This window comes from Cupressus sempervirens, chromosome 9, assembly GCF_028749045.1.
Source record: "Cupressus sempervirens isolate cs-2001-9-10 chromosome 9, ASM2874904v1, whole genome shotgun sequence".
NCBI lineage: Eukaryota > Viridiplantae > Streptophyta > Pinopsida > Cupressales > Cupressaceae > Cupressus > Cupressus sempervirens.
The window spans coordinates 560,692,855-560,764,943 of NC_143126.1; the positions used below are offsets into that span (position 1 = coordinate 560,692,855).

The 72,089-nt window shown below is 35.6% G+C and overlaps 1 protein-coding gene across 1 annotated transcript; it reads right to left on the reverse strand.

Moving 5' to 3' along the window:
* Positions 1-34,684: 34,684 nt before the first annotated feature.
* LOC149539884 (citrate synthase, glyoxysomal-like) lies at positions 34,685-54,838 on the reverse strand. Its single transcript, XM_089801082.1, has 13 exons — positions 54,500-54,838; positions 39,593-39,773; positions 39,406-39,491; positions 39,026-39,130; positions 38,820-38,882; positions 38,506-38,615; positions 36,429-36,548; positions 36,094-36,169; positions 35,938-36,011; positions 35,713-35,833; positions 35,489-35,586; positions 35,267-35,390; positions 34,685-35,143 (listed from the first exon to the last, which is right to left on the reverse strand). The coding sequence occupies exons 1-13, from the start codon at positions 54,737-54,739 to the stop codon at positions 35,012-35,014; spliced, it is 1,530 nt and encodes a 509-aa protein (XP_089657208.1). The 5' UTR covers positions 54,740-54,838; the 3' UTR covers positions 34,685-35,011.
* Positions 54,839-72,089: the final 17,251 nt, after the last annotated feature.

Sequence of the window (72,089 nt, forward strand, 5' to 3'; positions counted from 1 at the left end):
GTAAATACCTCGGAATCGAAGAATCTATGTTGAATCTTTGTAGAAATCTACTCAAGTGCCCAAAATTCTACTTGAAAGTCATTTTGCACTCTTCTTCATCTTAGCTCTTTATTTGTGGTGGTGAATAAATGATTCAAACTGTGAACATATACCCTTATTTCATAGCATTTAATGCTTAGTGCATTTATAGCTGTCCACTTGGCTCTTTAAGCAATTTTTCGTTACTCGGCTTCCATTGTCTTTTCAACATTTGGCATACACTGAAGTTTCCCTTGCTTAGCTTCAACTAAAATTTCCCTTCACTCGACATCCACTACTAACTTAGCCGCAACCAATCACTCGGCTTCTACTGACTTTGGCAGACAACTCGGCATGTACTAGATCTTTTACTCAGTATCTAAAGGAAACTCGGAAACACTTGTGAAAATTTGAAGTTTTAACTTTACATCTCTATTCATGTTGATCTTTCCTTTTTAGTACTTACTTGTCTTGGAACTGATGTATGATAAAGCTTTATAGATCAGTCCCACATACCTTCTTTTACTTAGTTGGATGAGATGTGACCACTTGACCTTTTAGGTGAAGTGATCCCTTCATTGGATGTGTTGCCTCCATCTTTCTTCTTCCATGTTTTATTCATCTCTCCTTTAATGTGTTCAACATCTACCTTTCCTTTTCCTTTGAACTCTGTGTTGGGTGCCTTTGACCTTGTTGGGCAATTTCTACTGATATGACCAGTCTTCAAACAATTGAAGCATGTAGTTTGGCTCAACCATCTACTATAGTTTCCACTAAAATGTGTTCTTATACAATTTTCAGGAATGTGTCCATATTCCTAACAGTAGTGACATCTATGCTTGGTGTTGTAGTCCCAATTGCGGTGATGTCCATGATTATTTGACCTTGTTGACTAATTAGGTGTCCACAAAGGCTTTGATTTGCTCTTAAAAGCTCTATGTCCATACTTCTTGCAATTGTAGTAGTGACCTTCAAATCTTGGTGTTTTGATAGTTATAGTCCTACAGTCATGTGCTTGATGTCCTTGCTCATTGCACTTATGACAGTGACCCATGTTCTTAGGTTTATCATATTAATGGGTGTTCTTAGTCCTACATACATTAGAGGTATGTCCTTTTTTACCACAAAAATGACAAGTGGGTTTAGTGTTCTTACCTTTGTCACTTCTTTCTTCTGCAGTCTTGGATGATTCTCCTTTTTTAGTGCTGGTGTATCCTATTCCTGAAGTATCATTGTAGGCTCTTGGTGATTTTAGTAGCTATTCAAAGTACTTGATGGCCTCATTGGGTTTGTTAAAGCTCTCTGCAATCTCCTTCTCTCTTTTTAGGTCATTTTGCAGTTGTTCATTTTGCATCTTTAGTGTGGAGATCTCAATGTCCTTGACATTCACCTCATGATGTGCATTCATCATCTAACTTAGGGTGTCTAGCTCCATGTTGGAAATTCTTGCAAGCTCAATTGGCTTTTCCTCCAGTTTGTTAGAAAGATTTCTCTTGTTTTCTTCTAGCATAGCCTTATCTTCAATGGCTCTTTTCTTCTGTTCAGTCACTTCAGAAAGCATCATGGCTTGAGATTCTTGTTCAAGCTTGAGAGTTCTAATTTCTTTTGCTTGGGCTCTATTCTTCTCCATTAGGTCTACTATTGTTGCATCAAACTCTTTGGAATCTCCATTTGCAAATACTTTTGAGGTGTCAATCTCCTTGTATAGTGTATCATTCTCATCTATGGCAATCTCTCTTCTTCTCTTTAAGGATTCTCTCAATTCTTTCCTAGCTTCTTCTAAAGTATGTAGAGCGAGTTGTATATCAATCACCTAGTTTTCTATGATCTTCCCAAGTTTGTAGACTTCCATTTCCAGATCTTTTCTCCAAGTTGTAAGGCTTCTCCTTGTGAGAACTTGGCTCTGATACCAATTGTTGGAATTTACAAGTGGGAAGATTTACTTCTAAGGGGGGGGTGTGAATCAAAAGTAACAAACTTTATCCTATAAAACTTTTAACTGAGACTATTCACATGCATCTAACTTCTAATAAACCTGAAAGTAAAGACATGCATGAAAATAGATAACACAAGATTTGGTCACCTAGAAACCCTCCAAAATGAGAAGGTAAAATTGGGGTGGAGATGACACCCACAAATTATCACTGTAGGAATATGTAACTGGTTAAGGTTACAAAGTTTCACCACTTCCAATGGTCTGCCTTATGAAAGGCCTACCCTGTTAAAGATGACCTATCTAAAGGATTTACAAACACTCACTTGGAATGTTACCCTATTAAAGGATTTACAACCTTGTTAAGGATCTACAATATAGTTGTTAAGCCAACCTATCATCATAGGATTTCCATTCTCCTAATACAATGGTTAGAAAGTATAGTAGAATGAATTGATTTGATGACTTACAATCTTCAAATCCTGATTCTAGATCCTTTTTATACTCAATCTAATTTGATCCTTCCTGATCTGATAATTCTCTATTCATTGTGATGATGCTCTATTCTGATCAAATTGATTTTGCAGTGCTGCTTTTCCCTCTAAATCCTTACACCCCTTTGAGCTTCACTAGCATTCTTCTCATGCATTATGTGCACTTCCACATGAATCTCTCACTCTTTCTCTCTATATCAATTATGGGGTATTGACCTCCTTTTAAAGGCTTCCAAGATTTAGGGTTAGGTATGAATCTGCGATCAATATTCATCCATCTTTTCCCACTCAAATCTTTACACTTCTCTTATTGGTTGCATGCTTTCTCCATTTTTATGATTAGTTGCATGTTGATTGCATAGGGAATGTAAAAGATTCTATCTTATCTTTTAGATCCTTCGAGATTCATCCTGAGTTAGCTCAAAAAATGGTTTACATCTAAGTTTGTGAAGGCACAAACTCATATGTTGATTTTGTGTTACTCGGCACTTATTGATTGCTGATGCTCAGCACATATAGCATTTTTGTCTTACTCGACTCTTATAGTGACTCTGTCTTGCTCAGAATCTATTCTTTGCTCAGTACCTATAGTGACTTGGCATCACTTATCACTCAGCACTTGAAACTTGCTCGGCACCTAAATTTTACTCGGTACCTATTGAATTTCTAGCTCGGCACATACTATAGCTTGGCATCTATGTCATACTTGGCATCATCTTAGAAATTGGTTAAGTGTGTTGACACTCAATTGTCAAGACCAAACTAAGACCAACAGAAAATAGCAAGGTCTTAGTGCTAGATTATTTTTAACGTACCTGCTTCCATCAAATGAGAAATGACTTTGAAAAGAATAAATAGTTATCTTTACCATATATCTTTTAATATTTTGGGCATCTGAAGAAGAAAGAAAATTTTAGTGTCCAATACCAATTAGGAAACGACTAGATCTCATACTCCTTCATTTCTTGTTCACCGAACCAATCTGTTTGCAAACTTTTGAAAGTGCCATTTTGTCATCTACAAAGTGAGGCAACATAAGAAGACAATCTTGAAAACCTCCAATTGTGAATATAGGTGAAATGTGAATATTGAATGAAGAAACTCCCATAAGTACTGATGTGACTGACTTCTTGTAGAGAAATTCAAAATCCAATGTCCCCTTGTAGCTCTTGGTTGTGAGCATTGAAAAATCATCATTCACTCTGCACAAATGCATATTGCTTTGTCTCAATTGCAATTGAGGGTAATAATTATAAATTGGTGTAGCCACATTGTATTCCCCATAAGGATTGAGACCATGCCATGATTTCATACTAGAAATTGCATACGTAAGGTAAGAGGACATGTAGAATCCCTTGTTCAAATTGAATTCAGTCAACTGATTGTGAAGGGTGCCACTGATCACTTATCCCGAATTGATAAATTTATTTCCAATGGTGATGGTATTGATGTATGAAAACATCCAATCCTGAAAATCCTTAGTCGTCTCATTCCCAACTACCCTGTTGAGAAGAACAATCATATCTAAGATATCTTCATTAAAAAGTGTTCTATGAAGAGTCCTTGGTAATTGTGATTTTCCTTTCCTTGGTTGATCCATCCAACTTCTAGCAATAATATTTAAACACTTCTTTTTATTCAAATTAGAAATACCCTTGAGCACCTTCTTTAGAGATCTCTATGAATTCTTCCCTTACTGGAAATCTGAATGAAATGGAAACAGATACTGAATCAAGCCTTGCTACGACATTACTTCTTGAAGTATTAATGTCTCTAGAATTTTGATCATATGCTATCATACATTCCAAAACTAGTTTAGTGTATTGAACTGTGAATGGATGTCCTCTTGCATGGTCCAACCCACTGTCTAATGTTTTTTGTGCTAAAATCAATCTATCCTCTCTTCTTATTGCATGAAAAAAATCTACAATATCAGTGTGTCCCATTTTGGTGTCTAATATCTTAGGAAGTGTGCTTGTCAATATTGCAAAAGGCTCCTTTCTTTGGAACTTGTATTTCATTATTTGTCTGTCCAACTTCTCATTCTAATGACTTGAGTTTGATGACTAGTGAATGTTGTTCTAAAATTCCAACTATTGTGCTTTAATCTCTTTCACAAATATCTTAAAATTGCAAATACTATTTTCTTACTTACTTGGGACAAGTCTTCAAAATTATCCTTTGATAAGATCATTTTGATCCAACCTATTTGATTTAAAATATCAAAACTTCACTACCATGCTATTGAAAAGAATATATTTAAATGTAAGGAAAATTGCAACAAATAATATAATTATTTCCAAATAACCCATAATAGATATGAAATAAATATGTAAATAAAATCCAGATGCAAGAGAATAGACAACATACCCACAAAAATGTAACACAAGATATACCTTGGGAAACCCTCATCGAGGGAGGGAAAAAACCCAACCTCCAAAAGCATCCATCACTATGCATTATTCAGCAAAACACTATTGCAATACAACCATGGAAGCCTTCAAAGCTATAGCTACACCCAAGCAATCCATGTGAACAAGCATGAATCCACACATCCCATGGCATACTTCCAACCTTCACAAATGCTCCCTTGGCTAACTTGTCAAGCCTTGTCCCACTCAACTCTTTCCTTTTTGCCTTTTTGCCTTCTATCTTGTCATACAACAACTACCCTTGTGGTTGCTTATATAGTAGCAAGTCCCACAAAACTACCAAGTGGTATTACATAAATTATGTGCTAAAACCGTGTGCTACCTAACCCATTGACCCCACATTTAATATTAGATATTTAATTATTTTCTCCAATATTAAATAATTACATTAAATATTATCACAATATTACAATACAACTCATCAAGTATATCCCATGTGGATCTTTACATGTTGCATGTCCATCTAGGTGCTCCTAGGTGCAACATCATATAATAAAATAAAATAATACAATATAGCAATATTATGCAATGTGTGCAACACACATAATCTCAAAAATCTTCCACTTGTTGTATACATTGCATTGGGTCAATCCATAGCCACATAAATGAACAAGGGAATAATCCCTCCTAGCACATCAACCATCATGAATAAAAGTACACCATGTGCTCCATCCTCGTACCTACAACAAAATCAAAGTATACATCATCTCAAACATGAATGATTACACCTCCTATTATGCCACTACCATTGGACATACATATAATCCATCCAAAGAGAAAGCCACCCAACCTGATGCATTAGAATATCATAAAATCATGTACCAACAGAAATACCAAGCACAAAAAACTTGATCCAAAGGTAATCATATGTATCTATAGTTCTCAAATATCCATAGCTAAAATAACACCCACAACAAGTGTCAAACCCATCCAACTATCCATGTCTCTAAAGGTATACCAAGTGAATCTCACATTATCAACATATCCAATATGTAACCTACAATCACAAGCCTCAAGTGCAATACCTGTCACATATATACCAAGAAGCTCCCACTGCAAAAGATAATATCGAATCTATAACCAATCCACTCACAACATATCAAAGAAGTGAATCCATGAAGTATCAAGGACACCCACAACACATATAAACCAATAATCTGCAAGAACATGTCTCCAACAATCTCCCAAGTTCTTCACAACCAAATAAGGAAAGAGATAAATAAATAGCCATGTCATCTCTCACATGACATACATGAGCACAAACTAGTGATCACAATCTCCAACCAATCTCAAATCCAATGTAAGTGAAACTGAACATCTAGGAAGATAACCAAGACCAAAGAGAAACCATGCAAATTATAACCTATATCATGTCCTTCTACACACATCTCTAGATGTAAACTATGCAAGTATGATCTCCTCCATAAAACTCAACCAAGAAGCCAAAAAAAATACCCAAATCATATCATATAAATAAACATGGATGTAAGCCTCTCACAAGAAGATAAAACTCATAAACCATTCCTAATCCAAGGAATATGCCCAATATAAAACCATCTCCCAAACTCAACCAACATAACAACAACATATGCACAAGGAGATAACTAATGCTAAACCATCTCTCAAATGAACCCTCCATAACTAACTCATGTACCATAGCTCAAGGTCCATGTCCATTAAAGACAAGTATAAACATAATACACCTAAGAGAAACAATGGACTATACCTCTCAAGTAGTAAACTATCGAGTAGACCACGAGTGGGGAATGAGAATGCTCATCAAGATATCCAAGTCTCCAAGAGTTGACTAGAATAACCTTGACCCTTTTTTTGAAATAATCATTCGCCACCAAGATGTGGGAGTGACACTAATTGAACTCTTCTTTTAAAAATTTTATAGCATTCACACTTCTTGACCCATTCCTTTGCATCTTTGGACATATCGGGCCAACAAAAGTAGTTTCTCAAAATTTTATAGGGAGTTATTGATGCTGAGAAGTTTCCTCTATATGCTTCATTATGAAATAATTAAAGTAACTCCTTCCTTTCCTCAAAATCCACACACCTTAGGAAGGTTTCATTTATCCCCTTTTTATACAAAGTGTCACTTCAAATAATATACCTTTCTACTTTCAATCTCAAAGTCCTCTTTCTCTTGGTTATAAATGAGAAAGACATTTACCATATAATGTTGGAAAACCAATTGTCAAAATTACCAACAAATAGAAATGGCATTTCTTACTCTTATTCATCTTCCTGATTAGAGCTCCTTCTGTAATGGTCTTACACAAGCCTCTTCATCTAACAAACTTTATAGGTCTAATATCGAGATCATATCCATGTGCTCTTTTGTTTAAATCATTTTCTTGTTGTGTTAGGATAGCTTTTTTTGCAATGTCTAGAACAAACATTTTGGAATGAGAATTTAAAATGTAAAACTTGAATTATTTTACTGCTCTAAGCATAGCGTAAGCATTCTTTTCTATCAAGGAATATTCCAATTCATTCTTTTTAAGAGGAAAACTCATTAATGTTATTAGGGCTTCATCATTTTTTGCATTGGGCTAGGTTAGTATGGTAGATAAAGTATTTTCATATGCATAGCAATATAGGTGAATTTTTTTGGAGAAATCTAGATATGAAAGGGTAGGAGCATTAGCAATTGCAACTTTAATCAATTCAAAAGCAATCTTACTTTATTTTTCCACTTGAAACTTGTGTCTCCTCTCATCATATCCATAATTGACCTCACGGTCTCTAAGAAGTCTGGCACAAACCTCCTTATAAAATTTATTTGAGCAAAGAAAGACCTGGTCCTTGGTTTTATCCTTGGAAAGGTTAACTATTGAGTAGCTTTCACTCTCTCATGGTCTATTCAAATACCTTCCTTTGAGACAATGTGTCCCGATAGTTTGCCTTTTGTCACTCCAAAGATGGATTTGTTAGGATTCAATGAGAGGCCCTATGTTTGATGTCAATGTAGGATAGATTCCACATTATACACATGGTGCTTTCCCTTTTTAGAAAACACCATAAGATCATCAAGGTACATAGCGATGATCTTATTCTTGAGGTTGTAAAAGAATAATCCATTGCATGTTGAAAGCTAGTTCTAGCATTTATCAAGAAAAAAGACATCTGATTTTAGGTGAATGTGTCCCATTAGGTAGTAAAGGTTGTTTTATGTTAGTCTTCTAGAGAAACACTAATCTGATTATAATCGAAGAATCCATCTAGCATAGACATGAGCTTGGAACTAGATACCAATTGTAGGATATGATCCATCATAGGAAGCCCATAATTATCTTTGAGTGATGCTTGGTTTAAATTTTGGAAGTTGAAAAATATTCTTATCTCATTATTCTTCTTCCTAACTTGGACAATATTAGCTACCCAAGTGGAATGGTGGATTGGGTAAATAATCTTTTCTTTAAGAATTTTAAAACTTCATTGAATATAGCATCAACAACTTTCGGATTGAATTGCCTCAATTTTTTCCAAAAATGAATTAAACCAGGATTTAAGGGAATATTATGTTTAAATTTTCCATTTGTAAACTCTTTTAGATCTGTATAACCCCAAGCAAAAATATCGTGGTATTCTTTTAACAAACTCACAAATTCCCCTTTTTCTTTCAATGACAACTCTTTCTTGATTAGGACCATCTTTGGATTTTCTGTTGAACCAATATTCACCTTCTCATGAGCTAAGGAATTAGGTGTCTTAGAATTCTCATCTTTCTTCTTTCCCTTATCTTCTTTATTAAAAAGATTCTCTGGAGTGACTAATCCCCTTGAAATAATGATTTTTTTCAATTGAATGAAGTTAGGATTATCTACTTGTTTCTCTTCTTGACTCCTCACTTCCATATTATTAGACCCTTGAAAATTTAGGTTAGAAAATGGAGTTCGTCCCTCAAGAAATGTGATGATTTTCTCATCATCATCAAAGACTTGCCAATGTTGGCCATTATCTAGCACACTGGGTCTATAAATCATATCCATTGTGTAACTATCTCTACTGAAATCAAGGTAAGGAATAAGGAGGGAAGTGGAGACTGCAAGGCAATCAAATTTGGATTTTTTCTCACAAGGAATAGCGGATATAGAAAAAAACATTGAAATACTCGATCTCATCCCATGCCATATTCCTATAATATTTCAACCTTTAAATATTCTTTGTTTGATATTGCCTTCGAACCTAATTGATGACTATTTCTACATCTTCTGACACCTTGAGTTGTTTGATTCCCCTTTCCCTAGCATATTCCAAACCCAAGAGAAGAGCTTCATACTCTGTTGTGTTATTGGTTGTCTCAAAAGCTAGTTTATAAGCGTTTGGAAATTTTTCTCCTTTAGGCAATGTTAATACCACTCCAGCCCCCAAACCAAAAGATGATGAACTCCCGTCAAATTGCATTAACCAAAATTCATTCATTGTGTTAGGCATAAGAGCTTCAATAAAATCCTCTTCACTGGATGTCATCATGTAGGTGCCATGTCTAGTATCCACATATAATATTTCAGCCTCGGGTTGTCAAACTTTAGAACTGTGTACTTAGCTTTAGGCTCAGGATTAAGCCTAACCTTTTTATTACCAATTGGAATCAAGGCATGAGATATGCCCATATTAATATCACCTCCAAGATCTCTACAAAAATTCATACTCAACAACATCTCATAACTGGTCATTATATCAGCAACCAAAATATTCAATTTTAACTTCTTTTCTAGATGCATTGCAAGAGCTACTTGGGTATATTTTAATTGACTAAGCAATGGGACTTGTTTTGCCTCCATTGAATACACTCTTCCTCATGGTTTTTTTAGAGAAAGACCTAGAGAATGAGCCACCTTTGAAGGCATAACATTAGCAGATGTACCAGAATCAATAATACAATATCTCAACTTGCAACCAGCTATGTAAAGGGAAACATAAAATGGATCAGGCTTATATGATAAGGAGGCTACAATAAAGGATTCTATTTTAGATGTTAACCCTTTTAGACTCACTTTCTAGACCAGTTTTTGATTCATGGTTGATATTAGCTTAGGAACACTTTGGTTTTTGCTAACACATTGAATCAATCTATCTAATTGGTATGGATTGGCTTTCAAATATTCTAGTTGAGAAATTTACACTTTAGTCTTCTTATAATTTTCAACAAAATCAAATGAATCTTCAAAAGTAGGAGTAGAGATATAGGACTTAGCTTTGTTTGCCTCCTTTGCATGTGTAGAGTCTTCTAGAGCATGCTTGCAAGCAAGGATGTGCTTGGGGACTTCATTAGTAGTAGTTTTGTTTTTCGCTTCTCTACTCCACTTTTCCTCAAGTTTTTGTCTCCAATTTGGAGTAGATGCATTACAAGAATGGTTATTAATGTCTTCACCTTCTCCCTCATCTGATTCATATTCCATAAAATTAATGGATAACGTTCCAAGAGGTTGCTCTGTTGTATCCTTGGGGGTCACGTACTCCTCAATTATCTCACTTGTTAGATACATTTGCATGTAACTATCCATCTTAGGGAAGGTTGTACCATCATGATCAGCTATCAAATGAAAATAACACATGGCTGCTTGATGGCTAGATGAAGCTAGATAATCAATAGCTAATCTCAGTGTTGACAGAGGTAACCACTTAGGTTTTTTATTATGTTGATATGCTATCTAACTCCTCCTTGGAATGTCTTGATATAGAGGTGGTGGATTTTGAAACAACTTCTTTTTAATTTGTATGAAATCATTAGCCAATTTCTATAATAATGGGTTAGTAGTAGCAGTAGAAGCTTGTTGTCCTTTTACTTTTTGCAAATCATGGCTCCATTTTCCTGAGCTAAGTAAATCATCTTCCACTTCAATTGCTAAAGTTTGTGTAGGTGCTAAGTTGGGAACACTTTCTCTTCATATTTGGAAGCTTACATTAGAAGATTGAGAATTGATGAAGAAATTCATATGATTCTCCGTAGTGGATCTTTTATTGATAGGGATTTGATTCACAGTCTTGTTAAAGAAAGAAATGAATTCTAGTGTTGGCTCATGGATTTCTTTCTTCATTTGTGTTAACTATGAGAGAAGAAAATGATCATCTTCGGTGGTCTTAAATCTTCTCTGAAAGCTTGAATCAAAGTCATCCATGAAGTGACTAACCTAGCTGGTAGTTGACCAAACCATTCAGCTACAACATCAATAAAATGTCTCCACAAAGAGGCGAACTGAAACATCTTCATACTGAATTCCCAGAAGTCCACTGTGACAAAGAATGTACTAATGTGTTGATCAGTGGTGAATTTTTCGTCTTCAAAAAACTTAGGAAGAATTTTCTAAGATCTAGCAAGCATATTGTGTAATTGATTCCCCAAAGCTAAAGGGCCAATAGCGGCTCCCCATGGAATCAGTGGTTGTGGTGCTTGATACACCATGGCTGGGATAATGATATTCAAAGGTTATAAATTGATGGTTGTGGGAACAAGGGTTACTTGTAGGATCAGAGCTTGAAAAGGTACAAGAGGAATAGTAGCCTTCGATGGTGAAGTGGCTTTACTAACTAACTTAGTCTTCCTTTTCTTTTTAGGAGTGACTGTTTTGAAATCTAACTTTCAAAGAGCCTCAAAATCCTCATCTAGTAGACCTTTATGTTTGTCCACTCAGGTGTATGGATTTTCAACTAGCTTAATGATTATTGTTCACCTAACCTTGAGCTGGAATAGGATTTGGTTCATTCCTTCTTGGGACTTGGGCAATTCTTTCTACAATGGTTTCTTCTTGTCCAATGGGTACTCTTCTCAAGAATTCACCAAACTCTTCTTTTTCTAAGACTCGACTCAGTTGTTGATCATGTTGAACTCTTCTTCTACACCTCTAAGCAAGTGTGTTCAAATCTAAAATAATGTCTTTTTGGGTGAATTGAAAGCCAAGATTTGGTTGGAGAACCAAAAACAAGTTCTCATGTGGTAGCATCATCTTGCTTCATCACAGGTGAGTGTTAATCTTTCTTGTTCAGGTTCCTAGTAGAATTGCCAATAGAATCACCAAAAATATATTGGTAAATAGATTTGTCACTTCAGAAGTATGTGATTTAGCCCAATGCAATATGTGTGGCAAATCAATTTCTCCAACATTTGGATAGACCCTTGGTATACAACCTTCCTTTACATTTAGAGGGGCAACTCCCTCGTAAGATGCAATTTTGATTTTACAATAAAGATGAATTCAAACTTAGAAGAATGAAAGAAAGCTAATGATGATGATTGTACCAAACAAATTCAAAGCTTCCCTAAATCAACTTAAATTGCTAATAAGAAAAATCAAGATTTATGCTTCAAAGTTACCATTAGCATAATGATGATTCAACGATTCACAAACATTTGCACCATACCATGAAAACATTCACTACAAAGAGAATCAACACTTTTACACTTCAACAATTTAGATTTCTAGAAAGAGAACTCCAAAATGAACTTACCTTCATTTTCTTTCACCAAGAACATAAGAGGAATTTTTTATTACAAAGACAACATATGTACACACTTTCCAAAAATTGTATTATCACCAAAATTTAACATAAGTGCTCCCTCATTCCAAAATCCAATAAGTTCCCTTTTACATGTGATATTCATGAATTTATAATCTATTCTAGCATAACCAACTTTTTAGGTTCATAACCACTCAAAAAGTTAGAGTTTGAACAATTTTGAAGATGGTTCATAACTGATTCTAACTTTTACAAACTCTTTCAATGCTTAACCATAACTCGAAAAAACTTAAGGCATTGAATAAAACCAAAATTAATCCCAAAATTCAGCTCTTTACAAAATATACAAACTGAATGTTGGAGACAACTTTAGACACTCCTACTTCTAACTTTCAAGTGTGATCATTGATATCTCCTACACCTGCTCTTTGATCCGAGGGAGATGTGAGTAGATGAGTCAAATTTTCCTTGTATGACCTAAATTATTTGATTACCTATGTCAAAGCCTTATTTTTTATGATGACCAAACTTTTCATTTTCAACTTGCATAGATCATTGCTTCTACAAATTTCATCCAACTCTAGGGTGTAAGCTCATATGTTTTGAATACAACAGTCCAATACCACTAAGGGAGAGCTCAATCTTACCATAAAGTTTGCATCTAAACATTGTTTACTGCCAAGTTTAGTGATGATCTTTAATTCTATGCATTCCAAAATGGAAGATATATCTAGATTTTGAGTATGTTCACTGATAGGAATACCTTCTACAATTGTTGATACATTCCCCAAGGATTTTTTTTCCAATTGTTTGCAAGCATTTAGGAACCTCTCTTCTTCGTTTGATTTTTTATCCATGCTAACATACTTCCATTTGATGTTTTCTAGCCTGTAAATTTCATGTATAAGAAGTGTAACTAAGTCATGTAATAATTATTCTTGACATATTCTTCTCTCTACAATAAACCGTACTAGGTAGTAATGTAGAGCAGCATCCTTAATTATTTCTTGTGTGTCCTCTAACCTCATCCTTACCTTATCTTTATATTGCACTCAATAGGCATGTCCTTAGAAAGGACATGTCTCCTCCCAAGTTGGCCCAATATAATTAGAGAATATCTTTGCCAAGATCGGTGTCTTCAAGGAAATATATTAGTTAGTAAAGGTATATTAGTTAGTAAAGGTACTAACTTAAACTATGCATAAGAACATTATAATATCTTCCCAAGATAGATGTCGATTAGATTAGATTATATAAGAGGCCAATCCCTTCAAAGGAACCTCATGCTTTATTAGAGTTGTACGATATGTACAATCATATCAGTATGAGATTAAAGTTACGGAATCAACACTCCGTCTTAACTTGAAAATCATACTGAGAGATAACATATCTAGCATCATCAATTAATATGAATAAGCATAGATTGGTACTCTATATCTATTTGAATCTTCTAAATATGTGGTATCATTTGAAAACACATGATACTATGTCATATTACTCTGCATGTGATATGACTTATCACTTATACTTGTGATAACAGTATTGCATGGAATGCAATATACAGGATAAAATCTGGAGAATGATTAAATTCTTCCTTTATCCAAGTTGTGACTCATAGGTATTGGCATACCTATATCACAATATGATCCTAAGTTAAGATCTACCAATTCATAGGATAAACTCTGGAGAATGATTAAATTCTTCCTTTATCCAAGTTGTGACTCGTAGACATAGAAATGTCTACATCACAATATGATCTTGAACTGATCTAGATATGACACTAGTTCTCTACTATTTAGCACATTATCTAAGAGATCGTCGTCTCTCATAATAGTTATACAAGTGTTCATTATCTCAGAGATTGTCACCTCTTAGATAATGAACACAAATGGTGAAGCACATAATAGTCAATAGCCTGACAATAATAATTTTAAAAACTATTTCATTAAGAATTGAAGAGAACAAATGTATTATAATTCAACCATACCAAGTCTTTTCCTGAAGTGATCTATCTTCACTCGGGAGTGAGGTTTGGTAAGAATGTCTATTGTCTGATTTGCAATGCAAATGTATTATAATTTTACAGTATTCTTGTCTACCATATATTTTACATGATGGTAAGGAATTTCAATATGCTTGGACCTATCATGAAAATTGGATTCATTATTAAGCCTAACCTGAAACAACATCTTGAAGTGTTTTTCCTATCAGAAACACTTCTAGCCCAATCTGAGTCTATGTACCCATGTAAGTCCAAGTCAACTCTCTCATACTTGAGCCTAAAAACAAAGATTTTATGGTTATGAGTTTCAAATCCTTTAGGTTGTTCTAAATATACCTCATATGTAATCTTTCTATTCATAAATGTTATTTTTCACATCTATCTAATGTACTTTCCATCCCTTCGATGCTACAATAGCTAGGACTACTCTTACAGAGGTGTATCTGGCAACTTGGAGCAAAGGTTTCTTCATAAACAATTCCCTCCTTCTGAGAAATCCTCTGGCTACAAATCTATTTTAATGCTAACGTCAGCAACATGCTTGATTTTAAATATCCATTTAAAGAAGAAACAATAGATTTTCTTTCATGCCTTGGAACAATTTCCCAAACATCATTCTCGATAATGGATTGGTATTCTTCGGTCATAGCATCCTTCCAAGATGTATTTTTAATAGCATTTGAAACATTGGTGGTTTTGATTTAGATAAATCACTCATTTTGGTTCTAGTTTGATAGTACTAAATCTGACATCAAATCCATGATGTCACTTGTATTGGTATCCAGACATTAAGTCCACCAAGTACTAAATCAGATATCAAATCCATGATGTCCCCTGCACTGGTATCTAAATATCAAATACATGATATTCACCAAGTGCTTTGAGTACTGGTATCTGGACATTAAGCCCACCAAGTACTCAATCCTTGAGTCGAGAAGATTCAAACCATGGATTGCCACTATCCACAAATCATAAAAATATAATCACATAGATAAATTTAGCCAGATATGCAACCAATATGGTCTATGTTATATATTCACATATCAAAGACATGATCATGCAAAATATCCAATTATAGACTCAACTATATAAAAGAGGTTAGTCTTTTCTATAACATAGCCAATGATCATAACAAATGCAACCAATAATGTAGCCTAGGCTAAATATAGTCTTGGCTAACTACATAGCCCATAAAAATATATAAAATAAATGCTTATACATATGAATCCCCAAAGGAGGAGTTTATAATGCAAAACTAGGAGAAGAAGGCCCATAGATAAACTCCCTCTTAATTTCAAGTAACTCTAAGGTGAATTCAATCCACATATGCAAGTTCTCAATTTATCCAAGACTGTAATAAGTCAAACCAAATTGAAGTAATAGGGGTGAAATAACAGGGGTCCATGACACTTAATGAGATCTACTCCCTTAGTGAAGAGTTTGCAAGTTTCCTATCTACTCCCTTTGAAGTTTAGATTTAACTACTTTTGGGTAGGACTCCCTCTCAATGTGTACACTGAAATGTCCCCTCCTATTATCTAGCTAAAGTTTACAAATAATTTCTCAAGGGGTTATGAGTCATTATCAAACCATGAGAATTTTTTGTTTATGTCACTTAGTCCATATTTATCTCAAAATTAGTGGTTTATACAATCGGTTTTAATTCTTTAACACATGCTCAAAAATGAATATAATGTAATATCCCTATTAACATTCAACCTTAAACAGAAAAATATTCTACTATGTTTAGAGTGCACCTAAAAATGTTCAAATGCTCTTGGAAATGATTCCCTTTGACATTTGGTGGCTTCCTCTATGCACTTTGATTTAACAATTCCATAAGCTTTCGTCCTCGAGTTTCAAATATTTCCTTTCATAAGGTGAGCCCATATAAGAAATATGATGCATGAATCAATTTTCATCCTTCATTGAATAAATAATCATCCCTCTTTGTACCCTGAACAAATATAAAAGAGAAATATACTGAAAGGTGACTTTGTACAGCCAAAACTTTAGAGTATCACCAATGAAATATCATCATGAATCTCAACTTATTATGAATTTTTAATCGTCAACACATTACAAATCTATATGTGTGGTGAGTTGCCTATCTCACAATAGGAGACACCCTTTAGGTGTTGATCGGTATACCCAACATAACATAATGTGTTGGATTCCATGATTCTCCATCAACATGGGGTGAACAAGACAAGTTCCAAAGATTTTATATTTTGAATGGTTCAACCATTTCTTACCAATCGCAAAGTAAATATGGTAATTTACAAAACACAATACCTTTATTGACTCAAAACTTGCTCTCACCAATAAATGCAACCAACAACCAAATACATGATTTCATTAATCAAATTCCAAGATATGATATCAACCATCCAAATTGTACCATATGCATTATAGATCATTGTCTGATTGCCAAGTCATTGATTTGGCATATGGACGAATAATTTCAATCCCCGATTCCCCCAATAAGTCAATAAATTGATCTTCTTTTCTACCTCATTGAAACTTCATTGTCAAAGTAGCCTCTCTGTGCCAAATCTTCCATGGATTAATTTGTTCCCTTACTCTTGTTTGTTCGATGGAATCATTTCCTCAGTTTCGTATGACTAGAAATAAAGGTTAGAGGCTAGATGATTGTTCGATTTTATTTAAATCTATATGATGTCTATGGAGGAACTCGTATTCTTTTATCATGTTTGGTGTTTGGGATTCACATTATTACAAACATTTGTTGGTTGCTACTCAAAAGTTGTTAAGATCTCCTTTGATGCAAATCTGATCCATCATTTGTGATGTCGTAGACCCTTGTTCTGTGTGATATACAATTCTTATATTAATAGAATTAATAAGTTACCATTTCTTAATCCAGTTTATGTTTTCCCTAGTTATTCAAAATTATGCATAGTTATTAGTAATTTCATTGTTCTTATTATTAGTCGAATGCTCCCAATGCTAGTATGCCCATTTCTCAACATCCATGGTATATGTTGCAGTGTTATCCTACAAATAGACAAGTGCCTCCATCATTCGGGTTTGTCCTTATTCGTTCAAAAAGAATTCAACCTAGCTAATGGTGTCTCTGTCATTTATGGAGAAGCGATCACTCTTGTATTTTCTAAAGGGTCAAAATAAAATTGAATTTGATGTGTGATTTTGAATGTATCATTTACTGATCACGACAATATTTAATTTATCTTCTCTATATGAACAAATGGTAATACAAAGTTTTGTAACCATTAATAACATTAAGTTGCTCCCACGGGGAGAGTATTTGATTGCATATATAGGACGTCCTCAAGCAATTTTCCTTTGATGACATATGTAAGGTGACATTCGGCATGAATCCTGGTGCCTTGATATTTCTCTTTTAGAATAGTCTCTTATCCATAAATCTAAACGGATCTTCCTTCAAGTTGTTAAGCTTTCAAGAAGGAACTAGGCTCTGATACCATGTAAAGTTTCTGTATAAGAAGTGTAACCAAGTCATGTAATAATTATTCTTGACATATTATTCTCTTTGCAATAAATTGTACAAGGCAGTAATAGAGAGGAGCAGAGTTAATTGTTTCTCATGTGTCCTCTAACCTCATCCTTATCTTTATACTGTACTCAAGAGGCATGCCCTTAGAAAGGACATGTCTCCTCCCAAGTCGGCCCAATATAATTAGAGAATATATTTTCCAAGATCGATGTCCTCAATGAAATATATTATATAGTAAAGATACTAACTAAAACTATGCATAAGAACATTATAATATCTTCTCAAGATAGACGCCGATTAGGTTAGATTATATAAGAGGTCAATCCCTTCAAAGGAACTTCATGCTTTATTAGAACTTTAAAATATGTACAATCATATTAGTATGAGATCGAAGTTACAAAATTGACACAGTCATATGTCAATTTTCTCTTCTTACCCACTTGTGACTAATTTCAAAGATTTGACTATATCATTTTCCATTCCTTTAATTTCTATTAAGTTACCATCAATTTCTCTGTAAAACAATTGTCGTTCCTTAAGAGTTGCTAGTTCCTTTTGAATGCTTTGTTGTATGTGATTTGGCTTAATGTATATTACCTTTACTTCCTAAAATAAGCTTGACGCTTGCTCCTTCATGTGCTTTATCCATGCCTTCACCATCTTACCGTATGTTTGGCACTCTCCTATGTTTTGAATAGCACTTTCATCAAACATCTTTCTAGGGCCTTCCATCATTTCTATAGAAGCACTAGGATCCAAGAATGAATTGCCTACCATCGATTGAATGCATGAAGAAAGGGCTCAAACTTGGTATTTGAGTTGATTCTTAGTTTTCTTATCTCTTTTTGATAGTCTAATTAGGACAGCAGTTGACACCTAGAAATTAGGATCTCTACCTTCACAAATAGTTCAACCCAAATCCACTTGAGTTATGTTAAAATCATGCTCATTCGCCTCACAAATATTCTTCTCAATGATAGGTTGTGCGATCTCAACAAATAGGTCTCATGAAGTGGGATTCATTGTTAGTCTAGAATCTATTCTAGTCTTCTTCACCTTCGTACCTTTATATACCAGATCAATCACTGCATCTAGATTTGGTGTTACCAATTAGATCACTCTTTTCTTCTTTCTCTCCAAGCTTTGTTGCTGCCAAGACGTTGAGGCAATGGTAGATGAATCAATTATTGAAGAAACCTGCAGTACTATAGGTGAAAGCTCTTGAATATTTGTTTTTTTTTTGTGACTAGCATCTCTTGAGTCCTTTCAAAACTTTCAGGAGATGATGAGTGCATAGGAGAGGTTATAGACTGAATCATTTTCATCTACGAATGATGATGGTAAGGCATTCATCTCGGAAGCTTTGTCTATCATTTTCTGCATTGGATTTAAAGCCTTATCTTTGGGTTTTGACCTTTTCTTTCTAGTGACTACATTAAGCTCACATGCTTAAAATAGATCAGGTCTTTTGTTAGAATCTTCATCATCATCTCCACCTTGTGCGCCCTGTAGTGAACCAAAAGTAGTAAGCAGAGAAAATGGAATGGCAGAATTGGACATACCTTCTTGTGAACAATTTTTTTTCTAAGCACTATTTTTTTCCTATCAATTTAGTGGTTGTGGCTTCTTTAGCTTTACTTTTTTACCAATTCTTTGTTTGTTGAATAAAAAAGAAGGTTCTCTTCTTGAGATCTTTCAATTTTGTAAAGACCAATTGATGTAGGGTAATTCTAATAGCTGAATTTGTTCAAAGAAGGATCAATTAGATTCTATTTGTCTTCTTTCATGCATGTTACATCCCATCCCATCTTGTAATCAATGATCTATTGTATTGTAAATCTCATCCAATCCCTTCTTCTCACCTCAAAGGCATTCTTACAATTTGTCCAATAATCTTCCATTGTAGGAAAATAAAAATAGTCAGGTGCTAATGCTAGATTGTTTTTAACTTACTCACTGCCATCAAATGGGAAATGACTTTGAAAAGAGTAAAAGTTATCCTCGCCATAGATCTTTCAATATTTTGGGCATCTAAAGAAGAAAGACAACTGCAATGTCCAATACCAAATGGGAAAGGAATGGATCTCTTATTTTTGCATTTCTTGTTCACCTGAGCATTCTACCTACAAACTACTAAAAGTACCAATTTTTCATCTACAAAGCAAGGCAACATAAGAGACTTGAAAACCTCTAATGCGAATGTAGGTGAAACGAGGATATTGTATGAAGAAACTTCCATAAGTGCTAATGAGACTGATTGCTTTAGGATAAATTCAAAGTCCTATGTCCTCCTTTAGTTCTATGGTTGTGAGCATAGAAAAAGCATCATTCACTCTATGGAAATGCACATTGCTTTGTCTCAATTGCAATTGGGGGAATTTTTATAGATTTGCATAGCCACATTGTATTCCACATAAGGATTGAGACCAAACCATGATTTCATACTAGCAATTGCATACATAAGGTAAAAGGACATGTAGAATCCCTGATTCAGATTGAATTCAGTCAGCTGATTGTGAAGGGCGTCACTAATCATTTCTCCCCAATTGATAAATTGCTTTCCAATAGTGATGGTATTGATGTATAAACCATACAATCCTGAAAATCCTCAGCTGTCTCATTCCTAACTACACTGCTAAGAAGAACAATCATATCTAAAATATCTTCATTGAAGAGTGTTCTGCGAAGAGTCCTTGGTAATTACAATTGTCCTTTCCTTAGTTGATCCAGCCAACTTATAGCAATAATATTTAAACACTTCTTTTTATTCTGATGGAAATACCCTTGAGCACCTTCTCTAGATATCTCTATGAATTGTTCCCTCACTGCCAATTTGAATGAAATGGAATCAAATACCAAATCAAGCCCCGCTACAATATTACCTCCTAAAGTCTTAATGTCTCTAGAATTTTGATCATATGCTCTCATACATTCCAAAACCAATTTGGTGCACTGAATTGTGAGTGGATGTCCTCCTGCATGGACTAGCCCATTGTCTAATGTTCGTTGTGCTAAATGTGATCTATCATCTCTATTCATTGCCTACCAAAATTTGCAATGTCAACGTGTCCCATTTTGGTGTATGATATTGCAGGAAGCGCGCTTGTCAATATTGTAGAAGGCTCCTTGCCTTCGAACTTGTATTTAATTATTTGCCTATCCAACTTCTCTATCTAATGACTGGTGAAATGTCGTTCTAAAATTCCAACTAATGTGCTTTAATTTCTTTCATGGATATCTTAAAATGCCAAATACTATCTTCTTACTTACTCAAGACAAATCTTCAAAGTTATCCTCTCATAAGATCATTCTAATACAGCCTATTTGATTTAAAATATCAAAACTTCACTACCATGCTACTCAAAAGAATATATTTAAACTCAGAGAATGTTACTCTACATCAACTCATTTGTCAACATGATATAAAGATAGTGTATTTTGTTGGCACCTGTTATGGTGCATCCTATGCCAAGTGTTGCCTATGTCTAGTTGCTTAACATGGAACTATGATGTGAACTGTGATGTGATGAAATATAGCAGGAACCTTGTCAAATCTAAATTTAAATTTTCTTTAAAAAAATTATAGCGGTCTATTTTTATTATAATGTTTAAATTTTGTTTAAAAAAATAATAAGTCTATTTTTATTATAATATTTTAATTTTGTTTAAAAAATTATAACAGTCTATTTTTATTATAATAATAAAGTTTGTTATTGAATTTTAATTTTGTACTATTATTTAATTATTATGCAACCAATAAAATAATAAAGATTATTAAAACATGCAAGTAGAAATTGTTGATTTTAGTAAAAATAAAATTACTATGTTAAAGTTTGAAAATATTTTTTTCCACTAAATATGTTATTTAAATTTTACTATGTTAAATTTTTACTATCTTAAATTTTGAAAATATTTTTTTTATTTAATATTTGATTTAATTTTATATAAACTTAAATATTGCTATAATCTAACAAAATATATTATATTTGTATATTTTGTATAGTATAATTTAATAATTACAATAACTTTATTTGATGTACACTTGCTAATCTTAAGATCAACAATTTAAATATTATTTAATGGTGTTTAACAATATAGTGTAAAAGTCTATTTTAATTATCAAGATTTATGCATGGAATATGACATTTGATGTGCAATTGTTTATTCTAGGAAATTTTAGTTGAGATTGTGTTTAATTTTTAATTAATTTTTATATTTTATTATATGATACCTGTAAGAATTTAATATTAAAAAATTAAAAATATTGATTAAAAAAGTTAAATATGGTCAATTGGGATTACACAACATGAATTGAAGAAATATATTATTTTCAATTTTGAATTGTTTCAATTTGGTGAATCTTAATTAACAGTCATTCTATTACATTTTCAATTATAATTTATTTCTTTACAAGTTTTTAGTTGATACATAATAAGAAACAAATTAAGTCCCCAAAAAACATTCATCAATAATATATTTCATTTGATTTTTGGAATGTGAAGATTGATAATAGTGAATAAATCTTTTTAAAATAGATCATAATATTTTTTTTAATTAGATTATTTTGAATTGATATGTATTGATATAATACTCTTTAATTTCATGAATTTAATTTTTTTTCTTTACAAATTTTGATTTAAAAAAATAAAAATTGAAACATAGCAAATAGATTAACACAATTTTTTTATAATAACAATATAAAATAGTCATAAATATTACAAAATGAAATAAATAATTAGAACTAAACAAAACTAATACTTTTGCATTAATAATAACACTTACAATTTACTAATAATAACACTTCAAAATATAAAATATAATATAAAAATTTTATTAAAATTTATGAACTTGATATAATAGAAAAATAGGAAAAATGAAGAAAAATAATTCACGGGAAAAATGCTTGAATGTGTTTGTACAAAAACTTTATCAAAGTTTAAAAATAAATGGTTCGTTTGAAACACAGACTGAGCAGCAAATAAAATTATCCCACTCAACTTATAAAATATTATACCCTTGATAGCCACATCACATCACAGTTCCCATAGCCGGGCACGGGCAGGACTGAGCACGGCATTCTACGGTGCAAATAAGTTATACACCATAGCCGGTGCCCATCACTCATTGCTTCAAGAAACATCGGTACGGTATACAAAACTTTCTTAGGGCATTTCATCATACAATTCGATGCTTCTTTAAAACCATTCCACTATGCATTTCAGACGTCGAGCTTGGTGTTCACGAAGGCCATCAAACAACTAGCATTGCCTTTGATTTTTCCTGCATTCTCCTATGTATATCGCGCACTATCTCCATGAAGCCAAGTTCAATCCTCTGACAAACACAACTTAGTTTTTTTTCACAAGTTGTATGATCGATAATTGCCAAATTAGTCTTTTCTAGATAAACTTTCGATGGAACAATTTATCAAACGATGGGTGTTTGGTAATCTTCAGGTAATCTGCACGTATCTACAATCATTGTATCAAACAATTCATATAAAATCCCCTTAACCCAAGTTTGGGAGTTCTCTGGTGCGCGCATTGCTAAAGCAGTGTTTTTGAAGATATTTGAAGCTTTTGCCTGAGATTGAAAGTTGTCTTCATACATCCTTCAACTTTGTTTCCGATCGATGGTTATTTGAAAGTTGGTGTTCAGGTTCAAAAGTTTGGGCTAGGATGAGGGTAAAAAGTCAAGGTTAAAATTTAAACCTCAACTCAAAAAGTTTAAAATTCAAGGCTAGGGGGAGAGAGTGAGAAAGCTGACCATTAAATCCAACTTTCAAATGTTAACTTTTCAAAAGGTCGTGGTTCGTGGAGAGTGTAAAAGTTGGTTTGGAGAGAGAAAGTGAGAAAGGCCAACTCATTAACTTGAACTCCCCATCTCGAACCTTCCAACCATAACTTTTCAAAAAGGTTATAGTTTATGAAGAGAGAGAAAATGGTTCAGCGAGAGAGTGAGAATTGGTGGTTTTTATTTCTTTTTTCTCCATTTAACTTAACATTTGAAATTCGGATGTGGTAAAAATACCAAGGCAACAGGTTGCAAGCGGAATGAGTCTAACCATGGAAAAAACCTTGTAGTGTGCTCAAGCTGGAGTCATATTAGGATGGAGTGACCTCCCAAAAAATCTTGGTGCTTTACCTCTGTGAGCATCACCTAGATCCAATAAGTACTAAAATTTTCATTTATTTTCATAAGAGATGAATTCATGTAAACCACTACTCATAAAACATAAGTTAATGAATTTGACTCAAAAAAACTAGACAGTTAAATCCTTACAGCAATATCACAATAACTACCTATTTGAACTATGAGCCAATAGAGTAGCATGAGTTGTATGTCCATCAAGGCACGCCAGCAAACCGCAAGAAGTGAATAAAACAGAAAGCATTAATAGAATTCTGTAAATACTAAACATCGAGCATTTAGGCAGAGAACAAACCCCCAAGATCACCCAATGCCTCGCTCAAGTATATGAGCGGCACCAGTATAATGCTTGCAGTTTTTTAATGAAGAACAGTTTTTTTATGAAGACCAGTCGGCGAGAGTTGATCCCACACCATCGATATATACCCACTCCACGCCGTTTAATGCCAAGCACTGCATGAAGAATGCAGAGGATAGTGGTATGCAGTTCTTTAATATATAGTTAACTAATTCTTTTATTTCAACGGCTAATATAAAGGATATATTTTACTCATTTATTTTATAAAAGAAAAAATGATTGTGAAGAAATCTAGGTGGAAAAAACGACCGATCCTTTGGTTTATGAAAAACGGGTTGTGACAATCACACTACTAAATTGAAAATCATTGTATGTTTCACTTATAATACCAACCAGACCATGGGAAAACGTTTCCATCGATTTAGCACGAGGTTGATGATGAGCAAGTATAAGTTTTTTTTGATATATAGATTATGCAACCGGAGCTTTAAAGCCTAGTACACGAATAATGTGCGTGCTGGAGAGGGCGCGAGTGGTCGAGGGAAGTGATTTTTTCTACTGTTAAATACATTTTCCTAGATCCTTCATTCAAATAGGGAAATATAAATTTGTGGACAGGTTTCGGTCCCCCCTGTAGGAAAGATGAATACTCGGCTCCAAAAACAATATTTGTACTTCATCCCCAAATAGATGAAAAGCAAAGGCTGTGAATATAACACTAGATAGTGCAAGTCGTAAAGGGAAAAATAATAATTTCGGGAATGTATGAAAAAATTTCTTCCACGTACGCAACACTCGTATAAGAAAGCAAATCATCCATCTACTCATCAGTCACCTTTCAAAGTGGGACTGGGCCATGTTGTAATGGGCACCCCTGAATGTCCCAAAAACTAAACCAAATTGCTGAAAGGAATTATGTCAAACAGTTTGCATTCAACTACTTAAAACCCCTTATAACTCTGGAAATCAAACGTTTATTTGTTTGTTGTGTTTCATGCATGGAATTGGTATCATACAACATAAACAAGAAAGAAACTACAACAATATGAAAAGTGGAAATGAACTGCTGCTAATAAAATGTTATTTTCAGAATTCATAAAACCAAATACATGGCAGATTTATCAACTCACTAATTACTTTCAGCAATATTCTCATAATACTCCAGCCCATGCTTACGAACTTGCTGCTACAATACTTTGTCTTCCAATCAGTCCACTACCTTCATAATACCATTCCCTCCAAGCGGCATAAGCATCGGACAAGTAGTGAAGAAGATATGAGCAAAATATCAAATCTGCCTGTAGCCGGAAATGCAACTAAACTGCCTGATAATGAAGCCAATAAAAAAGAATTCCAAAAGCCAAACCCCAAGGGAATGACGTCTAGAATGTTACAAGAGAGGATAGACGTCCTCAAATGCCAAGAACAAAGCTGCAACTCACACACCAATTTCTTCTCATATTCAACCTGTCTAATGAAGCTACAAATGCTTCCTTTTATTCTATTCCCACGGGTCCGCTCAACTCATATGGGCAATGTGGGATAAAGATGTGTAATATAAAACATATATTAAAATACTCCTTATGTCTCCCTTGGGTACACACCACCATAAAATAAATATTAAAGTAACACTTTAATATTTTACAATTAAATTAGAGGTTACTTTAATAAAACTTCAGGCATTAAAATGTATTAGCAATCGGACTCCGAATAATGCGAGTGATAGCTCATCGGAAAGCTCTCACCGAGGAGTATCGAATCCAATCACCAAAATTGACCTGCACTGTGTCCTGCCAACTTACTAAAAATAGTAAGTATGCCTGAAACTGAGTAAATCAACTTCGTTTGGCCCAAACTGAAAATGACTAGGCCAAAACACTCCAAGATCCTATTAAACCCTTCGTTAGCCCTCGGGACCATGTAGAACAAGGCTAACGCACACACACTTGGTCAACTGCTAAAATGGGGACATTACAGTCCGCCCCCCTTGAAATTGCTTGTCCTCAAGCAATCTCAGTCCAGTCTGCTGAATAACCTGCTCACTCTCCCATGTAGAATCTTCCTCCGGCAGATCTTTCCATCTGACCAAATACTCCTTCACTATCCTATTTCTAAGCTTCCTCTCTCTGGTATCCAAAATAGCCTCAGGTACTAACACAAGCTTCCCCTCCTCATCCAAAGGGGGTAAATCTGCAGAAGGCACTACACTCTGACCAATGGCTTTCTTAAGCCTAGACACATGAAACACATTGTGCACTCGATTGCCCTCTGGAAGCTCAAGCTCATAGGCGACTTGGCCCACTTTGCGAATCACCCTGTAGGGACCATAAAATCTAGGTTTCAACTTTTCAGCTCCGCTCTTCTTGAGCGATGACTGTCTATATGGTTGTAGCCTCAAGTAAACCATATCCCCTACCTCGAAACTGCGCTCTATTCGGTGCTGATCAGCATACAATTTCTGTTGATTCTGGGCCTGTTGTATATTCTCTTTGAGCACTTTCAGGATGTCCTGACTATCCTGCAATAAGTTTTTGGCTTTGGGCACTCTACTGTCCCCCAAAACTATATCCATGAAGCTAGGTGCTTCATAACCATAGAGTGCCATGAAAGGAGTCATCTTGATGGACATATGATAAGTGGTGTTATAACAATACTCTCCCATATGCAACCATCTGATCCAAGTCTTTTGTTGTGTAGTTACATAGTTCCTCAAATATCCTTCCACCCATTTATTCACAATCTCTGTTTGCCCATCTGTTTGCGGATGATAACTAGTGCTAAGTGTAAGATCTGTACCACACAACCTAAACAACTCTTGCCAAAAAACACTCATAAACTTACTATCCCGGTCGCTGACAATGAATCTGGGCAACCCATGTAACCTGAATATCTCTTTAAAGAAAAGATCAGCCACCTATGCTGTTGTGTAAGTGGACGGAATAGCAATGAAGTGAGCAAACTTCGTCAAGCGGTCCACCACCACATAGATGCAATCCCTTCCCTGCACTCGTGGTAAACCAGTGATGAAGTCCATCGAAATACTTTCCCATTTCCTATCAGGAATGGGCAAGGGCTATAATAAACCTGCAGGAAATGTGTGTTCTCCCTTATTCTGTTGACAAACCACACACTCCCTGACATACCTCTGAACATCATCCTTGAGCCCTTTCCATGAAAACCGCTCTTGGATCTGCCTGTAGGTCTTGAAGACCCCCGGATGTCCAGCTGTGGGTGCATCATGAAATGCCTTCAGTATTGCCTCTCTCAAATGTGATGACGGAATCAAATAAACCCTGTCCTGAACTCTGATCAATCCATCTATCACCTCATAGCGATCATCCTGTATGGTACCTGAAATCAATCCAGAAGCCCAAGCATCTCCAACATACTCTTCTATAATCTGATCTCTCCAATCTCCTGAAATCTCTGCCAGAGCACATAAGTGAGGTCTCCGAGATAAGGCATCAGCCACCACATTTTTCTTACCTTCGACAAACTCTATGTCAAAGTCATAAGCTTGCAATTTAGTCACCCATTTTTGTTGCCGGTCATTAAGATCACGCTGGCTCATGAAGTATTTAATACTGTTGTGATCAGTCTTGATCACAAAATGTCCACCTACCAAATATGATCGAAATTTGGCCAAAGCATGCATTATGGCCAACATCTCCCGGTCATAGACAGAATAACTTTTCTCAACTCCTCGGAGCTTCCTACTCTCGAATGCAATGGGATGCTTCTCCTGCATCAATACTGCTCCAATCCCATCACCTGATGCATCACAATGAAGCTCAAAAGGCTTCGTGAAATCCGGTAGAGCTAGAACTGGACATGAAGACATTACCTGCTTGAAATGCTCAAAACACCTCTGTGCTGCCCCTGTCCACACGAAGGCTCCTTTCCTGGTAAGATCTGTCAAGGGTGTAGCAATCTGTGAGAATCCCTTAACAAACCTCCTATAAAAACCACATAAACCAAAGAATCCCTTAAGCTGTGTAAGGTTTGTGGGAGTAGGCCATTCTACAATAGCTCTAATCTTTTCGGGATCAACCCGAACGCCATCTGCACTAATGATATGCCCCAGGTAAAGGAGCTCAGTCATGCCAAACTCACATTTAGATTCCTTGGCATACAATGACTCTCTCTCCAGAATAGATAACACCTCCTCTAGATGATGTAAGTGCTCCTCTCAGGTCTTACTGAAGACCAAGATGTCATCAAAGAAGATCAAGACAAATCTCCTCAGCTGCTTCCTGAATACCTAGTTCATACAACTTTGAAATGTAGCAGGTGCATTGGTTAGACCAAATGGCATAACCATGAACTCAAAGTGGCCATAGTGACATCGGAAGGCTGTTTTCTCAATGTCCTTTGCTCTCATCCTGATCTGATGGTATCCGGATCTCAAATCAATTTTGGTGAAGAAGCATGCCCCATGCAACTCATCAATCAGCTCATCAATCCTAGGAATGGGATACCTGTTTTTAATTGTTTTCTTATTCAGTGCCCTGTAATCGATGCACATGCGCATCGTCCCATCCTTCTTCTTTACCAATACTACTGCTGAAGCAAAAGGGCTCTTACTGGGCCTGATATGTCCCATCTCCAACAAATCCTTAATCGCCTTCTCTATCTCATCCTTGTGTTTCTTAGGATGACGATAGGGAGTAATCATAACTGGTTTGGCTCCCTCCTCGAGCTCAATAACATGTTCCATCCCTCTATCAGGAGGAACCCCATGAGGAATATCGCTAAATACTTTAGCGTGTCTATCAAGTATCTTTTGGACATCTAGTGGATGACTCTTTTCTTGTGGCTCTGGTGAAGTTGGCATAATGTGGCACTCTGCCGCCCACTCTATGTCATCATGACGAAAAAGTCTCTGCATTCTCCTCAAGGACACTACTCTGCAACTTCCATCTGAAAGCCCTCTAAGTACCACAGTTCTGCCCTTATGCTGGAATCTCATCTCCAATTTCGCTAGATTGAGTGTGAACTCAACTAGTGAAGCCATCCATGTCATGCCGAGGATGACATCATAATCTCCCATGTCCACAACATAGAACTCATCCTCCAACTCGTAGCCATCTCCAAACCTGATGCGAAGATTAGATATCTTCCGAGTGCATAATAACTTATCACCATTAGCCACCATGACTCTAAACCCATCATGCTCCTCTGTCTGTAACCCTCTCCTGGCTACCAACTGTGCATCTATGAAGTTATGTGTAGCCCCAGTGTCAATAAGAAATATCACTTTCTGCCCCTGGATAGTACCCCTGACCTTAAATGTGATTGCCTTTTGGGCCCCTGTCAAGCGTGCCAACGATCTATCATCCTTAGGAATGTTGCTCTCCTCTATAGTGTTACCCTCATCTGAATCAGAGTGTTGATCCTCCCCTTCTGACTCTGACTCTTCTGCTGAAAAATACTCCATTTGATTTGCCTTAGCCTTGAGAGAACATTTATGAGATAAGTCCCAAGGCTCTCTACAATGGAAGCACAGCTTCTTCTTTCGAAGTTCATTCAAGGTTTCATTGTCTAGTCCTTTTGATCCTTCTTTGGGTTTGGTATACTCTTTCTGAAATGATTTTTTGTCTTTGTCCTTGCGGTAGGAAGAATCTGTTGAATGGTTTTTTCCTTTGTATACCGAAGGGGCTAAATCTCGTGCCTTTTTAGTTGCTTCAGCTAACGTGAGTGGATCATGTCCTTTCACCCAACCTCGTAATGGATCAGCAAGACCATCACAAAATAACACCACCAATCTCCTAGGAGAGATATCAGTAACAAGTACAGACAAGCGCTGAAACTCGGCAATGTAAGCATCCACAGAACCTGACTGTTTTAACTGTGCTAGCTCCTTGAAATGTAACTCGGGATCCTTAGTGTCAAATCTCCCAATCAATGTTTCGGTGAATTCCTCATAGGATGTAATCTGATTATGCCCCAAAGTCACCATGCCATGATGCCACCATTCATGTGCAACGCCATCCAAGTGCATAGCTGCATACTTGATAGCCTCCTCCTCAGGCATAGGATTTAGCTGCAAGTATGTATCTACCTTCTGCACCCAAGCTCGTGCAGTCATCTTCCCTGAAGCATCATAATAAGGTAAAGAAAGTTTTCCAACTTTCTTCCTCAGCTCAAAGTTTTGATTCCTCCCTCCTGCTTTAGGCATGTGTCTCATCCTCAAGTCCATATAATCTCTAAGAGAAATATCCGCCTAAAACTCTGGTCCACTAGCCTCCCAGTCCCTCCTGAACTGATCCTGTAACTCGGTAATCTGCGGTTCATTTTCTGGATGAACCGGATCTCTGGGTGGAAAAGTGGGTAGAAGAGGTCTCGAGCTCGCAGTCCGTGCTGGGCGTGCAACGTGTCTAAAGTTATCAGCCTCATTCCCATTGTTTCCGTGTCCATTATTACCATTAATGTTATTCTCAGGACCATTGTTGTTGCCTTGGCCTTCATGGTTATTGTTTCCCCCGTTGTTATTGTTTCCCTCGTTATTGTTTCTGTTGTTGGCATCACCTGGATTAATATTGACACCCATCTGTCTAGCCATGAGCTGCAACATCATGTCCATTCGCCTATTCTGCTCCTGCTGCATACGCTGCCCCTGCTCTAATGTATCCAGTAACTGTCGGAACAGTACCTCCCCCTGATCTGGACCAGCATTTCTGCCTCCGCCTAATCCTGTATTCCTGTCATCTCGATCACCCATATTATTGTCCTGATCACAGAATATCTCCTCTGTGTCTGTATGGTTGAATTCAATGTTCCCCTGCACAGATGTACTAGACTGTTTGCTTTGCAAGTCTGAAATCCTATTTTGTCTTGCTCTGGTATCGCGGAAATTATAAGACCCCTGTCGCATGCTCAAACATAAATGCTTAGCCTGTGTTTTTTACTTACTTTTTCCCTCTATCCGACTGTTCCAAATTCCCTATAAGACCTCCACAGGATGGCAGGACTTATAGCTCTGATACCACTGTAATGGGCACCCCTGAATGTCCCAAAAACTAAACCAAATTGCTGAAAGGAATTATGTCAAACAATTTGCATTCAACTACTTAAAACCCCTTATAACTCTGGAAATCAAACGTTTATTTGTTTGTTGTGTTTCGTGCATGGAATTGGTATCATACAACATAAACAAGAAAGAAACTACAACAATATGCAAAGTGGAAATGAACTGCTGCTAATAAAATGTTATTTTCAGAATTCATAAAACCAAATACATGGCAGATTTATCAACTCACTAATTACTTTCAGCAATATTGTCATAATACTCCAGCCCATGCTTACGAACTTGCTGCTACAATACTTTGTCCTCCAATCAGTCTACTACCTTCATAATACCATTCCCTCCAAGCGGCATAAGCGTCGGACAAGTAGTGAAGAAGATATGAGCAAAATATCAAATCTGCCTGTAGCCGGAAATGCAACTAAACTGCCTGATAATGAAGCCAATAAGAAAGAATTCCAAAGGCCAAACCCCAAGGGAATGACGTCTAGAATGTTACAAGAGAGGATAGACGTCCTCAAATGCCAAGAACAAAGCTGCAGCTCACACACCAATTTCTTCTCATATTCAACCTGTCTAATGAAGCTACAAATGCTTTCTTTTATTCTATTCCCACGGGTCCGCTCAACTCATATGGTCAATGTGGGATAAAGATGTGTAATATAAAACATATATTAAAATACCCCTTTATGTCTCCCTTGGGTACACACTACCATAAAATAAATATTAAAGTAACACTTTAATATTTTACAATTAAATTAGACGTTACTTTAATAAAACTTCAGGCATTAAAATGTATTAGCAATCGGACTCCGAATAATGCGAGTGATAGCTCATCGGAAAGCTCTCACCGAGGAGTATCGAATCCAATCACCAAAATTGACCTGCACTGTGTCTTGCTGACTTACTAAAAATAGTAAGTATGCCTGAAACTGAGTAAATCAACTTCGTTTTGGCCCAAACTGGAAATGACTAGGCCAAAACACTCCAAGATCCCATTAAACCCTTCGTTAGCCCTCGGGACCATGTAGAACAAGGCTAACGCACAAACACTTGGTCAACTGCTAAAATGGGGACATTACACATGTACCTGTTGCTCCACTTGATGTTGCATGTCAATAGCAAGGTAAGAAAGATCAGATTTGGTGGTCGGCAAAGCAAAAAAATTGGATCCACTGAATCCAACTCAAGGTAATACAGCAAATAAAAGGTTTTAATTGGAACTGTCAAACAAGGCATGGTCAACTTTGTGTAGAACGTCATCTCAAGGTGTGAGAGATAAGGCATGTTGTCCCTACGCAAAGAGTGGTTGCATTAAGGCAATTGGAGAGAATGTATTCAGATTGGACAATGCAATAAGAGAGATAAGAGGAATGCATGGGCCTTGGTAACTGGGACTCAAAAGACAAATAGTGCAGCAAGCCAAATGGGACTTCCAAGGAAAAAGTGATGAAACTATTAACTGAACAATTCATTGAGCATATTTCTAGAACCAAAAACCTCTCTACGAAGAAGAGTAAAATACTTGAGATTCCCAGGTGTAAAGAAAATCAACTGAAAGTTTTCTCAAAGTTTGTGTTGTTTTACAAGAGTTAGAACCATCGAATTTACTCAGCTAGTAATTTTGAAATCAGCGTTGGTAGTTTCATTGCCATTGGGGTGGTCAAGACTATTGGTTAGGGGCAATTTCTTTGTCACACAAGTAGCAGTGAGGAAGTGAACAGTCACAGTTTTTTACACTTTCATTCCCCAAACGACACTCCCAAACAGGTGAACCCTAAACATTATAAAATAAGTGTTTGAAAGACTGAAGCGAGGTTCTAGGAGGTTGAAGACATGTTTGTAAGCATCAAGGAGGGAAGAATCAGTTGTGCAGTTTCAGGAGATGAGCAAGAGAACCTCCATTATTAAAATTACTCTTTGCAACTCGATTCGCAAACAATAAAAATCAGGTAAACATCCTATTGGCACCAACCAGCTGGGTTTTCCTTCATTTTGGAGGTTGTATCCAGTGTGTGTTTGTTCATTTGTGAATTTCATTTGGTGTTGCTCAATCAGACTTTGTTCTGAGTGCAAATTTGATAGTTTTAAATAGAGTAGTATTGAAATAATTGATGAAATTGTACAGCTTCATTAGGTTAATACTTTGGATAGATAAGGAAAAGCATTCTAAACAGTGAAACGTGCTCTTAGTGAATCAAAATTCTCTCAGTTACTGGTTTACCAAAAACAAATCTTTATTTAGCATTTTACAAAGTCAACTTGTATCATATGACGAATGCAACAGCATAACACCTATGTACTGGGTAAGTCAGGCCACATAAAAACTAACTTCAAAGAAAATTAGTCACTCTTCAACAACTAGAATACTAGAGAATCCATAGGCCTGACTTGACCTTATGTGACCAACGAAGATGCAAACAAATTACACTTGTCACAAACCACTATCAACCCAAGGGTTGATGACAATTCTATAGACTTGTGGAACATGTAATATACTCTAAAACAGTCTCATTTCGCATAATTATAAAAAAACTACAGATTGGTCTAATATGCCTATGACCATTGTGGGCATTCAAAGTATCCATCATTTTTCTCTGTAAGATTTGCATCTTAGTTTGGCACCCTGGACCTTAAAAGGACCTTTCTTTTTTCCTCAAGACATTAATCTATGTTTGACATAATTGCTCATTTGAAATTGTTTTGTATCTATATCTATGCAATAATATACACAAAGTCTACAAAAAAACGTACACTACAAACAGTAACCTCTATGTTTTTTTCTTCCATAACAACTTTTTTTTGTTTAAAATGTTGATATGAAAAGTTTTCAAATGTCATACTTACATATTATAATTGATGACGAAGATTGTTTTGACAATCAAATATAGTTTGGGTTTCAAACAACACCTGATCGGTCTATTTCATCCAATATTGCACACTGGAAATCTTGTTGAAGAAAGTTGCAAGACTTAATGGTCCATTATATTTTTTCCATATGCAACATTGTCAGTTCCTCAGACTAGAGCTTTTATCCTAGTAATAACCACAATGTTATTTTAAAGAGGGGTAAACGCTTTGACCTGGAAGTAATAACCACAATGTTGTCTGATAATGTAAAGTTCGCTAAATTTCTTTGTCACTGCTTTCTCTAGAAACCTAACCAGAAACCAAATTTTACACATTTATGTTGTCTTGGATTCCAACAATCATCACCAAATTAAACGAAATAATGGAGCCTAAATTAACTTAAGCAATGGCTTTGATTACTGCTATGCTGGTGAGAACCCCAAACATTGTGTACCAAAAGAAAGCATCCAAAATTATAAAGAAATGTGCTACATGTCAAATGCAACTCAAATAAGAAACAATTTCTCCTGTTATGTTTGCACTTGCCTCTCTTTGTTAAGAACATAAAGAGTACATTTTCATCTCATACAAGATATTCTGGTAGTAGCTGGATGCAAATGCTTTTCAGTTCCAGCTTTTATTTGCTTGCTTACAGGTAAAATAGTGCAAGTAACTGAGATAAGCCAAATACAGATATGGGGCAAAGATCAGATCTGGCAAAAAATGTATTTGGGCATTTGATTGTTCGGGCATAACTAAGCTCATCTCATTAACTGCCATTGTAAAAAAGTTGCAAAGCTCCTTGTCAACAATAAGTTCTCGACAATGGGAAAGAAAATCATGCATGGACTCCTGCACGACGCCTTCTTGTTGCATTAGAAATCGATAATTCACCAATTTTTTCAGTCTGCTCTTCAACTTCCCTCTTATTCACAGGGGTGTATTGGCGAAGCCACACACCAGTGTACCACTGGAGATAAAAAATCAAATATATAACTTTTTTGATAATAAAAATGCTTTAAAATGTCAAATTCATTTAAACAGCGTAGAAAGATGGATTGGCCAAAAACCTAAACTGAGAGATCCTACAAACCTGTTGAGGTCTCATAATTTTTGTATCTGGGTCATCAAGAGATTCTTTCCAATGTGCAAGATAACCCGCCATGCGTGGAATTGCAAAAAGGACTGGGAAGAACTCGGTATCAAAACCCAGTGCTCTGATATAACAAACATAACATACCCCAAAGCCATCTTAGAAAATGAAACCATCTCAACAATTTGAAAGAAATGGTCATCAATGGCTAGAGTCAATTACCTATAAATCAAGCCTGAATAGAAATCCACATTTGGATAGAGCTTCCGCTTGACAAAGTACTCATCTGAAAGTGCAGTCCTCTCTAAAGCCACAGCTACCTGCAACAAAATTTGAAATACAAGCATAACATGTCGCTAAGATAAATTCCGATTCCACTAAAAAAGATTTTGGGCATCCCAACTCTGATATTGGCTGTCATTAATACAACATCACCAAGTACAAACCTCAATCAAAGGATCACGCCCAACAATGGAGAATACTTCTTCTGCCAGCTTACGAATCACCTTGGCCCGCGGATCGTAATTCTTGTAAACTCGATGACCAAATCCAGACATCTTTCTCTTCCTAACCAATATGGTAACAGTATTACAACAATCCAAGAATTATATAATTACTTTAAATTTGAATTTAAGATATAGAAACAAGCCAGTAGTCTTGCAGATATCAACCTGTTTTTGACACCCTCGATGAACTCTGGAATATTATCAACTGTCCCAATTTCATTCAGCATTCTGAGTACAGCCTGTAAAGATAAAATCAATGATCCAGATATCCAAAGATTAAAACAATATGGCAAGTGTAAGAAAAGTACAACCGAAGCTTACCTCATTCGCCCCTCCGTGTAGAGGGCCATACAGAGCACCAGTTGCTCCAGCAAGAGCTGTATAGACATCCACACCACTGCACAAAAGATGCTAGAGTGAGAAAGAATAGCCATAAGCCCACTTCTAATTAGTGCATTTTACTTTATGATGGACTATTTTTTATCAAAGACACAATCATCTAGTCTGCTTGGCTTCTGGAACTGTCCATAAAACTTGAAATCATATTTTACTCTCTGATTGATCATTGTTCACCTTTTCGATCAATGACAAATGGAATATATTATACATATATACACATCTCCTGAAAAGGTAAAATGTAGGCACAATCTGAGTACCTTGAAGCCAGATGTCGAGCAGCTGCAGTAGAGCAATTCATTTCATGCTCAGCATGCAAGATAAAAAGGACATCCAACACCCTTGCAAGTCGAGGATTAGGCCTGTATGTCCTATCACCACTGTGATTCCAAATTATAGATTTAGGTTAATATTTTAGAAGCAAACCATTAAAACAAAGGAACAAATTGCTAGAGACAATTTTTGAAGACTTAATCCAATCAGGAATCCACATATCATTCCAAAATATGTTACTAAAATTTCAGTTCACGTAAACATGATTGGATGCTAGATAAAGTTAATATTTTAGAAGCAAACCATTAAAACAAAGGAACAAATTGCTAGAGACAATTTTTGAAGACTTAATCCAATCAGGAATCCACATATCATTCCAAAATATGTTACTAAAATTTCAGTTCACGTAAACATGATTGGATGCTAGATAAAACTCAAGAAAGGTATGTTTGATTCAAACTATCCCTGAATATTAGGAATAGGAAAGGTAAATGCTCGGTGATGAGCTTAGAGTTTCAACTAACATGAGATATAGACAATTAAGTATTGCAAAATCAAGTAATAAATTTTAATATCAGAAGATAAGTAAACTACAATGGAAGGTAAAGGGAGTAATAAATGACCATGAGAATTCATACATAAAGCAGATCACAAATAAAGATGTTTCTGACAACCACTAAACCACCACAAGAGACAGAGATAGCACTGATTAAATACAAACCTAAAAAATAATAACATTTCTGGTTTCAATGTTGTGATTATGATATTTGAGATTTAAGCCCAAAATAACCAATATATTCTAGCAACTAAAAAAAGTCTCTAAAACTACAATAAAGAAGAAATACTGGTGCATCAGCTTTAAGGTCTGTGACAAATAACATTATAGAAAGGAAGAAATTTTATCTTTTTGAGTTATGCATTAAACTAAGAAACAGTAGTAGTCACAACTAAGAGACAGTGGAGGCACCAAAACAGATTGAAGCTCACAGTACACAAACATAATAGCACATAGTGATAGTACTTATTTAGAAGCTAATTCTTCAGGAAAATATCATTAATATTGGTGTATAGTGTAGACCTGACTTATAGAACCCAATGAGTCACGAAATGTTGGTATCTTTTGGAATAGTCCATAGATTTATGTGGTTGTTTCCAAAGGGCGAGTGTTTACTCTCTCTAAAATTTATTATGATTTTGCATATAAACATAAGTGCATGGCTCATCCAGTGTGTGGCTCATCTAAAATGATTTTCATTCTATCATAGATTTTGACACAATTTTTATTCTTTAGAATGCACCAGTTACCAAGTCTCTGTGTTGCTCTATTCCTTTCATGCTTGTAAACAGATAATTGTAGATCACAGAACCTAACATCCAATTCTGACACTTGGAACCTTAAAAATGGATTATATTCAACAAAACATAACAACCACAAGCATAATGGGAGAATGTGAAAAATGTGAAGAGAATAGCAATAAAATGTTCTTTTTGCTGCTCATTTGCTTCCATACACTGGGTAATGGTCAATTTAAGAACTGGGACTCCTCCTCTTGTTGGATCATCCAAGGTAACCCTAAAATAAGTCAGAAAATATTGTTGCTGGTGAAAGTTTCAGTCCTAAGAATTTCTCTAAGTGACCACTCAAATTAAGGTTATACTGATGCTGATGGCTGTCTTTTCGATATGCATACTCCTTTCCTGTTTCCAATGCTCAAATTTCACACATGCTTACCCTCTGTATAGACAAATCTTGGACTGGTACCATGAATGTGCTCTTAAAAACATGATCTATGCAAGGTTCAAAGGTTTCTTTTTTGTTACATTTGGATAGATTTGTGTTGAGAAATATTTTAATCAAAACAAACATATAAAGATAGATGCAACAAGATACAGGAAATTAAAAATCCCAACATTAATATCTAACAAAAAGTTGTTTAATCATTATACGTGAAAAGCAAATTAAAAAAGTGAATTGATGAATTCGACTATGCACTTCAAACATATTAGGACTGTAAATATACGCTGAGAATATAAAATTAAAAAGGGATGTCGCATGCAACTTACTATGAATCCAACATATAAAGGAAATTTTCTGCATATGAAAGACTGTTAGAAGGAAAAATTGGTTGTCTCCCATTCCTTCTCAAGTTTGTAGCCGCTGCTATGGTTGGCACCTATATATGTGGAATGAAATGAGCTTTTTATTGCAAATATTACCCTTAGAAGAACTAAAGAGCACCTCCTCAGTTCCTTTTCTTTCAACAATGACATTATCATATTGATAAAGCTCGGAATAAATGCAAAATACAGTTTTATAAAACCTTTTATAAAGTTTTGGTTAAATGCAACTCGGAATATCCCTAAATGAAGGAAATTACCTTCCCCAACACACGGGCAATCTGCTTGTTCCTAACAGACTTTGAGTTGTAAAGATCTTGACCCTATAAGAAAAACAGTTATTAGTCTGAAATAATTAATAGATGAAATAGATTCTCTGGATGTGATAGGTCATTAAAGGGCATTTTGAGTTGAAGTTATATCCTATCATAATGCCATGAGCAATTGCAATCAACGGCCTCTATACCCTCAATGCTGGATTGGCATCTGGGTGAAATGTAGAAAGCGCACTTATTGCAGAGACCAGCATACCCATTGGATGAGCATCATGAGGCATCGTTTGTATGATATCCTGCAGATGTTTAAAAACAAATTCCACTTCAACTAAGCTTAAAATTTATACAGTTTACTTGGAATATTACAAATACAAAAATCATGATGACTAGAACGATTGTTTAATTGAAGCATTACAGAACTGAGAAAACATTAAGCAATACACGAGCAAGAAGAATGAATTTGACAGTTGACTACTTATTTTTTCACTTAAATGAATTGAAAGGAATATCTACATAAAAAGGAATGAAAATGGCTTTAGTAGAAATATAGACCAGAGAGAATGAGCATTACCATAAGTCCATCAGGTAGCGCTGAGTGTTGAGAAATAGCAAATTCCCAATCTGCCAGTTCAGTCGCAGATGGTAGATTTCCATACACTTCAAACCAACAACAAATGACAAGGCCTCAGAAAAATTCGGGGCTAAGAGCACAAACTGTTCAATTCAGATAGAGAAGGGGGGGGGGGAGAGAGAGTTACTTAAAAGGTAAGCCACCTCAGGAAATGTGCTCTTCTCAGCTAACTCTTCAATTGGATAACCTCTATATCGCAATATACCTTCATCTCCATCTATGTATGAAATAGATGAACGAACAGGAGCAGTATTAAAATAGCCTGGGTCATAGAGCTTCAGTCCCTTGTCATCTCCACCTGTGGTTAACTGCATACCAAACATCCAGCTCCTCAAAAGTTGATCTTTTATAATATAAAAATTATGTAAAGTCTAATAAAAATTACTTGGGGACTGTCGTTTGACTTTTAAAGAAAGACATGCTAATGCAAGGCATTATAATCTTTGAGATAAAATTGAGTGCACGTGCTGCTTTAGAGACAGACTTTAAAAGTTCAAACAACACAAGTCGACCATTACAAACTTTTCTACTTGTGCTCATTCTATTCTTAAGGATCAGAAACACAAAAGCTAACCAGAGTTAAACAAGATGAAGCCCTATGTCACTGATATACGCTTATGTTTCTCAAGGGTTGGAGCATGCTGCTATTGTGAAACAATTAATCCAAGTGTCATTTGCTTGAACAATTTGAAATGGATTAAGACATACCCTACAGGGAAAAGGATGTCATATTAATATTTATGTTCCACCAGGAATCCCAAACGGGACAAAAGTTCAGAAAAGCAAGCAAAAGAAGCATGGACAACTACGTCAGAAAACAAATGAGATTATTTGTTAAGTTAAATACATGAAACAGATAAACAACAGGAAATGGTCTCTGAAATGGACCAAAATATAGAAACTCTTTTAAACAGAATAGGAATTTTTTTGAAAACCAGCAGAAATAGTATTGGACAGAGAAGAGAACTAGAGAGACCAATATTGATGCAGAGGCTAGTGGGCTGAAACAATATTATCTTCCACAAGACTCCACATCTTAATGTCTTCACTCTCTGAACCCCCCACTCATGCATCAATGCATTTTGAACATATGGTGTTGTGACTGTTCCAGTCTTCCAGCACTCCACTTGTCTCCAATAACCTATCAACTAGGATCACTCTCAAAGGATCCACTACTACTTGAAACAAAAGGACTCTTCTATATGTCCCCCTACAACCCTTTAATCCCTTTATAAAACTTCGCAACATATTCATGAAACAAATCCATGAAAACCTACCCTATCACTGTCCTCTACATATACCCATAAACAGTCATCCATAACTTTTTGATAAAACCATATTTGCTCAATCCAACCGTTGATATTTGGCGCAATTTGGTCCCCAACAACATTTTTATCTGAGCGAATCCAATGGTGGGTTTGGGAGATATGACCCTTGCAACAGGACCCAATTTTCTGTGACAAAACCCTCTCTCTGTGACTATCATAGACCTCTTTTCCACACTCAATCCTTCTCCCGATGGTGTATGATCCTTCTTTAAATGACCAAAACAGGTTGATATACAATGTCTTCCACCATCGCTGTCAATGAGGAGACTTATTCTACACTATAATGAAAAGAAACTACATTTTCAAGTCTTTGAATACCCTTCCCAAAGGTTTCGGCAGTTTCACTTCAAACTTCTATATCTCTGCCTATTCTAAACCAAATAAAATGATTCAAAAGACAAGATACAGAGTATTTAGTATACTAGAATTCCTTTTTGATGAGTATCTACAATGAATTCAATATCTCATTAAACCACGTTGGAAATAGGCTGTAACAATAGAAAATGACATAAATTGCAGAAAGAAACTTTGTTTATTATATATTACTGTTCATACACCATGCCTCTCATCTGTATTCGACCAATATGCCTTAAATAGACTCTCTAAGAGTTATAAACTAACCAACTTCCTCATTAACTGATTCTAACTCCCATTGATCCGATTGATGATAGTTTATTATCTTTTAGTTGTAAGTTAAGTTGCCAAGTTGACAACTTGTTGTCAAACTTTAGCAACATTATATTGTTTTCCCATTATTTGATCTAAGAACATCTGAAGGACTTAATAAGACCTCTTCCACCCTAAATATTCCTAAAAACCCTATAATCCATTACATTCCCATGGTTAGCCTTCTAGGCCATATTTTGCATATAATGCAACTTTTACAAATTTGCGTCATTAATGCATTCTATCATGTCTAACAGTACTAATGACCCGTTTACATATTTTTTTGGATCTTTTAGGTCACTTTAAATGTAAATCCCCATCTCTTTAGCCTCTCAATAGGTTTCTTAGCCTCTCATCCTTCAAAGGCTAAGCGGAAATAATTAATTTGATTTCTTATAAAGTCATTAAATAATTTTTATTTTTTATTTTTAAAAAAGAGATGACTTTATATTAATTAATATTAGGGAATCGCCGTGAAGCATAGCTCATCTATTGTTGGAAAGGAGGAAGCTTCCAGAATAGTGCGATAAGATAACACTTATGATTCTTCTAGAAGGGGGGGGCAAGAATATATAAATAGAGGAGAGAGCTTCATGGGAAGGCATCCGGATTTGTATTGACATTTGCCTATGTATTTGTGGAGCCAAGAGCTTGCAGATAATCAATTTGTCTTTGGGAACGAAAACTCCCAATGATAGCAATTTTGAGGGTGTGAAACATCACCTGAATTATTGCAGATTGGAGGTGATATTTTAGTCACTTCATTGTGCTGAATTTGTGGCCAAGGGCCAAGCGTGAAGAGAAAAAAAAAAGATGGGGGCTTGCTACAGGCACCTGTTGCAGGAACATGCTATTACTTGTCATTAGGGTTTCATTTAGGGCACATCATTTGGAGCTGTTTGGCAACCTCATTTTGAAGAATCAAATACTTTAAGGAGGCTGCAACATAACCAGATTTCCCTTATTTATTCATGTATGTTATATGCTACTGCTGTAGGTGGAGGTCTTGTAAGTTTCTAAGCATTCATTCATACATATATCACCAAAGTCTTGGGTTTGAAAATTGGCATTGTATTAGATGAGGAAAAATTAGTAGATTGTTACAAATATTAGTTTTATATTCAGATCTTGTAAAGGTTTATTGGCTGTAGATGTTTCATATTCTCTTAGTTGTCGCTTGCATAGTATTGTAGAACTCTTTAAAAGTAACAAATAAGGCAATAGGTGATCAGATTTGAGCAAGGCTCATTACAGTGGTATCAGAGCTTTCATCTTGCCATCTGTGAACAGTCAAACAGCAGATGAGTGAGAGAGAAATTAGATGTTATAACAGGGAACAACAGAAACAACAATATCAGAATCCACAGGTTTAAGGGGACCACAGGTTGAAAGGGATACATCCTCAAAAGCATTAAGAGAAAGAGATACCAGCAAAACAGTCCAAAATATGGCAAAGGAAGAAAATAGGGATGCAAGAGCTGAAAAGAAATTTGATACCATGCTTGATATGTTGTCATGCTTATTAGCAAAAATGGATCAGCAAGCCACTCAAAATCAGAAAATAGCAACTCAAAATCAAAACACAGCTGAACATAGTGGAAATAATGAGGGAAGGTCTATACATCGTGCTGAAGAAACTAGAGGATCAGCCTCTAGGCCTTTTTCCCCTACCTTTATACCAAGAGAAGAACAAACCACATGCTACTCCAGCTATTTCTTTTGGAGATGAAGCTAGACAGGCTTACTTGGAGTATACCAATCTCCCCCCTGATATGAGAGAAATATGGACGTTTGATCAATTCATGAATCAAAGGAATAGGAGAGGAGGAAGGAATGATCACTATGCTCCAAGAAATGACTATCAACAAACACTTGGAAAGATTCCCATGCCTTACTATGATGGAAGTAACAAATGCACAGCTAGGTCTTGGGTTCAAAAGCTTGATAATTATCTTTCTTTGAGACCAATGCCTGAAGAGGATGCCATAAGATTTGCCACACTACATCTTGAAAGAGCTGCTCACAAGTGGTGGTATCATGGGTTAGTCACTCTTGGACATAACCTTATCACTATATATGAGGAGTTTACTAATAGGCTGATTGAAAGGTTTGATGTCAAAGATTCTGAGGTGACTTTCCGTGAATTGGCACAACTAAAACAACATGGTTCTCTTGATGCTTATGTGAATGACTTCCAACAGTTATTGGTCATGGTTCCTAACATCAGTGAGAGAAGATTGGTGGTCTTATTCATGGAAGGATTGATGGAGCCGTTGAAGGGTTGGTTGAAAGCTTTCGATCCTCCCTCAACACAGGAAGCAATGAAGAAGGGACGAAGCATGGAGTTTGCTGCCCCCACCAGAAAGTTTACATCAAAGGGAACATTTCCCAGTCGTGACAACAAGAAGTTTCCTAAGAAGGAGGACAAAGCCAAAGATAAGTCTACTTTTCCACTTGACAGTGAGACTCTTAATGATTTGAGGAAGAAGAAACCATGCTTCTATTGTAAGGGACCATATGATATTAACCATGACTGCCCTATGAAACCTAAGGGGAAGTCAAATCGTGCAATGTGGGTACTAATTGAAGATTCTGATTCAGCCCAGCAATCTAAAATTAATGATTTAGAATTAGAAAAATCAGAACATGATGAAGAATTAGAGGAAGAAGTGAAGCTTAAAGAGGCTCGTCTCACAAGTATTCAGCGAGAAGGGTCTTTTAGGATGAGAGGGGTTCTTGCTGGTCAAAAGATTATTACTCTTCTTGATACAGGTGCGACACACAATTTCATTGATACTAGGCTTGTTGAGAGGCGTGGTATACAGACTGAGAAGTTTGAGGGAATTCGAGTTAAGGTTGTTGATGGTTTCACTCTTAGGTGTGACAAAATGATTTCAAAATTGCCCATGCGCTTGAATAACTATGAGTTCAAGGCAGATTTTTATGTGGTGAACATGGGAGACACAGATATGGTTTTGGGAATGACATGGTTACATGACATAGGAATATTCACCCTTGTAAGGAAACTTGGCAATAAAGAATATAACTGTTTCCACATAACCCATAATAGATCTAAAATAAGTACGGAATTAAAATCCACATGCAATAGAATAGACAACATACCCACAAAATTGTGACACAAGATATACCCTGGGAAACCCCCGTTGAGGGAAAAACCCAGCCTCCAAAAGCATCCATCACCATGTATTATTCAGCAAAAATACCATTGCCATACAACCATGGAAGCCTTCATAGCCATAGCCACAACTGAGAAAACTATGTGAACAAGCATGAATCCACACATCCCATGCCATGCTTTCAACCTTCACAAATGCTCCCTTGGCTAACCTGTCAAGCCTTGTCCCACTCGACTCTTGCCTTTTTTCTTCTCCTTGTCACTCACTCTCTATATACAACAACTACCCTTGTGGCTGCTTATATAGTAGCAAGTCCCACAAAACCACCAAGTGGTATTACATAAACCATGTGCTAATACCATGTGCTGCCTAACCCACTGACCCCACACTTAATATTGGGCATTTAATTCTTTTTCCCCAATATTAAATAATTACATGAAATATTTTCACAATGTTACAATACAACTCATCAAGAATATTCCATGTGAATCTTTACATGTTGCACATCCATCTAGGCACAACATTACATAATAAAATAAAATAATAAAATAACAATATTATGCAATGTGTGCAACACCCATTATCTCAACAATCTCCCACTTGTTGTATACATTGCATAAGGTCAATCCGTAGCCACATAAATGAACAAGGGAACAATCCCTCCCAGCACATCCACCATCATGGATCAAAATACACCAAGTGCTCCATCTTGGTATCCGCAACAAAAATCAAAGTATCCAACATCTCAAACATGAATGATCTCACCTCCTATTATGCCACTACCACTGGACATACATAGAAGCCATCCAAAGAGAAAGCCACCCAACCTGTCACATTAGAAGATCATAAAATCTTGTACCAACTGAAATTCCAAGCACAAAAAACCTGATCCAAAGGTAATCACATGTATCCGTAGTTGTCAAAATATCCATAGCTGAAATAGCACCCACAACAAAGTGCCAAACCCATCCAACTATCCATACCTCAAAGGTATAACAAGTGAATCTCATATCACTGACATATCCAATCTATAACTTGCAATCACAAGCCTCAAGAGCAATACCTGCGACATATATACCAAGAAGCTCCCACTGCAAAAGATAATGTCAAATCTATAACCAATCCACTCACAACATCTCAAAGAACTGAATCCATGTAGTATCAAGGACATCCACAATACATCAACTGATATCCTGCAAGAACAACTCTCATAACAAGTCTCCAATAGTCTCCCAAATTCTCCACAACCAACAGAGGAAAGAGATAAAGGAATAACCATGTCATCTCTCACATGACATACATGAGCACAAACTAGTGATCAAAATCTCTAACCAATCTCAAATCCAATGTAGTCAAAACTGAACATCCAGGAAGATAACCAAGACTAGAGAAACCATGCAAATCATAACCTGTATCATGTCCTTCTACACACACCTCTAGATGTAAACTGTGCAAGTATGATCTCCTCCATAAAACTCCAACAAGAAGCCTCAAAAACACCCAAACCATACCATATAACTAATCATGGATGTAAGCCTCTCACAAGAAGATCAAACTCAATAAACCCATTCCTAAACGAAGGAATATGCCCAAATATAAAACCATCTCCCAAACTTAACCAGCATAACAACATATGCACATGGAGATAACCAATGCTAAACCATCTCTCAAATGAACCCACCAAAACTAACTCATGTACCATAGTTCAAGATCCATTTCCATGAAAGACAAGCATAAATATAATGCAACTGAGAGAAACAATGGGTTATACCTCTCAAGTAGCAAACCGCCGAGTAGACCAAGAGTGGGGAATGAGAATGCTCATCAAGATACTCAAGTCTCCAACCAAGACTCATCTAAGAACAATCTCCTCTCAAGTCCATATCAGGTGACTGCCCCTCGGACTTCCTGCTGAAACCATCAACCGTCTCAACAAATACTTCTCTAATCCAAGAGAAATCAGCATCACCACCGTCTCTAAGTATCCATGAACACCTGTAACCAATCAATCCATGCCAACTCCAAATGCAACATAGCAATATCATGAAGTATCCAGCTTATGATCAGTGTACTCAATACCAAGAAACTAAACCAAGATCAATGTCAAAGTTCCAACCATGGCCTTAGGAACATAAACATGACAACATGATCTTACCATCTCAACCAAAGAGATAACATGCTCCATATGAACACACCATAACATGTCACAACTCTAAACATGTATCAAGAGTATGCTATGACATAATAATGAAACCATCCTCACATTAAGGATAACATGCCAAATAAAAGCATAAACCACACCTTTGCCAAGAACCTTGTGAGTCCTAAAGATGCAACCATCTCCACACACCATGAAGAAAACCATCTCCACATACCATGAAGAACCATCTCCACATACCATGAAGATAACCAAGAACTCCATGAGTCCTCAAGATCTAACCATCTTCAAACACCATGAAGATAACCGAGTGTGCCATGCAAATGTCAAAGACGCTTCTGCAGCAAGAAGATCTAAGACAAACCTCCAACATCTGCAAACACTCAATAAATATATCAATGCCAACAACTCCCACTCAATTGTGGTACCAAGTCACCTATGGCATCATAAAATCCATCATCTCCAAACAAAGAAGATATAAACCAAACCAGGAACTAATCCTGCACTGTCACCCCATCACTGTCACAAGCTCTCACTAAACCATGTATCCAAGCTATCCATGACATAATGATGAAAAACCCATCCTCTAACCATGAGAATCAACCAAAGCATCAAACCATCAAAGAACTCAAAGTGCACATCATGAGCTCCTCAAAAGAAACCAAATAACCATGATCCTCAACCAAGAAGATATACCACCATAACTGAATCAGAAATCCAAGCTAATGAACATCAAGGATGTACCTGTATAACCAATCATGTCATGCCAAAATCCATGACACCATGATCACATCCATGAACTGAGCATCTGGCTCTCAATATGTCCAACCTGTCAGCATAAAATAGTCAACCACAATCCTCTGCCATGACTGTACCTGGTAACAACATCTCATCCCTTCTACATGAAGATAAAATCATGTGACTTAGGGCATAGACAACCCAAATCCAAGCCACCAATCTGAATATGCATCAATAATAAAAGATCAATGGGCAAAGACAACCCATAACCAAGCTATAAATGCAACATGTAAGTATAGACCGCTTACAACACTGCACAACTTGTAGACCCAACAAGTCATCATGCATATCCAAACCAAACACTAATAACCATATCATCATGAGACCAATCTGAAATATGAACTGAGTATACAATGACATCAAATCTTAAATTTCCAATGCCATAAACTCACAATGTTACCATAGTCAAAATATATACCATAAACTGTTCAGATCAATATATCAACAAATAAATTATGCCAAACCTGCACCAAATCTGAACCAATGTGTAGAGCTCTCCAAAAGCTTTCCATTGACTACTTGAAGTCCAAAATTTGACTCCGTATGCCCAAGTTATGCCCTAATCCGTGCTCAAAATAAATAATATCTGACTTTAGGGCTCTTAAAACTTGACAAAATTTCAAAATTATAGAACCAAACCTACACCATATTGTAGTGCTCTGAATTAGCTTTCCAACACCTGTAAGAAGTCTGAAATCCGATATTCTGAGAGAAAGTTATGGCCATTTTACTAAGACAGTCTTTTTACCATTTTTAGTACGATTTTTCATTTTTTATTTTTTTCAGTGACGAAAATTCCGACGAGATTAAATTTGACGGCCATCATGGGCTGAAACCAAAAAACTCTTTCATTTCCTCTAAACATGGCCAAACTAGGGCATATTATATATCAAAATTTATGGAAATGTCAACCCGGATCCAATGGTGAGGTCTATTTTTACCCAGGAGGTCATTTTTGCAAGCTACCCCCCAAAACCCTCATTTTAAATGAAACATCCGAAAAAATATTTTTGTCCAACAATTTCACATGCTCAAATCTTTTAACATCCCATTATAACAACAAACCCAAAAACTCTTAGATCTGCAATAAATCATTCATATATCTTGCCATTTTCTTTTATCCTCTCATGCATTCCCATGGATTCAATCTAGGGTTACAATAATAAAACCATAGCTCTGATACCACTTGAAAGGAAACTTGGCAATAAAGAATATAACTGTTTCCACATAACCCATAATAGATCTAAAATAAGTACGGAATTAAAATCCACATGCAATAGAATAGACAACATACCCACAAAATTGTGGCACAAGATATACCCTGGGAAACCCCCGTTGAGGGAAAAACCCAGCCTCCAAAAGCATCCATCACCATGTATTATTCAGCAAAAATACCATTGCCATACAACCATGGAAGCCTTCATGGCCATAGCCACAACTGAGAAAACTATGTGAACAAGCATGAATCCACACATCCCATGCCATGCTTTCAACCTTCACAAATGCTCCCTTGGCTAACCTGTCAAGCCTTGTCCCACTCGACTCTTGCCTTTTTTCTTCTCCTTGTCACTCACTCTCTATATACAACAACTACCCTTGTGGCTGCTTATATAGTAGCAAGTCCCACAAAACCACCAAGTGGTATTACATAAACCATGTGCTAATACCATGTGCTGCCTAACCCACTGACCCCACACTTAATATTGGGCATTTAATTCTTTTTCCCCAATATTAAATAATTACATGAAATATTTTCACAATGTTACAATACAACTCATCAAGAATATTCCATGTGAATCTTTACATGTTGCACGTCCATCTAGGCACAACATTACATAATAAAATAAAATAATAAAATAACAATATTATGCAATGTGTGCAACACCCATTATCTCAACAACCCTCAACCTCCATGAGATGGAAATGAGATTGGAGATGGATGGAAAAACTCATGTGTTGAAAGCACTCAGAGACACCAGTTGCAAGACTATTTCCCTCAGGAAAATGGAACATCTCTTGCGTCATGACATGGTTGAATGGGCAGCAGGTTGTGTTTTGAAGCCAACACAGGAAGAGCAGCAAAAACCTATTTATCATCCTGATATACAAGAGTTGAGGATCAAGCATGACAAGGTTTTTAGCGAGATTCCACCTGGTAGACCTCCAGATAGAGGAATAGAACACATCATTGAATTGGAGGAGGGTGCTAAGCTTGTTATAGTCACACCTTACAGGCACCCTAAGTGGCTTAAAGATGAGATAGAGAAAACTATCAAGGTGTTGCTAGCTATGGGGCATATTAGACTGAGTAAGTCACCTTTTGTTTCATCCGTAGTATTGGTTAAAAAGAAGGATGGTACTCTAAAGATGTGTATTGATTATAGGATGCTTAACAAGAGAACAATCAAGAACTGCCACCCCATTCCAAGGATTGATGAATTGCATGGTGCCAAGTACTTCTCCAAAATTGATCTGAGATCAGGTTACCACCAAATTCTTGTGAGAGAAGAAGATATTGAGAAGACAGCTTTTCGTTGCCATTGTGGACATTTTGAGTTTGTGATTATGCCATTTGGGCTAACCAATGCCCCTGCTACATTCCAATCTACTATGAATAGGGTATTTCATTCACAGTTGAGGCGATTTGTGTTAGTCTTCTTTGATGATATCTTGGTTTATAGTCGGACATGGGAAGAACATCTCGCACATCTTGACATAGTTTTGGGTATTCTTGGTAAGGAATCTCTATATGCAAAGGAATCTAAATGTGACTTGGGCATGACAAAATTATTGTATTTGGGTCACATCATTAGTGCAGAAGGAGTTCGGATGGATCCAAATAAGGTCAAGGCAATTATTGAGTGGCCTACTCCGATGAATTTGACACAACTTAGAGGATTTTTGGGTTTATATGGATTCTATCGCAAATTTGTCAAGAGGTATTCTCACCATGTAGCACCACTTACAGATTTGACTAAGAAAGGGGCTTTTGTTTGGACTCATGAGGCACAGGAATGCTTTGAGATGTTCAAACAACTTATGACTACTTGCACAGTGCTTGCATTGCCCGATTTTACTAAAACCTTTGAGTTGCAGTGTGATGCTTCAAGTGAGGGGATTGGAGCTGTCCTTATGCAAGACAAACATCCAATTGCATATGAAAGCAGGAAGTTGAGGGGCCCTGAGAGGAGCTACAGTATATATGACAAGGAAATGTTGGCCATTATGCATGCATTGGCTAAGTTCAGGCAATACTTAGTGGGCAGTAAGTTCATTGTTAAAACAGACCATAGCTTGAGACATTTCCTTGGGCAGCGGGATCTTAATGACCATCAACAAAAGTGGGTAAGCAAGTTGCAATCTTATGATTTTGACATTTCTTTTGTCAAAGGTTCACAAAATATAGTTGTAGATGCCTTGTCTCACCGATCACATTTGAGCTCTATGGCTGAGGTTTCAGAGGATTGGAGTCATTTGATTGTGGCAGAATATGCTAAGGATTCTTGGGCTTCAAGTATTATTGATAGGTCACTACATGATAATAGGTACACAATGGTGAATGATCTTATCATTTACAAGGGGAGGATTTTCTTGACTCCAGGATCAAAAGTGAAGAACATAGTATTGAGGTTCTTTCATGATTCACCATTGGCAGGCCATCCTGGGTAATTCAAAACCTATCGACAGATTCGGGAGAGGTTCACTTGGAAGGGTCTAAAATCCGATGTGCTACGATATGTTAGAGAATGTGTTGTTTGTCAACAGAACAAACAAAACCATACATATCCTACTGGTTTATTACAGCCACTTCCAATTCGCAACAAGAAGTGGGAATGTATATCTATGGACTTCATCACAGGGTTGCCAAAAGTGCAAGGCAAGGATTGTGTTTATGTGGTGGTTGATCGCTTGACCAAGTTTGCACTTTTTTTTCCAATTACTATTTCATTTTCAGCCACACAAGTTGTTGAACTATTTTTTCGTGACGTGTTTAGATTGCATGGATTACCACAAAACATTGTTAGTGACCGAGATAGTCGGTTTATGAGCAATTTTTGAAAGGAGCTTTTTAGATTGTGTGGGACTGAGCTTTCTCCGAGTACTAGTCACCACCCTCAAACAGATTGACAGACGGAGATAGTCAACAAATGGGCAGCAAAGAAGGATACCTCAGAAATTATATTGCTGGGCAGCAAAAAGGATGGGTTAAGTGGATATACCTTTGTGAGTACTGCTACAACACCACTTACCATATTTCTATTCAGATGACACCATTCATGGCCTTGTATGGTTATGAGGCTCCTAGCTTTCTTGATTTGTTGATAGGTGATAGTAGAGTACCTAGTGCTGGAGACATGTTATAGGAAAATCAGGATATCATGAGGGTTCTTCGTGAAAACATCCAGAAGACACAAAACCAACAAAAACAATATGCAGATCAGAAGAGAGTGGAACGCTCTTTTGAGGTTGGAGACATGGTGTACTTGATGTTGCAACCCTACAGACAGTCTACTCTCAAGAAGAGTGGTGCAGAGAAGCTCAAGCCATGATACTATGGACCCTTCTAGGTCATTAGGTGTGTGGGTGAAGTGGCTTACGAGCTAGAGTTGCCGGCAGACAACAAAGTGCACAATATTTTCCATGCATCACGCCTCAAGAAGGCATTGGGACATCATGTGGCTCCTTCTGCAGTTCTACCACCCTTAGATAATGAGGGTAAGTTGATTTTGACACCAAAGGCTATACTATATTTTAGAGAGAAGATATTGAGAAGCCGTGTCATCAGAGAATATTTGATTAAATGGAAGAACCTACCTATTGAGGATGCTACATGGGAGAGAGTGAAGAGATTCTGCAACATCCAGGGTTGAGATTGCTTGGGGACAAGCAATTTCCAGAGGGGCGGACTGTAATGTCCCCATCTCTTTAGCCTCTCAATAGGTTTCTTAGCCTCTCATCCTTCAAAGGCTAAGTGGAATTAATTAATTTGATTTCTTATAAAGTCATTAAATAATTTTATTTATAAAAAAAAAAAAGAGATGACTTTATATTAATTAATATTAGGGAATCGTCGTGAAGCATAGCTCATCTATTGTTGGAAAGGAGGAAGCTTCCAGAATAGTGCAATAAGATAACACTTATGATTATTCTAGAAGGGGAGGGCAGGAATAATATAAATAGAGGAGAGAGCTTCATGGGAAGGCATCCGGATTTGTATTGACATTTGCCTATGTATTTGTGGAGCCAAGAGCTTGCAGATAATCAATTTGTCTTTGGGAACAAAAACTCCCAATGATAGCAATTTTGAGGGTGTGAAACATCACCTGAATTATTGCAGATTGGAGGTGATATTTTAGTCACTTCATTGTGCTGAATTTGTGGCCAAGGGCCAGGTGTGAAGAGAAAAAAATAAGATGGGGGCTTGCTACAGGCACCTGTTGCAGGAACATGCTATTACTTGTCATTAGGGTTTCATTTAGGGCACATCATTTGGAGCTGTTTGGCAACCTCATTTTGACGAATCAAATACTTTAAGGAGGCTGCAACATAACCAGGTTTCCCTTACTTATTCATGTATGTTATATGCTACTGCTGTAAGTGGAGGTCTTGTAAGTTTCTAAGCATTCATTCATACATATATCACCAGAGTCTTGGGTTTGAAAATTGGCATTGTATTAGATGAGGAAAAATTAGTAGATTGTTACAAATATTAGTTTTATATCCAGATCTTGTAAAGGTTTATTGGCTGTAGATGTTTCATATTCTCTTAGTTGTTGCTTGCATAGTATTGTAGAACTCTTTAAAAGTAACAAATAAGGCAATAGGTGATCAGATTTGAGCAAGGCTCATTACATTAAACTCTATCCTTGTAATATCTTCATGGTGTCTTCATGGTGTTTCCTCCACCTTGATGCTTTACCAGGGTGCTCCTGCACCAAATATTGTCGGTATGCTATTTGTGATAGATATTTGAACCAATTTCTTCCCATGGAAAACATAGACAGAAAGAAATGAAAAAAGAGCACAAGCAAAAAGAAGATTGGGAAACAAAAGAGTGTCTATCCAGCAGTTAAAATATGAAAACAAATTGGTGAAATAATTAAAATAGAAAAAAAAATGAAGCTTTAAGTGAATGTTTGCATCATGTAACCAGGCGAGAATTGGGCAGGTTCTTTAATGTCCTGGTTTCTGTATTTCTCTGCAGGACCCGCCGTCAAGATTATGTTTGTCCAAACTATGTGGATCTCTCATAAGGAACCATTATCACGGATTAATTTGAAGCCAAGGAAAAAGCTATACAGATGATTTCAAAAGACTCTCACGCAAGTTGTGAAGTTTCCACGGAATTTCTACTGCCTTGTAAACTTTTCTAATTAGATTGACAAATTCTAAAGAAAAAATTCCAGAAGCTTTCTAGCAAAGCATCCATTTTGCAGGCACTAAAACAATAATTTACTGCTATCAATGGAGAAGATTTTCAAAAGCAACTGTGTTTGATTTTTCTATCAACATTAGGGATCAGAATCCACGATTCGATGACATGGCTCTCTCCCATTAATTTTCCAATCTTCCCATCGCTTTTCCATTTCACATGTCAAGGGCTACGTATTGAACTAACTTAGCAATTTACACATGCTATGTCATAGGTTTTTCATCCTCGTGATAAATCATGGATTGTGATCCAAAGGTTAATACAAATCAAAAAGTTTTTTTTTCTTTTAATGGCTCCTCCGTTGCTTTGTCAAATTTGAATAATAATATTAAACCAAGTATTTGATTCTGTGGACAAAATTTGTGCTTTCAACATCTAATCTCTTTCAATAGATAAATGAACAAAATGCTTATTCAATCATTCCAAAAAGAAAATGGAAAAAATTAAGAACTTCCTTGAATTTCATCCTTTCAAAAAAGTTATTGGAAAAAAAAAAATTCATAAGGAGACTTACCTTTTTAAAGTCAGTAGCCTTGATGGTTCCTCCTTCACTAACTTCCACCTCGATTTTCTTCCCTGTCCTATTATCAATTACAGTCAGTGAGCCCCTGAGACCCCCAACCGTCTGTGCAGACACCGGCGAATTTTCAATTACCGGGAAAGAATTCTCGGCAGAACCCAACAAATGACGAGAGAACACTGCTAATCTGCTATTGGCGGTCGATTGAGAACTATGACCCTCCAGAGAAGCCATTATCGGATCAGTCCCGACAGACCAAAACGTCCAGAAAACAATTTATTCCACCAGCCTATGAAACCCAATTTGTTTCGGAGGCCCAAATGCTTAAAATTCAGGGAAAACCGAGTCCCGGGGAATATTTTAGAAAGGAGATCTTATTCATATACACAATGTGTATATGAATGCGTATATACAGAGATGATCTAGAGATGGTGACGTGTCGGGGGATAGTGTAGAAAAGGATCAAGGGAGTTAAAACTTTTTGAGCGAAAGTGGAATTATTATACATTTGATCTGTTTTTGTTTGGGTCCCACTTGTAACGAAGTAGGATAATTGGGGGATCTGTTCGGTTTCCATTTTGTGGATAGGTGTGGAATTATTAGTCTCGGCTTTTAGTTAGGGACTGATGTTTTCAATCCTTTTTTGTGAAGTGTGATCACAAAAGGATTCAAGAGAACTCAGATGGAGTTCGTATCAATAACAATATTAATTGGAAAAATTAATAAATTAATTTTAGAGTAATTTTTCTATATTAGTAAACTGTAATCCAAGGTTTTCGGAGTAGATTTGCATTTGGAACTTTTTATAATTTCTTAAATCAATTGTTGCATTCTGTTAAGGGATTAAAATTAGAGATTTTGGAGAACTTTCTAATAGTGTAAGTGGTTATTGATTTTGAGCAATGAGTGAAAAGTTATGGTTCTTTGAAGTTGGATTTAAAATGTATAAGTATAATGTTCATTTGTCATTTTTTATTGTAATAAACATTATCCAGACTATCATATTGAATTCCAAGGAGTTCTAGTGACCTTTAAGGAAAGTTTAATCCAAATGTGATGAAGAAGCGCCATCATTTTCTACTTCCTCTTTTTCCTTCGCTTCTACATCTTTTTCACTCTTTTCTTCTAAAATTGTAACAATTTCTTTTTCTTCTTCATGGTTCTTTCTCTTTTTTTATTATGGAGGGGAATTGTCAATAACAATCTTCAATTCTCTTTTAGTATAGGAGGAACCCTCAACATGACTAATAGGAATTGCACCAAAACACAACTAAACTAGAAGAAATATTCATTTGTAAATGTACAAAATATGGAATACAAGCATCCACCTTGTTTTCTAACATCTTAAGATATCTATAAATTTGTTTCCTAATAGAAGTGTTAGGCCTCCACTCAATGTCCTCTTGATCAGGCAGTGGTCTCAAAAAGTAAAATACTAAACACATGACCAAAGATTCAAATTGGGATGTGTTGGTGTAAATAAGTATTTCCCATTTGCACTTACTTAAGTTTACTTAGGTTAATGCAATATTTTATTATTTTGCATTATTTTATTTTGTGAGACACTTAGGAGTTTGTGTACTCTTGTGAGTTGTCATGTTGACAACACAGGAGTTCGCACCTCTTTTATGCTCATGGTGTCTACAAGACAGGAGTTAGCACACTAATTAAGCACATAGTGTCTACAACCTTGGCATTCTTATCCACTCATCTAGAATGAGGGACAAGGCATATGCTTAGTTGTCATGATGCTTATCTTATCTCTTGGTTCTTTCTAGAGACATTCTAGGTGCTTCTTGAGAGGCCTTTATATACAAGCACCCCTAGTGTGTTTGTATATCACATACTGAACAAAGCAATGTATGAGGACATACTCTGATTAATTGATCATATCCATTTTTGGTCTACAGTTGTGCTTGTGTTTGAGTTCTTAGTTCTTGGGTGGATTTTGCCTTAAGGAAAATTCTTACATGGTATCAGAGTTATACCAAATTCTTACATGGTATCAGATATTGGAGATTTTCTCTTCATATAATCGTTCGAGACCATCTTCTTGCTTCAGCACCTCGACCTGAATCTGGAGTATCACAGAAATTGGGAGCGTCTAGAGCCAGATTTAACCTCACCATTGCGCCTGAAACATCGATTCGATGAAAATGGGCTATAAAGTTGCCTACCCTAAGCCAAAATCAACAGTGAGGCAAATTTTTTTGCAAACCGGCACCCAAAGGACTAATTTGTGGCATTGATATGATCATTTCAGATCTGTACATTTAATTTTTTAGATCTGCATTTTTTTCACCTGCATCTCTGCTATTTTTTCGAATCTACATTATTTTCTAGAATTTTATTGGCCATAGGGCCATAGGAGAGATTTTTTGCAGGTGAATATTGGAGCTTGTTAGTGCAAATCAGATATTTGTATCACATTCAGAAGGTCCAAAAACTCCCAAATCAGATTTTGTTTCATCCAAATCGGACATTTGAGGCAAAATCTAGAGCCATTTGTTTTTTGAAGGCGTGGCGGCGATTCAGAAAAAATAACAGCAGCAGCAATTTTCAAACAACAATATCTCCCTCATACGAACTCCTTTTTGTGAGCAATTATTTTTTTTTTGGCGTAGGATTTCGTGATCTACACAGTGGTGCAGGAAGTTTGACATCTTTGTTCCTATTTTTTTTTGCAACTCACAAATCTTGATTTTTGCCACTTAAAATGCTTAGTACGGGCTCATTTGGACTCCAAATTAGGTTCTATTTTTTTTGAAAGTGCATATTATTTTGTCTACTTTCCAGATTTGTAATCATATTATAGGTTCTGTAGACAGAAATATTGCTTTCAGAAATAGGCCCTAAATTGACAAGTGGCTATCAAGTGCCTAAATCATACATTAGGGGGGTTCTTTGATTCATTATTCTTATTTTTTGGAGGTTCATTGCTTGATCTCATGGAGGAGTTTTGTTTCACATGCTAGCATGGAGTTAGACCCAAGTTGACAAAAAGAAACTATCATAAATGGAGTGATACACTCCTTGATCATCTGAGAAGAGAGCATAAGGAAGTATTTCCTTATTTGTGTTCCAACAAATTGATCTCTAACACTGAAGAACAACCACCTGTTACCAGACTTTTAGTTATCATTTGTACCAGTCTCTCTTCTTCTAATTATTATAAGGTGATTGTCAAGTTATGGTATCCATATGATCTTTGGATGTATCTTTGGGAGATGTATGGAGATCCAAACATTCATCCATTCCCAATAAATCTCATACCTCTAGTTGCAACTGACTCCTCTTCAGATGAGATCACACCTCCAGATGCTTTTGTTGCTCCTACTGATCCTATTCCAGCCACAGATGCTTTGAATTTAGTGCAACAAGACCCTTTATGTCTTTCTACTCTATCTTTATGCGACGACTTCCTTTCCACCCTTGTAGACTTGTTTATGGAGTCTCACATTGAAGATGTGGGAGACATTATTGATGATATTCATCTTCTTGTTGAGGCAAATTCTTTTGCCGCAGTGATAGATTCATGTACTTCAGCATAGCAGGGTACACATGGTCTTCCAGCCTCAAGCAATGACTTTGTCTGACATTTCAGCTCTATTCTTGGAGTCACAGCCAATTTGGAAGACTTCTTTGATGATCTCATGCTTCTCTTTGATGAGGACGATCCTTCTACAGTTGTTGCGAGGGCTCACTCTAACCCTTATGTCCATTCTCTACATGATCAGTCTTTTTGGGCTAATGTGATTGTGGATACTTATGTACAGCATTTGCAGGAGGTCTCTTTGACATTAGAGAAGATTGTTGGTTTTTTGAAATGGGTTCTACATCACTCCTTGTTCGATCTGCACTTCTTCTCAGCAATTTTGAAGGAAGCCATCCTCAGCATTGACACAGCCCGACACTTGGATAAGTTTCAGAGACACCGTTCATCTTAGAGATTCCTTCTCCATATAGGGGATGCATCTCCTTTGTACCCTTACATTTGTTTCTTCCAAAGGGGAGGAACATCATTCAAAGGTCATGGATTAGCTTCTACATTGGAGCATTTCTCACTGGTCGGCACACTACTTTTAGGGGGGGACTACCTCGTCTCCTTCTTCTCCATTTTGGGGGGGGGGGGTCCTCTTAGGGGGTTTTGTCCTTCTCCATTTTTCTCTTGTATATACTCGATGTATGTCGTAATGGGGGGGTCTTAATTACTCCATCCATCCATGCATCCCTATTTATCTCTCTTTTTGGGGGAGGGTTTTTCCCATGAGGTTTTCCCTCTTTCTCCGCTTTATGAGAGATTTGCATATCATTATGTACATGGGTACCTAACATGACCTAGTAGTTGGGACCCATCATGCATTGCATCCTAGTTTCTATAAGCTTAAGGGGGGGTGTTGGTGTAAATAAGTATTTACTATTTGCACTTACTTAAGTTTACTTAGGTTAATGCATTATTTTATTATTTTGCATTATTTTATTTTGTGAGACACTTAAGAGTTTGTGTACTCTTGTGAGTTGTCAAGTTGACAAAACAGGAGTTCGCACCTCTTTTATGCACATGGTATCTACAACACAGGAGTTAGCACACTAATTAAGCACATGGTGTCTACAACATTGTCATTCTTATCCACTCATCTAGAATGATGGATAAGGCATATTCTTAGTTGTCATGATGCTTATCTTATATCTTGGTTCTTTCTAGAGACATTCTAGGTGCTTTCTAAGAGGCCTTTATATACAGGCACTCCTAGTGTGTTTGTATATCACATACTGAACAGAGTAATGTATGAGGACATACTCTAATTAATTGATCATATCCATTTTTTGGTCTACAGTTGTGCTTGTGTTTGAGTTCTTAGTTCCTGGGTGAATTTTTCCCTAAGGCAAATTCTTACATGGTATCAAAGCTATACCAAATTCTTACAGGATGCATATCTTCTTTCAAATGACATCATCATATTTTTCAATAAATTGTCCAATGGAAACTACATATATCAAATTGCATGTTTTCATTTACCATTTTATGTGATATATAAATGACTATAGTGGATGTGTCACATTCATGATTTCAAAAGAATTTTCTATAAGTAATTCTATAGGCAACATATTGATGCAAAGGTGGCTTAGGAAGCACAATGAGCCCACGCAATTAGGGTTATTTCTCCAGGGTAACTCCACCCTTTTCAATTCGCTAAGGACTCCTAAAAAACTAGGCTACTTGAAGCATTTTCAGTTTCTTCCACTCCTTTTGAAAGGTTATGGAACATATCATTCAATTCACTCTACTAGCATGTTAAGAAACCCCATGGTCCCTTAGCCTTCTTATACATTAGGTGTGCAGAAATGGAAGCCTTGTCTTTAGGGAGTTGAGAGGGTTCAAACAACTTTGCCACAATTGGTTTTAACTAGTACAACTGATCCACTATGCCCTTGTAACTCCTGGGAAACAAACTTGCTTTGTAGGCTTATAGGCCTTGTCTGCCTAGTAGCCCAATGAAAGAGATTTTGGAGGAATACCTTTTATAACTTCCAAAGAATTACTAAAACTAATTAACTTTTGTGATACTTGAAAACCTAAAATCCCAACACTCCTTCTACACCACTGAACACTTGTGTTTACACCAGGCCTAAAAGGGCTAATTAGGCCACCCTAAAGAAGGAAGTCATGAATAGTTCAAGGGACATCAATATAAACATAATCCATCATTAGATTGAGTCTATCCACTCCCATAGTCCTTTTGCACACTTAAGTGCTCAAAATAGTGACTAAGCACAAATGGATGCTTAGCCTAGGGCTTGATGGTAAAAATAGTTTTTGGCCTCCTCTACTCCCCTACTTTTGGAATTCTATAGTACATTTCTGTAGTGCCTGCCCCTAAGTCGCATTTCTGTCTTCCTTGCCAAACTCTTTTAGGCCAATTTTATGTTTGATGATTAGTATTATTATTTTAGAGATTATCAGATGTTGTTTTACACTCAGTTTATTATATGATGAGATTACTTGGTACTCTATATTTCATGCATGTATGATGATTATTCAATGTTTTTAGTTATCGATGATGATTAGTTAGATGGTTTATTATCACATGTGCTTCCTCATGGATACTTACCCCATACTGCATGTGTATGGTGCACGTGTTTGTTTTCTTTATGAATGGTGTTTCTGATGTGGTTAAGGAAGGGAGTCGTAGTCACCTGCTAGTCGGGATCTACACGATGCACCACTTCCTGCCATTGTCTATTTAGCTTAGAATATTGTGTTTGTACATGCGTGGATTTTATGCAGGTTGCAAGTACCGGGTATTGACTTCCCTGAATTACCAGGATGAGTGTACCCTATCGCATTATCTCAATGGTAAGAGAGGGGAGATAAACTCTTAAGTCCAAATCCTAAACCCTTTAGCCAATCGTCCTAATTGATAATTAGGACAAGTATCTGAGTTAAGTACCCTCCGAATGCATCAAATGATGTAATTTCGCGATTATAACCCTTTTGTTTGATTTAGTATGTGTTTTTCTATGATGGGTTTTCGTATGTTGCCTTATGAGTCCTTGATGTGTTTTCTATTAATTAAGTCTAATTAAAAAGATTAATTAATGATTTAATTTAATAGAAAAATTATTCTGACATTTTAATATTTAATTATATTTAATTAATTAAGAAATTAATTAAATAAAAAGAATTGAATTTGGAGATAAAAGTTTTAAGTATAAATTTAGAATGCGATAATATTTATTTAATTTAATAATAATATATTTAGAGTTCATTTTTAAATAAATGCTAAATATTATTATTAATTGAATTAATAAATATTTTTATCAATTAAAGTTTCTAAAATAAATTAAAAGTAGAAAAGATATTAAATTATTAAAGGTTTTTAGATCACATGATCTAAGCATGAGTTTAAATATGAGAAATTAATTAAAAGATAAAATAATAGAAAAAAAATAATGTTATTTTAATTTCATAAAGTGCACATGAGATTAAAGTAATAAATTAATTTAAAATAGAAGTCAAGTGGAATATTAAATAAAGTTATTTAATAATTCAACTTAATGTGCATGAAAAGATGAATGCAAAATAAAAGAAAAGATAATAAAAGTTAATTTTGAGTTAACTCAGTTGAGCAAAGAGTCTTCTCGGGTGAACGCACAATTAGTGCCCCGATTTGAGGAGAAAACTTCTTATCACAACTTTGGGGTTCATTTTTGGGGAGAGACGAATTTGGACGGAAATTTTTGGGGAGACAACTTTTGGAAGCGAATTTCAGAAGGCTAATTCCAAGAAAGATTTTCAAAAGAAGGTTATTGAAGAGGAGTGAATTCTCTTACAGTTCTTAGGGATTGCATAATAGCATCAGGATCAGGTAGGGTCTTGTGTTTTGATCATCGATTAAATACGCAATTATCCTTTCCTGTCTTCTTCGTGCCTGTGGATTGTATAACTAAATTCTCTGTGATGAAAGCTTAAATATTTCGATATTGTAAATTATTAAATGCTTGTCAGTATATTCGACATACGTAAAAATTAGAAGAGTGATCAAGAATTCTTATTTGATAGATAAAAGAAATCTGAATTTAATTGGGGAAGGGTTAAATTTTAAACTTATAAATGAAAATTGTAGATTGAAATTCGAATGGTTAACATTATTTTCTCTATCAGAATATATTTGTGAATGTTTATAAAATATATATATATATATATATATTTGAGGAGAAAACTTCTTATCACAACTTTGGGGTTCATTTTTGGGGAGAGACGAATTTGGACGGGAATTTTTGGGGAGACAACTTTTGGAAGCGAATTTCAGAAGGCTAATTCCAAGAAAGATTTTCGGAAGAAGGTTATTGAAGAGGAGCGAATTCTCTTATAGTTCCTAGGGATTGCATAATAGCATTAGGATCAGGTAGGGTCTTGTGTTTTGATCATCGATTAAATACGCAATTATCCTTTCCTGTCTTCTTCGTGCCTGTGGATTGTATAACTAAATTCTCTGTGATGAAAGCTTAAATATTTCGATATTGTAAATTATTAAATGCTTGTCAGTATATTCGACATACGTAAAAATTAGAAGAGTGATCAAGAATTCTTATTTGATAGATTAAAGAAATCTGAATTTAATCGGGGAAGGGTTAAATTTTAAACTTATAAATGAAAATTGTAGATTGAAATTCGAATGGTTAACATTATTTTCTCTATCAGAATATATTTGTGAATGTTTATAAAATATATATATATATATATAAACATATATTATTAAAATCTAATTTAAGTGAGAATTGTTTTTTTGATAAACAAAACTATTTTTTTTATAAAAAGGCGATTTTAAAATTAAGTTTAAAAGTTTTTTTTTTTTTAAAACAAAATAATATATATAAAAAAATATGGGGGGGGGAGGGATTTACCCCGTGCCCCACCCCCCTGTCGCTGTCTGCGACCAGTACGCTGCGTCGCAGGTACTACGATGGTAGGGTACTTTATACCTGGCCGCCGCAGGCCCTGCGAAAGCAGGTACTGCGGCTTTGAAGCCGACAACCTTTTTAAAAAGGCTTTCCTTTTTTTTTTTTTTCATTTTCTTTATTACGTGCATCTCAAAACATATTTATTTCATGGAATTTTAAATAATATTAAATTCATAATATTAATTATTAATAATTTTATTAATAAATTCATATTATTGTTAAATCAAATTTTATTATTAAGTTATATTATTAATTAATAATTAAATAAATTATTAATTCATGAATAATAGTTAAATAAATTATTAGTTAATTTAATTATATTTGATTTAATTAAAGATTAATCCTAAACTATTGTAGGATAGTAAATTTAATAATAAGGGTAACCTTATATGTATTTTCGAGTCAATAAATTAATGAGTTGACTTGCAAATTAAGCGGAGAATCTCATGCACTTAGAATGTACTTTGAAACACAAATTGAACTTTACTGCTAACCCTATTATGTATTTTGAAAATCAACCCAAACTATGAACTGTACTGTTTTGTTTATGTTATCTATGTTTTGGAGTTGATTAGATGTTGACCAGTCTTAGGATGTTACCAGAGGTTCGGGGGTTGTGTGATTATAATGTTATGGTGAGTTGTTCTCAATCTTTATACCTGACCTTGGTAATGTGATGCTATGCTCTATTATGGATGTCTTTATTGGTTGTTATTGCTTTCCAATTTTCTTGTGTGAAGCTGAGGTGTTTTTAAGTGAATTGTTCTTGGTGATGTCACATTGTGACATGTTTTGACTTGACCATTTTGGAGTCTTCGATCAGTATTGTGATCTATTATTGGGATAATTGTTGGTTGCTCGTTGGAGAACCATTGGATATTGTGACTTAGTATTGATGCCTTCAGTTGCTGATAGAGAATTGTTGTGATCATTATGATTATCATTTGATGCTTTCCAGTCGCTTGTATAGGGCTAAGGTGATATTTGTGATTTGTGATTTCATGAACCTAGGGTAGGTTATCTATGTGTAGTGTCGGGAAGTGGCTTGCAATGAGGGACGGGAGACCCGCAGTGGCTCTGGGCATGACTCATTGTAAGTTGTTTGTTTTAATAAGTGAAAACATCTCACCTAAATACTAACTTAAATGAACCTAATAAGATAATTGTATGTTCTCTCCCATGCCTTGAGTGCTAGTACAGACTAAGATGGGGTAGAGAGAATGCTTGGTTACGACCTTGCATTCCGTAGTATGCCTCGTCAGTACGAGAGGATACTAGTGGCCGCAGGATCACAGGGGACTCGGGATTCCTAAGGGATTGCTCGGGTAACTTCCAACATGACTTTTGCGATGACACTTTCTCACTTGCATAGTAGATTTCCTATGTGTCTTTGTGGTGCCTCTGGGTCTAGATGTCTATCTATGTTGGAACCTTTGAGTTAGTGTACTTTTAGGATTTCTCAGACTTAGAGAGTACTTGTGTTTTGTGTTTGGTATCCTGTTTGGGACTTGAGACTATCTCCTCAGTGCGATGGGAGTGGACCATTTAGGTTCCATGCAGTCGGGTGGTAGTGCTTTTACTCTTACCATTGAGATCCGTCCGTAGTCGCCGTGGCTAGAGCTTTCTTGGTTGGCATTTTCCTTCACTATGTTTTTGGATTATTATGGATGTATGGATGTATCATGTATAGTGAATGATTTCCTTTATTTTACTGTACTTTGTATCATGGATTTGAGGGTGATGTATCTTTATTTTTTTATATGTATATTCTTTTAAGCCTTTCATACCCTATGACATGTACAGTGGATGATTGAGCATTCCGAATTAATTTGCCAAGAGGCATTCGGAACAAATGTATATTAAATGGACATTGGACTTTCTTATTATTCTTTCATGCGGATGTGGTAGTTGTTAGACTTAGAATTAATTAAATTTAAAAGACGTCTTGGGACCCTTAAGGAATGTAACCTATTATGTATGTTTGTTGATGATTACATGTTATTGCTTCCGCTACTATGTGTTTGATGTGTATGTTATACATTCTTACTTTTAAAAAAAAAATGTTTAGCAAACTTAGTAAAACTTTAGGTTAATTCTTTTGGATCTCTTGGCAGGGCGTTACAATTTCCCTAACTTGCATTCCCCAAATGGTCGTAGTGATCCAATGGTCTAATTTCAAGTTAGGGTCATTTTTGCATGAAACCCTTATCCTAGCACAAGATTCGCTCTTGAGAAAGGGTTTGATATTTCTCTCTTGCATGAATTTATTGAGACTTCAAACCAAGTTTATTTAGAAGGATATTCAAAGATATTTCAAACCATGTAAAATACACATATGGCTCAATCCAATTGATCCTTCAAAACACCATTAAAATAAATAGAATTTGGGAGAAAAAAACTTTTATTTCTCAATGCGAAAAAACTTACATTTAATGCACCTATGTTTGAATATAAGTCAAACATAGTCAAATAGGCCTCAACCAATGTCCCTAACTAATTTTCAAACCAAATTAGCCCTTGTGGGAGTTGGTTGGTTGAAAACAACATTTTTTTGTATTATACAACTTTTGTTGCAAAAGTTGCATTAGCAACATTTTTGCAATTTTGCAAGTTTTTACATATTTTTTCCCTAAAGGGGTCTTATGCCACATAGGGTCCAAAATGAACCCCAAAGGTCTAAAACTACACAAAACACACATCCTAGCCTATTTATGTGATCCTTTGGCCAAGCTTGACCAAGGGGCTTATAGGAGTTGCCACGTTGACAATTCGCCTTACAATGGATCTTAATTACAAGCAAATAGTCCAATGGACCAAAACTAAGTTTAGAACATCTTATAACATTTCAAGAAGGTGTGAGAAAATATTCTAAGGTGGTGGCACTCCTATACCATAATCCCCTCGTTGATTTGAGCTCAAGTTCCTAATTGAGAGTGATTGGTTCAAGGTGACTCCATGCTTGGCAATAGTGTTCTTCTATGTCCAAGTTGCATCAATGTTTGGAAGACCCTTTCGTTTTGACTAAGTACTATAGATATATGTTCTTTTTGGTTTTTTATGACCTTGGTGTTAATAATCTTTTCTAGTTGGATAGGTTGGTTAGGAGGAAGGTATTTGAGCCAATCATCTTGTGTTGCCTCTTATGCTTGTCTTTCACCTGCAATACCTGCATGACTTTTAAATAGGGTGAGATAAGAAATAATAAAGTTGGGAGAGATGTTTAGTATTAGGGGAAGAGTTATCTCATAATCATTTTCACCAAATTTGTGCAAAATGGTGCATCGACCAACTTTCTTCATTTGTAACTTAGAGTATCTACCTTTAGGAATCTTGTCTATTCTAAGGTAAGTTCTCACTTGATCTCCAACCTAAAAATGCACATCCATTCTTTTCTTATATACATTTGCCTTTTATTTCTCAGTGGCATGTCAAAGATGACCTTTGATCTATTCCTACACTTATTTGATGAGTTTTGTCAGTTCTTCTCCCTGGACATTGATTAAGGTCTCTTGGGGTAGGTGTCTTAGTTCCATTGCTCCTCCAAGGTGCATCCCATATATGATTTGAAAAGAAGTTTTACCTATGGATTTGTTAATAGATTCATCAACTCCATACTCTGTGTGAGTTAGATCTTGTGTCCCATGTTTATCAATATTATTTTGTGATGTCTAAGGAGATAACCAAGTGACCTATCAACCCCTTATGATTGGCCATCTATTTGAGGATGGCAGCCTAAACTAAAGGATAAGTTTGTCCCCAACTTTCTGTGCAATGTCCTCCAAAAGTGTCCTTGAAATTTTTTATCTCTATCAAACATGAAGGTAAGTGGTAAACCATTTAATTCCTACGATGTCATTGACGAATAAGTTGTCAATGTGTAAGCCATCATAAGTGCTTTTGCAGGGCATAAAAAAGTCATCTTGTTGAACCTATCCATGACCACAAAAATATTGCCAAACCCTTGTTTGGTCCTAGGGAGACCCATTACAAAATCCATTGAGATAATTTCCCAAGGTCTTGTTGGGATAGGGAGTGGTTGATAAAGGCCTTGATTTGTCGATACACCTTCAGCCTTTTGACAAATAACACATGCTTCTACAAACTTTCTTTCATCAATATGCATTTTAGGCCAATAGTAGTATATTATAACTAACTCGGATATTTTTGTCCAATCCAAAATGTCCACTCATTCCCCCACAATGTTTTTACTGGATGATATATTATCTCGTGGAATATTTAGGGATGCACAATTTCCCCCCTTTGAACAAAATGCCATATTGAATCAAATATTCAGAAAAATCAATATGATACCTATCAATGAATTTAGTACAAACCTCATATGCTTCACCAAATTTTTATTCACCTACATATAGATCTATTAGATAATCATTTCCAATGCTTTGAAGTTTAATTTCCTGCAACAAATCAATTCTTTTGCTTAAGGCACTAGCTAGTTTGTTAGCTTGGCATTTCTTGTGTTTAATTATAAAAGAATAAGCATGCAATTGCTCAATCCATTGCATGTGCCTACAACTAAGTTTATCTTATGATTTTAGATAACTTAGGACATGATTGTCTTTGTAAACCAAAAATTCCTTTGGGAGAAGGTAATGTCTCATGATGGGATTGTTGGTAGCTAGAAGTATTGAGAAGTATTGGTGGGGGGTGGGTGGTGGAATGCCCTGCTAGGGAACCCAAGAGAAACTAACCTATAATGTCACTAAGTTTACTAAATATTTTGTTTCTTGAAAGATTAAATCTATCAAGAGAAACTATAGAGGAAGCAATAACTCATAGACATACACAAGCAATACAATAATAATTACATCTCTTAAGGGTTCCATAATGTTGAATCACACACATAAGTTTTCTTTAAGATTAAATTTGATAAGTAAAAAAAGTCCATGTCATAGAATAACCATAGGTACAAAATCACAAGAAACAATATACAAGTACATAAGATGCCACATGGAATAACCAAAATGTGTAATCATCCTCTACACAAGTCATAGGGTGTGAAATACTCAAAGAATATATATCATGATAAGATACAATATCCCATAGGATTTCAATTAACCAAAGTACAAAATACTAAAATATGACCATAGAACATAATCACATGATAAGAAGAATAGAACAACTACACAAGGTACATCCAGCTCTAGCACCCAACTTTTGGATCTTAGTGGTATAAGAATCACTACTACCCAACCTCATGGAACCTAAATGGCCCACTCCCACCGTGTTGAGGAGATAATCTCAAGTCCCAAATGTATAACAACCCAAAAGTCATAACAAGAATCTAGGTTGAGGAAATAATGATAGCATTCTATCTCAAAGGTACCATTTACACATGTAACATCTAATCCCAGATGCAACAAAGAAACGTAGGATACCTAATATACGTGTGGGAAAGTGCCATCACATGAGTCAACTCTAACATTACCTTGGCATTCTCTCTGGACTTCGACCCCCTAGTGACTCTATGTGGCGTCAATATCCTTTATTACAAATAAGGCATACTAACAAGGCAAGGTCACAACCAAGCATCCTCTCTACTCCCATCCTAGCATGTAATAGCACTCAAGGCATGGGCAAGGTAACACACTGACTCTTGTTAATTCATTTTAACTGCATTAATGAAATGTTATTACTTATTAATACAACTTACAATGTGTTACCTAAGCAACCTCTTTAGGGCTCCGACCTCCATTGCAAACCACTTCCCAACATACACATAGATAACCTACCATAAGCTCATAAAAATATATCTCATAAAATCATAATAATCACATCAATCCAATACAAGCAACTGGGAAGCACCAATAGATAACTGGTCAAAACCTCAAAGGTTATATCATGAAAAACACAACACATGAGCTTACAAAGAAGAATTGGATCTCATCACAAAAACACAAAATAATTATTTTGACATGTAGCACTGGAAAATAACTTAACTCCTCGCCTTTGGTACATATTCCTATTTGGTTGAACTACCAGGTTTTTTTCCACACCCATCACAAGAAGAAAACACGGCATCATAATAGTTTATTCACACCAAGAGTAGTTTTTCAGCCATGAAGTTCTTTATTAAATTTCCTAAAGATCATTTTGAGTATAGTTTAAGTTTTCATTTTATAATGGTTTCTAGTAGATATAGTTTCACTAGTATTTATCACCATAATGCAATCCATCATTCTCATTTAAAAGATCTTATTTCTAGTAAAATGACGCTTTAATTTAATTCCTAATATGATTTCCCCTAAAGAGGGGATGACAGCTGACGGCTTGCCCAAGGTAGCAATTGTTACCCTTGTGTAGCCTCAGCCTATGTGTCGTGGGGTGTACAATTTGTGGGGGGGGGGGGATGTGGTGGCCCCCACCCCCACTTCAAATAAAATTATATTGTTTTAAAAAAAAAAAATTAACAAGCCCCCTTCTTTGGCATGATTCCCTAAAAATGGTACTTATCACAATAAATTTTATTTATTGTGATAAGTATTGTTCTTATATATATAGTTTGCAAATCTAATGGAGAGAATAATTTCAACCAATCAATTTTTTTTTAAACCTGGTCATGTAAATTGTTCTTTTCTTCAAATTTTCTAATAAGGGTTTTCAATTTTGTTTCTCTTCGATGATTCAATAATGAAGAACAATTATTTCTTAAACAAGGGTTTCAATTTAAAATATATTTTCCATAATAAAAATTGAAATGATGGGCACAAAGAAGACAAAAGTTTTTCAAGAGATTTCTTATAATGGATTTTACAAGATTCCCATCTCAATCTAATGCTAGAACCTAACAATAGCTCAATGATTGCAAAATTCATGTCTCTCAGATCCTTCACAAATTCCCCGTCTTTCAATCTCAGAAATTGCTCCTCTAAACATATGTGTGTTGAAATAAACTCCAATCTCTTAATAAAGAGTTTAACCCTACCTAGGGTTTTCGGTGCACGAATATACAAAGGCCTCTTATTAAAATATTTTATTATTATTTTAATTTATTTAATTCCCTTGTTCACACTGTTTACCTTTAATTAGAATAAACTTTATTTTAATTATTCCCACTTCATTTTTAATAAGTAAGACATTTTTAGAAAATTTATTTATTAATTTAAGTAATAATAATATTTAAAATCCATTATTTAAATACAACTTCTAAATTTATTATTGTTAAATTAAATAGATATAATTGCGCCAAATTTAGTCTTTTAATTAAATCTTTAAATTTTAACTAATTCTATTTAATTAATTTCTTAATTAATTAAATATAATAAAATTGATTTTTCTTTATAATTTTATTGTCTAATTAAATCATTTAATAATCTCTTAGGCTAATTTAATTATACATGAAAACCACAACATACCCACACACTCAACAAGATAAAACTCAACTACAAAGACAAAGTGAGAAATCAAACTCAAAGGTCTGGATCTCAAATTTAGGCCACTTTGACAAATATGGAAAGGTTAAGAACTCGGATGTTTGTCCTTTATCTTAGGATAATTAGTCCCGGGTTTAGGATTTGGACTTGAGATTTATCTCCCCTCTTTTACCATTGAGATATTGTGATAGGGCATGCTTATCCTGGCAATTCAGGGAAGTCAATGCCTGGTACCTACAATTTGCATAAAAGTCAAACATGTACACATGCATATATATCTAAACTAAATAAGCAATGGCAAGAACTAGTACTTCATGTAGATCTTGACTAGTAGGTAACTACAACTCCCTCTCGCAACCACATCAAATACGTCAAACATAAAGTAAACATCCATGCACACCATACACATGCAAATATGGCGTAAGTAACCATAAAACCACGTATAAATCATCCATATAACTGTCATCATGAAAACAACTAAAATCATTATATGAAGTATACAAATCATCATCATTAAATGAATCATTGTGAACAAATTAAACATATGAGTATAAAGTAGCTCATCAAATATATAATCCAAATATGTAGATAGTATCAACCAAATCAGGTAACCAAGTACCACTGAATCAAATCATGTAACCGTGAAAGCTGGCCTAAAAGAATTTGACAATATAACATAAAAGCTAACTAGGGATAGGCACTACAACTTTGCTTTACCACCTTTTAAACACTTTCGCTTTCTTTTATCGATAATCATCTTAAACGTTTATCTAAGAACATTACTCAGTTTCTTCAATATATTGATAGTTAATGAGTTCCAACAATAAGACAAAATAAGCATTCAAAGCATAAAGATGAAACACATAACACATTGATTTTTGTATCACAAAAAATGCTTGGTCAGAGGGAAAAATATGGTGGGGATGATACCCACAACTCATCATTGTAGTGACAAGGTGCCTAATTAAGAGCTTTACAAGAGTGTCATCTTTTGAATGACTACACTATGTTAAAAGTGTTTAATACCCTACTAGGAGTATTAAAGTGTCCTATGCATCATTATTGGTTCATCCTTTATTTTGCAAGTTCTATGTACTTCATTGCACTCATCATATCCATCATAGTAGAATTCCATTTGTCTTTTAAACTTGACATACTTGCAATATGACCTTTAACCTTTATAATCTTCTCAAGTGCATCTACACTTGTTCCAATTGATAGTTCATCCAAGAATACTTCTGCCAACTCCATTTTTTGTTGTATGAGATCCATATAGAATGATAACCTATAAGAATTCTCATCAGTGTCACCAATCATCAATAGAATTATTTGCATAACTTTCAATCCTTGTGCTATTGCATTTTTCAAGTGGCTCTATTTCTTTGATAATAGCTCAATAGCTTTAGTCTATCTATCATTATGGGTTACTTGTTGTATCTTTGTAATTAATTCTTCCTTCGTTGTTTGATCATTCTCTATCATTTCTAAAAATGTTTACAATTTTCTTCCACTTCCCATTTCCTTATCAATTTTTACTTCTAGCAATAGTTGAGATAATGCACTCAACGTTATCTTACCTATCCTCATTGTTTTATTATCCTAAATTATGCTCAACAAATCTTCTCTTTCTTGTAAGCTCCCCATGTAAAGCTTCATGTCTTCATGATGTAATTTTGCATAGGATCTTTTTAATGTCTCAACTTCAATTCTAGCATTGATTTATTCCT

Bases quoted from the DNA above. Each gene is read 5' to 3' on its own strand.
- LOC149539884 (XM_089801082.1), bottom strand. From the start codon at position 54,739: ATGGCTTCTCTGGAGGGTCATAGTTCTCAATCGACCGCCAATAGCAGA. The intron at 39,774-54,499 runs GTAAGTCTCCTT...TTTGGTATGCAG, and splicing joins AGGCTACTGACTTTAAAAAG to TTAACCACAGGTGGAGATGA. The intron at 35,834-35,937 runs GTTGATATCTGC...CATATTGGTTAG, and splicing joins ATCGAGGGTGTCAAAAACAG to GAAGAGAAAGATGTCTGGAT.